Source organism: Scardinius erythrophthalmus (genome assembly GCF_964197995.2).
Source record: "Scardinius erythrophthalmus genome assembly, chromosome: 17".
Taxonomy (NCBI): Eukaryota; Metazoa; Chordata; class Actinopteri; order Cypriniformes; family Leuciscidae; genus Scardinius; species Scardinius erythrophthalmus.
The window spans coordinates 8,330,303-8,402,391 of record NC_138237.1 but is presented as its reverse complement, the minus strand read 5'-3'; the positions used below and the strand labels follow the sequence as shown (position 1 = coordinate 8,402,391).

At 38.9% G+C, this 72,089-nt stretch overlaps 1 protein-coding gene across 1 annotated transcript; it reads right to left on the bottom strand.

Moving 5' to 3' along the window:
• Positions 1-46,694: 46,694 nt before the first annotated feature.
• On the bottom strand, positions 46,695-48,866 carry LOC308705602 (urokinase plasminogen activator surface receptor-like). The gene is made up of 5 exons (XM_081390687.1): positions 48,775-48,866; positions 48,581-48,676; positions 48,148-48,288; positions 47,232-47,342; positions 46,695-47,091 (listed from the first exon to the last, which is right to left on the bottom strand). Exons 1-5 carry the CDS (start codon positions 48,821-48,823, stop codon positions 46,898-46,900), a joined length of 591 nt encoding a protein of 196 aa, XP_081246813.1. The 5' UTR covers positions 48,824-48,866; the 3' UTR covers positions 46,695-46,897.
• Positions 48,867-72,089: the final 23,223 nt, after the last annotated feature.

The following is a 72,089-nucleotide window of genomic DNA, read 5'->3' as shown; positions in this document are numbered from 1 at the left end:
CAGCTCTTCCCTCCTCAGAAGAGGACAGTGATTCTCTCACGCTTTGCCCCGTCAGAGCTTTGAGAATTTATCTGGAGCGTTCGGCCTCTTTCAGACAGTCTGAACAGCTCTTTGTTTGTTTCGGGGGCCGAACCAAGGGCCTTCCTGTTACTAAGCTCACGCTGTCCAGGTGGATAGTTGACGCCATTGCTCTGGCTTACACTTCACTGGGCCTTTCCTGTCCCATAGGTGTTAGAGCTCACTCCACGAGAGGTGTCGCCTCTTCGTGGGCCTGGTCGAGTGGTGTTCCTATCGAGGACATTTGTGCGGCGGCCGGCTGGTCCGTTCCGTCCACATTTGTCAGATTCTATAACCTAGACGTTCCTGCCCTGCAGGCACGAGTTCTTTCTGTCTAAACCCTGGCTTTGCGGACCCAGGCTGACTTTAGGACTCAGACACATGAGTGTTCTTATCTGGACATTTGTGCGGTGGCCGGTTGGTCCGTTCCGTCCACATTTGTTAGATTCTATAGCTTGGATGTTCCTGCTCTGCAGGCACGAGCTCTTTTCTGTTCAGAACCTGGCTCTGCGGACTCAGTCTGACTTCAGACCTGAACACGTGAGTGTTCCTATACAGGATATTTGTGTGGCGGCCGGCTAAGTCCACTCCGTCCACATTTGTGAGTTTTTTCAACTTATATGTCTCTGCTTTGCAGACACAATTTTTCCTTCTAGACTTTGGCTCTGTGGACCCAGACTAGTTGTGAAATTGGACACTCAGTTGTCACTGGACTTGTGGTGAAGTTAATCTGGCCCTTGGCCCAGATCTTTATTATTGGATATTTTATGGGCCCGAAATGCGGTCTCGTTTTATCCTGGCTATTCTGTAACTTCCTGGAACTTCTGGTGAGTCAGAGCGGCCATAAGAGATTAATTGCACGGCGTTTTAAATAAGCGTTCCCACAGCGTCTGCAACGCAGTACGAGAGAACGTTCTCGTAAGGGAACGTACTTGGTTACTTACGTAACCTCGGTTCCCTTAGAGATAAGGGAACGAGTACTGCGTTGCCTTGCCGTGCAATCTCTCTTATGTCAGGTGTTCTCGCTTCAGTCGATTATATCTGTCAAATGGCGGAATATTGTCTATATTTATATGCTTTGGTCACGTGCAGTTTCGCGCGCTTGACACTGGCAGTGTGCCAAGCTCCCTGATTGGTTCGCGCGCCTCTGCCGATCCGCCATTGGTTCGTGCAGTTGCCCACAGCACAGCCTATCAGCTCGCTCACGCGAGCTTGATGCTCTCGCCTGTGCTGCATGCAATGCGTTTTAAAATAAAGGCTTCAATATTCTCGAGAAAAGGAGTTTTCCCACAGCGTCTTCAACGCAGTACTCGTTCCCTTATCTCTAAGGGAACCGAGGTTACGTAAGTAACCAAGTATGTTCTCTGTCATTGAAACGGGTATCCGTGTGTGGACCACGGAAGATGAGTGTCATTGACTTGCGCGTTGGAGTTATCCGTGGTCTCACCACAGACTCAATCCGTGCTCCTACCACAGATTTTAGATCTGACTATAGCCAAGCGAGCAATAGGTGTAAAACGCCATCAAACTGGATTTGATGATGACAGGACGAGACAAAATGTCAAGTTAATTACATGCCATTGCAACACAGTCGACCTAAAGCTTATAAGTTCCTAAACAAGCCAGCAACATTACAACGTCCATGAGTGAGGTCAGGTTGTTGAGGTCCGTGGTGCCATCACGGGACTTTGGTTAGGCTAACTGAAACAAACCGAAATTTTATGATGACAGGACAATGCAATAGCTTCAATAATAATCAGGTTAACGTCATTATGGCATTTGATGTTGGAAAAGTTCACAAATACTTCAAATGTTGCGTTTCCAAATGAGAAAGCACGTCGATTGAGTGAGATCTGTACTCCGTCATTGAAACGGGTATCCGTGTGTGGACCACGGAAGGTCAGTGTCATTGACTTGCGTTGGAGTAATATCCGTGGCCGAATCACGGAATTTGGGGCGATTCCGTGATGGCTGCACGGATTTTGAGTTAAGGACCCGTGGACATTTCACGGAATCCTGTGAGACCAGGTTGGACAATCCAGCTCAAGAGATTACCCCTATCCCTACCCCGTCCTTCTTGGATGAAGATGTTGAAAGTGACCAAGACCAAGTGTTTGAAGTGGGAAAGTTCATCATAGTAAAATATGATGAGAAGCGATCTGTGGGCCAAGTGTTGAATATTCAGGGAGAGGAAAAACAAATGAACTGTATGGTTCAACATGGAAACAAGAATGCCTTCCAGTGGCCTGACAAAGAAGATACCATTTACTACTCGTGGAATGACATAATTGGTAAGATTTCAGAGCCTGAGCCCCATGGTCGAGTTGCGAAGTTAATGAACATGGACTGGCTCATGTTCATCACATAAGTTTGTCATTTCTCCTATGAAATAATTTCTACATCTTTTTTTTTTATTAAATATTGGCTCTAACAGCTTGTCATGTTTATGGTCTGATCTTTTGTTAGTGACGACTCCAGAATGTTAAATTTCTCTTGTTCACTGGAATCTTTGTTCAAAGAGCTGAATTGATGATTTTAACATGCTTTTAATTATTTTAGCAGGATTTTAATGGCTTTCCCCTGAGAAACAAGATATTTGTTTAGTCTTTTAAGTTAAAAATAGAAATTAATGGTCTGGGTCTGATTTGACGCCTCCAAAATGTTAATTATTCAGTATGTCTTGTTCACTATGTTTTTAGTTCAAATTCATACACTAAGTAATAAGATTGTTCTGATATGTTGCATTTTCATTAATGTTCAAATAGAGATGCAAATGAATTTGTTTGTTACAAAAGTATTCAATTAATTTCACCATAAATGTTCATACAGTGTCTCATTTCTTCCTGTGGTGTGACATCACTTCAAACACAATTAAACGACTTTTACTATGTTAACTAGCTTAAATAATTATATGCATTCGAAAACATTGCATAATATAACTATATAAAAAAATAAATAAACATTTTCAAATATTTTTTCTCATTTTACACAATATTTCCACTGGAGTGAGTGGTAAAAGATGGCACAAGCAAAGAATACAATCGAAAAACAGCTGTGAAAAAATAATTTTAATGATCATTCTTTAAGAATACTTGTTAAACTTAAAACATACCTGATTTGTATTTGAAATTAATAATATTTCAATATTTGAATTTTATAGTAATGTCATGTCACACCGCAGGACATATTTTGCCTGGAGCTGTGAGAAAAGCTTAATAAATTGCATAATGAGAAAAAAAATCTGCTAACCTCTAACAGTTTCAAAAACAACAATTCTCAAGCAATTTAGAACTTTGTTTTAAAAAACGCTGTTTCACCCTTATTTACCTACAAGCCAAGCCTAAACAAAGTACTTGTCTTTCCATATAAATTTTGATAAAGAATTTTATTTTATTTTTTGGGGTAGGAACGCGAAACGAATTTTCCCGACAACGCCTTATCAGTATAGTGGTAGAGGGATCCTCCATAGAGACTAGTTGGCACTTCAGCACTGCGTTGTCATCGGTCCAGGCGAAGGTCCTTCGTCAGATCTGGATACGGCCTGGATCCGGCAGGCTGCAGGAACAGGACTGTTCCAGAGTTTTGGTGCTAAATAGGAGAAGGATCTACCGCCAGCAGTCGATTTTGATATTCTAGGTATTAGTAACTGGCCGGAATTTTGAGATCGCAATAGACGTGACGGACTATAATGCGTTAAGAGCTCGCTCAAGTACTGCGGAGCTAAACCATTTAGTGCTTTGTAAGTAATCAGCAATATTTTAAAATTTATGCGATGTTTAATAGGGAGCCAATGCAGTTTTGACAGAACTGGGCTAATATGGTCATACTTCCTGGTTCTGGTAAAAACTCGAGCTGCTGCGTTTTGGACCAGCTGTAGTTTGTTTATTAAGCGTGCAGGGCAACCACCCAGTAGAGCATTACAATAATCTAGCCTTGAGGTCATGAACGCATGAACTAATTGTTCCGCATTTGTCAATGAGCGCATATGGCGTAATTTAGATATATTTTTAAGATGGAAAAATGCAGTTTTACAGATACTAGACACGTGACTTTCAAATGAAAGATTGGTATCAAAGAGCACACCCAGGTTCCTAACCGACGATGAAGACTTAACAGAGCAGCCATCGAGTGTTAGACAGTATTCTAGGTTATTACGTGAGGAAGTTTTTTGTCCAATAATTAGAAACTCTGTCTTTTCAGAATTTAGAAGTAGGAAATTACGAGTCATCCAATTTTTTATATCGGCTATGCATTCCGTTAATTTTGTGAATTGATAAGTTTCGTTAGGTTTTGAAGAAATATACAGCTGAGTATCGTCAGCATAACAGTGAAAGCTAATTACATGTTTCCTAATGATATCTCCTAATGGTAGCATGTACAGAGTGAACAGCAGCGGTCCTAGTACTGAGCCTTGTGGTACGCCATACTGAACTTGTGATCGATGAGACATCTCATCATTTACTGCTACAAACTGATAACGGTCAGATAAGTATGATTTAAACCATGCTAGTGCATTTCCACTAATGCCAACATAATGTTCTAATCTATTTAAAAGAACGTTGTGGTCAATGGTGTCAAATGCAGCACTAAGATCGAGTAACACTAATAGCGAGATACAACCACGATCGGATGATAAGAGCAAATCATTTGTGACTCTAACGAGAGCTGTCTCGGTACTATGGTACGGTCTAAATCCGGACTGGAAATCCTCGCAGATATCATTTCTTTCAAGAAAGGAGAACAGTTGTGAAGATACTGCCTTTTCTAATATCTTTGACAGAAAAGGTAGATTCGAGATCGGCCTGTAATTGACTAATTCTGTAGGATCAAGTTGCGTTTTTTTAACAAGCGGTTTAATCATAGCCAGCTTAAAAGTTTTTGGTACGTATCCTAGAGACAAAGATGAATTAATAATATTAAGAAGAGGATCTATGACCTCTGGAAGCATCTCTTTCAGTAGCTTAGTCGGTATAGGGTCTAACATACATGTTGTCGATTTAGATGATTTAATGAGTTTAGTAAATTCTTCCTCTTCTATAGCAATGAATGAATCAAATTTTTCCTCAGGGAGACTACAATGCACTGCCTGATGCGATACTGTAGTAGACGGTTGCATAGTTATAATTTTGTCCCTGATATTATCAATCTTATGAGTGAAGAAGTTAATAAAATCATTACTGCTGTGTTGCTTGGAAACTTCTGGGCTTGAAGCTTTCTTTTTCGTTAGTTTAGCCACCGTTTCAAATAAATACCTAGGATTATGTTTATTTTCTTCTAATAGGGTTGAAAAATAAGCAGATCTAGCAGCTTTTAAGGCCTCTCTATAAGTAATTGAGCTCTCCTTCCATGAAATGCGAAATACCTCTAGTTTTGTTTTCTTAGTTTTGTGCTCGTTGTACCACAGCGTTGGACTATTTTCTTTAATCTTCTTTAAGCGCAACGGAGCAACTGTGTCTAAAGTGCTGGAAAAGAGAGAGTTAAACGTTTCTGTTGTAATATCGAGTTCTTCTAAGCTATCTGGGATGCTGAGATGATGAAACTGATCAGGAAGATTATTAATAAAGCAATCTTTAGTGGCAGAAGTGATAGGTCTCACATATTTACATTTATTCATTTAGCTGACGCTTTTATCCAAAGCGACTTACAATTGCTATACATGTCAGAGGTCGCACGCCTCTGGAGCAACTAGGGGTTAAGTGTCTTGCTCAGGGACACATTGGTGTCTCACAGTGGATTCGAACCCGGGTCTCTCACACCAAAGGCATGTGTCTTATCCACTGCGCCATCACCACCCTATATTTGAAACACGGAGTCGGCTTTGCAGCCTTGGCTAAATGCAAATTACACGAGACTAGATAATGATCTGAGATGTCATCGCTCTGCTGCAGAATTTCAACGGCATCAACATCTATTCCGTGTGATAATATTAGATCTAGAGTATGATTATGACGATGAGTAGGTCCTGACACGTGTTGTCTAACTCCAATTGAATTTACAATGTCTTTAAATGCCAATCCCAATGCATTTTTTTCATTATCGATGTGTATATTAAAATCACCAACAATTAGTACTTTATCTGCAGTCAATATTAATTCTGATAGAAAGTCCGCAAATTCTTTGATAAAGTCTGTATGGTGCCCTGGTGGCCTGTATACAGTAGCCAGCACAAATCTCAAACGTGATTTATCGTTTACACTATATATTTTTACATTAAGCACCAATGCTTCAAAAGAATTATATTTAAAACTTGATTTCTTAGTGGTTTTGAAACTATTACTATACAGCAACACCTCCCCCTTTGCGTTTCAGACGAGCCTCATGTTTATAACAGTAATCTTGCGGGGTTGATTCATTTAAATTAATGTAATCGTTTGGTTTAAGCCAGGTTTCTATCAAACACAGCACATCTAGGTTATTATCTGAAATCATATCATTAACAACGAGTGCTTTTGAAGTAAGCGATCGAATATTCAGCAACCCAAGCTTTAGCATTTGCTCATCTGTATTATAGCTGTTTTTTATTTGTTGAACATCAATTCAATTTTTAACCTTAGATGGGTTTAAACGTTTTTTGGATTTCCAAGTTCTGGGAACAGACACAGTCTCTATATGATGATAGCTAGGTGAAAGAGGTTCTATGTGATGTGATTTATCTGACCTTGGTGACGCGAGGCCGCTAGCAGACGGTCAGTTTAGCCAGTCTGTCTGCTTCCTGACCTGAGCCCCAGATTGTCATTTTTGAGCTCTAAGACTATGAGCCATATTACTAGAGAGAAGAGCAGCACCATCCCAGGAGGGATGAATACCATCTCTTTTCAACAGGTCAGGTTTGCCCCAAAATTTTTTCCAATTGTCTATGAATTCTATATTATTATTTTCACTAATTTTATGTTTTAAAAATAAACCTAGAAACAAATGCAAAGGTGATCATTACATTTTATTTCAGTGATCGTTAAATTTTGTTAAATATTTCATAAAATCCATATATATTTCCTTCAACTAATCAGATTTTGTATATTGTTTTAAGTTCCCCACACCAGATCAAATCTTGTACAGATAAAAACACAAGCTATATATTCAGTAAAGGGTGTCTGATTGTAGAATGTGAAGATCTGCTGTATTCAGTGCATCATGAAGTAGGAGAACAGAGAACAGCAGAGGAACAGGAAGCTCTGGGTGACACTCTGAGCCCCGTTACACAGGTTCCCCGCACAACATGTGACGTTCCCAATGCCAAGACTAATTGATGTTGTGGCGTCACAAAATGATTTAGAGACACAGCCTTTTACAGCCACTGTCTGACTTGCCACAGTCACTGATGGAAAAAAAAAGAAAATGGAAGTGGATTCATGAATGAAAGCTGAGGTGTCTAAGCGGGTTATTGGTATATGAAAACTTTATCAAATGCATAAGTTTAAAAAAGATTTTTAAAAAATCACTTCATTTTCTCACCTGTTGCTGTACCGCAGCGGTCTTGAATCCCTGAACAGTTCAATACTTTTGAGCAGTTCTTCTGATCATCACAATAGTAACATTTGTTTCCATTCGGGGCATTAGAGGGATCTACAAGAAAAAGCTTTCTTTACCTTGTTGTCTAATTGTGCATACAACATACTGTAGGTGCTCATTGTTCCAATGAAAAGTTGTGTCCTCATAATCTTTTGTAAAACTGGAATAACTGGCTTCTGTGTTTAGATGTCTTTGGCCCGTGTAGCATTCATATTTCAATCGAGCCTCACTAGAGTTGGTTTGGTGTGGTTCATGTCAGCGGTCTCAGAGGTCTGGTTGTTTGGCACGAGTGTTCAGATGGTAGCGTTCACTATGAAGGTAATATGATGTCATAAAGAATCGCATGCGCAGGGTAAGAATTGTGAAAGTTTACATAAGTTTGCAAGCGTAAATTAAATTGGCCCAACGACGGAATCCAACGGCCTGGCGAAGGTTTAATACGTGTATGTCTTTTCAGCGCTCCAGTGTAGCATTCAGCTCCCAGCTCCATACCCATCTCAGTTCCAAGGGTCTGTATGATAAATATCAATCTGGTTTTCGCTCTCAATACAGCACAGAGACAGCCCTCCTCAGAGTGACCAGTGACCTCCTTATGGCCTCTGACTCTGGCTCCACTTCTCTGCTTATTCTTCTCGAACTCTCTGCTGCGTTTGATACTGTTGATCATCGTATCCTCCTTCACAGACTTCAGCACTTTATTGGTCTCTCCGACACTTCCCTAAAATGGTTTCGCTCCTACCTCACAGATAGGACCGAGTATGCAGCCTTGGGGGAGGCAAAATCCTCACCACACATTGTTACCTGTGGGGTCCCCCAGGGCTCCGTACTCGGTCCAACCCTTTTTACAATTTACACGCTTCCCCTTGGTCGTGTCGTCAGCAGTCATGGAATTCACTACCATTGCTATGCTGACGACACACAACTTTATCTTCATATCACTCCTTCCGGCTCCCCCTCTGCCACCATTTCCCGACTTACCTCCTGCCTGGAGGAGATCGGGGCATGGATGAATCAAAATTTTCTGCAGCTGAATGGCTCTAAAACAGAAGCCATCCAAATCGGAACGCCTCATCAACTACGTTCGTCTCCCATCACACTTGTTTCATTTTTTGGTAATACTGTTTCCCTCTCTCCCTCCGTTACTAACCTTGGGGTCAAGTTTGACCCCTACCTTTCTTTTGACAATCATGTCACCTCAATTTGTAAAACCTCGTTTTTTCACCTCCGTAACATTTCCAAACTGCGTTCCTCTCTTTCCCTTTCAGCTGCAGAGAAGCTCGTCCATGCCTTTGTCTCCTCCAGGCTGGATTACTGTAACGCAATCCTGTTGGGAATCCCTGGCAAGAGCCTCCAAAAGCTCCAGTTTGTGCAGAATAGTGCTGCCAGGGTCCTAATGAGGGTGCGGAAACATGAGCACATTACCCCTATCCTAAAATCCCTTCACTGGCTCCCTGTTCACCTCCGCATAGAATATAAGATCCTTCTGCACACCCATCACTGTCTGCATGGTGCAGCCCCCACATACCTCACTGATCTCCTTTCCCCACACACCTCCACCCGGACCAGAGCAGGCGAACGGCACCTCTTGGTTACACCTAGGACACGGCTCAAGACTATGGGCGACAGGGCTTTTAAAGCATCCGCTCCTCGTCTGTGGAATGCCCTTCCAGAAAAAATCAGAGCTCCCAAGACCACGGATGTTTTTAAAAAAGAACTGAAAACCTTTCTTTTCAGAAAAACGTATTTTTAAGTGTCTGTGTATTTGTTTTAATTATTTTTATCTGTTTGAGCCTTGTAGCACTTTGAGATTTGATGTCAAATGTATAGTGCATTATAAATAAAATTCATCATCATCATCCAGTGAAGTTCACTTAATTTATAGGAATTTAGTTTTAGTATTACTTTAGCTTTATTCGTAATCTGACTCCAATTTCAAATGATAATCAAATTTAGATCGTATTTCTGATTAGAAGATAATCATAAATATTGATTATGAATTAATTTAGATCTTTGATTATTCTGAGTATCCCATACTTTCAGTTATTAATTCATTATGGACCCAATGCCGCATAGAGATCACGTTGGCCAGATCGTGTTTCTCACGGACACAAACTTGTTAATTCTGATTTTAGTCAGAGGATGTAGGGTTTGCTAATACCTCTAAAGTCGGTTGCCTACTGCTCACGCGAACAAGAGAGTGTAGTTTAATTTAGCCATTGCCATGCAACTTGCGAAATCAGTGATAGACAGAAATCAAAAGGTCTTCAGATGACGTGCCTACTGCTCCGTTCATACATGCGCCTTTAGTTTGACCTACCTTAACTAAGATTTGCGGTAGCACCAGCCTCCTTAATATATTAAAGTAATGATTTCAGAATACTTCAGAATAAATCAAGATGTAACATTTATTTGTCAGGTAAAAACGTATCATGCCAATTACAGAAGTAAATGATTAAAAGCCAATTCAGAAATACATGACATCATTTACTCAAAGATGACTCTAAAAGTAAGCAATGTTTTCCTGACAGAAACACACAGTAATGTGTCAGGGCTTTCCAACAGGAAAACACTGAAACATCACTGTGGGGGATGATCCTGGTAAAGAGTCCCCAAGATTGCTCTGTCCCCTCGCCTTAAATACCAGACCAGAACAACAGGGGTTATACAAATGTTGTTTAGAGTTGGTTGGGCCAATCCATGTACCCCAGGGGGTACATGGTTTCTTGAGATATCGAAAAGAAATATCAGCCAGAGAGGAGAAACAGGGTTCTCCTAAGTTCTCAATCTTTCTCATTAAACCAATGACTGCAATGAAATTAAGACCATTTTACCAATCACACTGCGACACTTAAAATGCTACCAAACATGAAAAGGAAAAAACAACATATTCACAAGATACACCATATGTGTTATATAGACATTCTTAATGAACTTTCAGTGCCTTGAGGAGGGAGAGGGGGGGATGAGTTGAAGTCAAACAAGGGGACAAGGAGATAAGTTTGGGCAGGACAAGGTTCTGTGCTCTGTCTTTGCTATCTGCTGTCCAGGGTGCATTTTATGGCTTTATTGCAGGGTGCGTTTTGTTTATAGCAGGAAAATCAGTTCTTACAGCATGAAGCTGCAGTTTCACAATACATGCATTACACTTACGAATAACAGTAAATGCTGCAAATATTTTTTTCTTACACTTGAAAGGCGATTTACACCTTTACAAATCTTATCTTGCGCATGCAAATTTAATTTACGCTTGCAATCTTATGTAAACTTTCACAATTCTTACCCTGCGCATGCGATTCTTTATGACATCATATTACCTTCATAGTTCACACTTATTCAAATGAACCGCACTAATAGAGCAATTGCACCAGGGTTTGTTTTAATTGAACCAAACATTGACGTGTGAACAAACCCAAATTCCCTTCCGGCACGTCACAGTCCCCAATAGAAAGTCCCATGACAAGTATTTCTTGGTTAATGTTTTATGACTGTAAACTTTTGACTGTAAGTACAATACCTGAAGCATCTTGAACATTACACAGGTCTGTGTTACAGCAGGAAGAAGAGAACTTTAAACTGCCGATGTTGAAGGACCCAGTTGTACAGTTACTTGCTGGCAAACACAGTTTACTTGTCACTGGAGAAGTATCAGTTGGCCCTGCAAAGACAAACTTTGTAATATAATATGACCATTAAATCATTTTTTTTCTCCTTTCAAAAATATTTAAAATTTTAAAATTATGTTATGGAATTATGATTTGAGGGAAAACTAAATTAATTTCAGTATATTATATAGAATATTTTATGCATGCAGTTTTAAATTCTGTCCAGAAAAGTTCAAGTTCAACATGTACATTTTGCAGCACCAAAATTACAGCAAATTATATAATCTGTTTGAAACATTTGTTTACTTTATACATTTTTGTGTATTGCTTTATTGTATTTAAATGTTCAGTTCTTTTTGTTATAAGAAATACATTTATTAAACCTCCTATAGTATGACTATGACAATACTTTTTTGCAGCTTATTCAATATCATGATAATACCGTATACTGTGATTAAAAGCTTCAGCAATTATCGCAACATGAAAATGTTATACTGTCACATGCCTAAATCCATACTGGACTTACCAGCATATGTCATACTGAGGCAGCTGGTATTTCCACTGGGGCATGTTGTCAGTGAACAAGAGCCCGACAGACACTCAAAACAGCTGAGAGAGTGTCCTTTAGTAGAGAGAGAGAGAGAGAGAGAGAGAGAGAGAGAGAGAGAGAGAGAGAGAGAGAGAGAGAGAGAGAGAGAGAGAGAGAAAGAGAGAGAGAGAGAGAGAGAGAGAGAGAGAGAGAGAGAGAGAGAGAGAGAGAGAGAGAGAGAGAGAGAGAGAGAGAGAGAGATCAATAATCTGTATTTGTATTCAATAATATCAAAAACAAACATAATTTGTCTCTGTACCTGCAGTGAACAGAATGAAGAGAAGGAAAACTGAGATTTGCAGATCCATCTTTGATCAGGAGGAGAATGTAATAACTTACCTGTTTCAGCACCCATTTTATAGTTCCTCAAAAGAGGAGGATCTTCATGAGAAAATGAAAGTTTAACACAAAGACAATGAAGGAAAAACAGTAGATATTAAATTATTTACTTGCAATATTACTATTTCAGCAGAGGGCTCTAGTTTGGAAATGAATCTTGCTCTTTATAAGAAATGTAAACTTATCGGATAGTTAATCTCCAAAACCAAAAAAAAAAAAAAAAAAAAATTCTATCATCATTTACTCACCCTCATATCATTTCCAAACCTGAAGATATTTGGCCGGGGGAATATTGACAATGGTTCAATGTTATTTTGGACCCAAATCCATTCATAATATGGTAGCACTTTATGGTAACACTTCATTTTACAGTGTTCATATGTTACATGTACTTACCATAGTAATAATAGTAAATTGCATAGTTACATGCAACTAATCCTACCATAACTCCATAGTAAATACATGTACCGTATTGCTTAATATTACTCAGTACTTAAATATATAATTACACTGACACCTTAAAATAAAGTGTAACCCACTTTATTTTACTTTCATATTCTCCATGTACATACTATTTATTTACTCTAGTAATAACTGTGTAATAGGTACTAACCCTGAACCTACCTCTAACCCTAACCCATGTAGTTACCTTATATTACCTAGTTACCTAAGTGCACATACTGTAAAATAAAGTGCAACCCATTATATCTTTTGTGTTCTGCAGATGAAAGAAAGTTATACACATTTGGAACAACATGAGGGTGTGTAAATGATGACAGAAATTTCATTTTGGGACAATAATATATAACATCTTAATAAAAACATTTTCACAATAAAAGATATAGATATACAATAAAAGATATAGTCCTATAAATTGTTCTAAATGTAAAAGAATAGCAGAGTTCACACAACTATAATGACAAACTATCATTGGAATCAAGTTCAGAATGATTTTTTTTTCCAATTGATGAATGATAAAATGATAACATTCTCATTCACAGCTCCATGCTGGTGGAATGCAGAATCCCTGGCAACTTTCAAAAGACAGCTGAAAACCCATCTCTTCCGTGAGCACTTAACCTCATAAAAAAAAAAAAAAAGCTTCCTTTAAGTCCTCGCTTATCAGGCTTATGCTACCCTGACCAATGCCTGAACTTCATATTTTGAGCACTTCTTGCGTTGTTTCTTGCCTCTTCACGATGACTCACTTAATTTAGTCCTAGTTTGTAAGTCGCTTTGGACAAAAGCGTCTGCTAAATGACTAAATGTAAATGTAAAATAAAATCACTGACAGCCAATCAGAATCCACCCTGCTTTAAGATTGTGCTTGAGCATTTCAAACAGCAGAGGACATAAGCAAGCGCTTAGAATAAAAATATTGTTTGCTGTTGTGGACATTAATATAGTAATCTTATATGGTTTCTGGTGTGAAAGGGCCTTAAGTAACTTATGTGGTCACAATGTGACAAGAACTTGTAAAAAAAAAAAAGTATACAGTAACTTAAAATAATGTTTTCCTTTGGAAATGATGATAAATGGACCAGCAAGTTCAGTATGTGCTGGTGTTGATTTCCTTCCATTAAACTACTGTGCTCAAAGTTCTATATGTTTTTTATATATTTGTTTTATATTAAGATCTTTAGTTAGAAAGAAAAACACATTTTGTTTTCAGATGGAGAACAGCAAAGTTGATCCATGTAGACCATGCCTTAACCCTTATGTGCTGTTGGGGATGTTTTCATCCACTATGGGGTATTTTTGAGTCTAATTTTGGCCATAACTTTTTCTGTGTTTCAGCAAATGGAATGATTTTTGGTGACAAATCTTATTTTGACACATATTTTGGGAAAATGCTTTGAAATTTTTCAAAAACTCAACAGTACACTGTGGGCAAATTTACTACCCTTTCGTTATGTTTGTGGCTGAAAACAGCCACTACTTTAAACTGCTATAAAAATGTATCAGATAAATATTTTTTTCAATTTTTTTTGCATAAATCCATTAATCAACCTCAGTCCTGCTCAAAAATACTAAATGTTTAAAAAAAAAATCATGATTTTAACTCTTTAATTGCCAAATTCGTAAATTATGTCACTGATTTGGGAAAAAACACACACAAAATGACTCATTTTCAATATAAAATGTGATTGTGGACTGGATTTTTTTTTACCTTTTATCACAGTCTTGGACATGTCAAAGATTAGAAACAACATTGGTTTTGATGCATTGTTAGTTTTTGTGCAGCATCAGATTTTAACTTTTTCTCCCTCATTTACTGTTCGTGGCTGTTTTTGCCCCATTGACTTCCATTATAACCACATTTTTTGATTGCAAGGTCATGACACCATATAATCATGCATTTTTGATTGTTGGTGGTTTTCCCTGTTGGGAAGAGGTAAAATTTGTAATTTTTACTGTTGATAACCAGGTGGCACCATTAACCCTTTAGATAGGCCTGTGCCAAAAAAAAGCTTAGTTTCTGGCTTTTACATGGAGTTATATGGAGTATAATAGCATAATAAAGTGTGTGTTTGTGTTTGTGTTTGTGTGTTTGTGTTTGTGTTTGTGTGTGTGTGTGTGTGTGTGTGTGTGTGTGTGTGTGTGTGTGTGTGTGTGTGTGTGTGTGTGTGTGTGTGTGAACTCACCTTGATGCGTCTGAGAAAATCAAAATATGCACCTCAGCTCTCAGATCTACATGGAGTAAACAAAAACAAAGTAAGTGTATTTATGCATCTGCTGCCTTTTGATGGTGAGAAATGCAGACTAAACAAAAACAAAGCAAGTGGATTTAAACGCGTGCATGCAAGCCTGCTGGTCATTTGATGGTGAGAAGAGCAGCAAGCAACATGAGAAAGGGCTTGACTTGTAGTGAAGTTTTAGAGATGATTATGCAGCCTGACCCTTCCAGCGAGCTGCAGGATGTATCGTCTTCTCCCTCCTCTGACACCACAGACTCAGGAGAGTCAGATCCTGATTTGGATGTGGCACCCTCATCATCCTCTCTAGCTTCCACTGAAGGCGAGGAGGATTCGGAGGATCCTGGATCTGGGTGGATTGGGAGAAACGGTGAAGTGTGGTTTTCCACTAACGCGGAGACAACTCCCTTTCTTCAGCCTGCCAGAGGCGTGACTCCAGGGCCGACGCGCTATGCCTTCGCAAGGGTCCAGAACATGGATTCCGTGTTGAATCTGTTTTTTACGGAGGAGATGATTGACCTCATTGTCAGCATGACTTGCGTCAACACATACATGTTTGTACAGTCATACAAACATGTATGACTATGCCTTGTAATGGCATAGCGCGTCGGCCCTGGAGTCACGCCTCTGGCAGGCTGAAGAAAGAGAGTTGTCTCCGCGTTAGTGGAAAACCACACTTCGCCGTTTCTCCCAATCCACCCAGATCCAGGATCCTCCGAATCCTCCTCGCCTTCAGTGGAAGCTAGAGAGGATGATGAGGGTGCCACATCCAAATCAGGATCTGACTCTCCTGAGTCTGTGGCGTCAGAGGGAGAAGACGATACATCCTGCAGCTCGCTGGAAGGGTCAGGCTGCATAATAATCTCTAAAACTTCACTACAAGTCAAGCCCTTTCTCATGTTGCTTGCTGCTCTTCTCACCATCAAATGACCAGCAGGCTTGCATGCACGCGTTTAAATCCACTTGCTTTGTTTTTGTTTAGTCTGCATTTCTCACCATCAAAAGGCAGCAGATGCATAAATACACTTACTTTGTTTTTGTTTACTCCATGTAGATCTGAGAGCTGAGGTGCATATTTTGATTTTCTCAGACGCATCAAGGTGAGTTCACACACACACACACACACACACACACACACACACACACACACACACACACACACACACACACACACACACACACACACACACACACACACACACACACTTTATTATGCTATTATACTCCATATAACTCCATGTAAAAGCCAGAAACTAAGCTTTTTTTGGCACAGGCCTATCTAAAGGGTTAATGGTGCCACCTGGTTATCAACAGTAAAAATTACAAATTTTACCTCTTCCCAACAGGGAAAACCACCAACAATCAAAAATGCATGATTATATGGTGTCATGACCTTGCAATCAAAAAATGTGGTTATAATGGAAGTCAATGGGGCAAAAACAGCCACGAACAGTAAATGAGGGAGAAAAAGTTAAAATCTGATGCTGCACAAAAACTAACAATGCATCAAAACCAATGTTGTTTCTAATCTTTGACATGTCCAAGACTGTGATAAAAGGTAAAAAAAAATCCAGTCCACAATCACATTTTATATTGAAAATGAGTAATTTTGTGTTTTTTTCCCCCCCAAATCAGTGACATCATTTACGAATTTGGCAATTAAAGAGTTAAAATCCTGAATTTTTTTTAAACATTTAGTATTTTTGAGCAGGACAGAGATTGATTAATAGATTTATGCCAAAAAATTTGAAAAAAATATTTATCTGATACATTTTTACAGCAGTTTAAAGTAGTGGCTGTTTTCAGCCACAAACATAACGAAAGGTAGTAAATTTAAACGATGCACAAGGGTTAAACCAGTTAAAAACTGCTTGAACAAGGATTCACGATCCAGACAGGGAAGACGAGGCTTGATTTGGGGTTTTTTCTTCAGTAGAAGGTATTTGTGCTTGCTAAGTCTTTGGAACGGACTGTCACACACATAATAATGCTTAAGGTACAACTGATGTTATGAAAAAAATGTTATTGAGAAACCAGTCTACGAATAGTTCACATTCTCTGTTCACTCAGAGAGACACATCTGTAGCCAAACACGTCAAGTGATACAATACATGTTCATAACATGACTGATAACATACTGTAATGTACTTTACTATGTATGTAATGTACTTTACTTGAGTCATTGAGTTCCATTTAAACTGAAAACTTGTGCTTTTACTTAATTACAATTTCAAAGATATATTTTTATTTTTTACACTTTTCAATTTCATTTTGACTATAAGTAGGCTACTCTACATTTTTGCAGTGGTGTTCCCAGGCTTTACGGTCAGGGCTTATATTTAACAAAGTTTTTTTGGGGTTACTGTATATTGCCTAGCTGAGAAATAAAGTGTAACAATATGGTTCTGGAAGTAAAAACACAATAAAAAAAAAAAACTCCATAAAGAAAATAAATTTAAAATAGCATGTATAAACCTTTTAAGACAGACCATTTATGAGCTCCGAGGTTAAGAAATATGCTTCTGTAGAAGTCAGCATAACTTATTTTTTAACACTAAAATCAATTGGTCATTTTTATTGATATAAAAATTCTTATTTTGATGCCCAAAATGATTTTTATGAAATGTTATTAGCCTAAAAAACAGTTGGCATTTAAATGAACAGGTGTAATTATGTGTAAATTTACTTTGTAAATATATTGATGTTCTAAGTGGTATTGTAATTATATTACAGTAAATAAATATTAAATTGAATATTAATTAGGGCTGTCAATCAGTTATTTTTTTTTTATAAATTGGAATTATTTGTTAATTAGTCACATTCAATACTTGCAGAGAAAAACCAAATGCCTCAAATAAATGAAATTTTCACACTGAAACAAACACATTTCTTTATCACTGAATCACTGAATAGGCATCAAAAAGTTGCTTTAGTAGATTCAGGGGTTGTATTATATCTGAAATAAATTATGAAACATGACAAAGTCCAATTTTGAATAACATTATATTTAAGAGGATACTATATATATTATACTTTTTAGAGGATAATATTATTTTATAATTGTATATTGACAAATACTAGATTACATGTTTAAGAAGTTTTAGCATGAAAACCAAAGTTTAAATTATTAAAAGTGTGTGCGTCGACTTTTTGTGACAAAGGTCAGAACTCCTGTTATGATGTAGATTTTTTGAGGTGCACTCTTGTCATAAATTCATCTATTACTATTCCTACATAATTTGTAACAAAAAACAGTGCTAACATATATTTAGGAGTCTTAGACCTTTCCAACGATATACAGGTTGTCATGATTAGATTAGGATTTAATTGTAATATAGTGAAGTAAACTTTGGCGTACCGCTAGCCGGACAGTGACAGTTAAGAGAGTAATTCCTCTCACATTTTTTATTTTGCTAGGTTACTTACTTTTTTAGCGCCTGACTATAATATAAAGTTTGTATGTTTTTGGCTAGATAATTGGACTTTTAATAGACTCAAATTTTTATTCAGTATCCATATTTTCATTTAAGTATATTCAAGTGCTTTTTACACCGCTGGTTCTTCTCACCTTATTGATGAAAAGGAAATGCAGTCTGAATGTAGTCTAAACCCAGAAACGAGTTCCATCGTTCTGAATGGTCTTTTTTAAAACGTATGCATTTTATAATTAAACTTTTTTAGTACTTCTTTATTGCACACTGCACATCTTAATATTAAGCCTAAAATGTGTTTAATATCCCTATTAGTAAGAATAGTATGATCACTGTATATCCAGAGTGAAAAAAAAATACTAAATTGTATTTGAAATACATTTATTTTGTGCCAAGTATACTACAAACACATTTACATATTTATGTACTTCAGAAAAATACCCTTGTACTTTTGGTATACTAAATTGGTGTACTTAAAGTCTGCTAAATTGGAACAACTCATTTTGTACCAAAAGTACAATTGGAGGGTATTTATATTAAGTACATAAATATGTAAATGTATTTGTAGGATACTTGGCATAAAATAAATGTATTTCAAATACATTTTTGTATATACATGTTTTTTTAATAGGGAAGGAACACAAGATATTCAAGATATTTTCATGTTTTATTCTAGAGTATAAAATACATCAGTAATACCCTCTTATGATTTTTTAAAAAGCTTTTACTTGTCTTGTAAAAGGCAGTTGCTAACAAGTAAACTACAGAGGCCACCGGGGACATAGAAAGTCATCAGCCGAACAGATAAACTCATCTACTCATTCGCTTTCACAGCCTCGTTGTGTTTATAATCATATTCCCGCAAACAATTATTACTCAAACTTTCAGGGAAAATGTTTTTAAACAAAGACTAAAAGAGTTGTTGGAAGCTGAGTGATGGTGGCGTTGAAAGTCATGTGGTCATATAGTTTGTTTATAGCCTACGTTTAGCTTTTGACTTCTGCCAAATGTATTTGTGCTTCAAAATTCATAAACAGTCTTTTCATCACAGTAGTAACATGTCTTTCCATTGGTACCAAAGAAAAAACATGTTGTCTTTCTTATCTTTCATCGACATGTTTGCCTGTAAAGCAACATTCATTTTCCTCTGACATCATAATCAGATTCCACCCTTCTTTTTTTTCTTGTTAAATGTTATCTAAACTGTAGACTGTAAAGTACAATATGCATCTTGGGCATTACACTGGTCTGTGTCACAGCAGGAAGAAGAGACTTTTCAGCAGGAAGAAGAGAGAGGTTGATGGAACCAGTTGGACGGCCAACTGATAAAGCACATCTTTTCACCTTCACTAGTTTAGTTTAGTTTAGTTTAGTTTAGTTTATTTCCACAATTTCACACATTGCATTTGTTGCTACATCAGAAGCAGTGTTGTGGGTAGCATATTACAAAAGTAACAAGTTACAAAATATACTACTTTTTCAGCAGCCAAGGACTACAACACATTTACCCACACAAAATATGGTAATATATCAGTCATCACAATTCAAGTAACTTGAGTTACAAACAAATAAGATGCAGCATGCCAACTCAAGCTGGATACTGGTGTACAAGATCTGCAGGAGCTTATAGCCAACGTCAAAACAAAACACGAGAGAATGGGGAAAAGGAAATCTTTGACTGCACCCCGGCTCGGTGGCATCACTACCATTTCAGTCCATAAAGGTGTTAAGCAATTGAAAGTAGTTACTCAGCTACATTTTTGAAGCAGTATAAATTATGCAGTACAAAACACATTACATTTCAAAGCTGCAGCTTCTACTATAGTACACACCACAGTTCAAAGTAACCTGCCCAACAACTGATCAGGAAAAACAATTGTGTTCTATTGTGAAAAATGGCAACCCAAAAAGCAACAGCTTATGAATAGGGGTCCATCCCACCACCAGCACCACCCCACCCACCTGGCAAGGAATATGTGAGCGGTCCAACTTTAGATGCCAGGACAACCATTCCTTAAATTGTGGGTATTTAAAACACAGTTACCTCAAACAGACAAAAATTGACAGTCACTGTACCTTAGTACCTCAATTTGAATTGATCCTTGTACCAAGAGAAAGGGGTTTAACCCTCAGCCGCAAATCCCTCGGGTTTGTATCTCTCCAGTAGTTGTTGCTTTAGTTTCTTTTTAAATATAGATAATGAGGCAGATTGTTTTAAATTAGTAATAAAAATTTCAGTCAACACTACTAGACTAGTGTTGACTGAAATTTTTATTATTAATTTAAAAACGTCTCAGGTTACGTATGTAACGCTGGTTCCCTGATAGGGAACGAGACGCTGCGTTTGAGACGCTCTGGGAACGCCCTGCGTGATTGCGTCGTGAAGCACGTGTATAATCAGTCCGATGGAAAGACGAGACGTCATAGGCGGGTGACGTCATCGACCAGGAAACTATAAAGCACCCCTGAAACCAGACTGCGTTAGCTTCTGGTAAGCCTGAAGCAGGCCCGGCGCCACAAGGGGGCAAAAGGGGGCATTGCCTCCTCAGATCTGATTTGTGCCCCCTCAGTTTCATTTTTGTATTCATGGTTACAAATGAAATGTTTAACCTTTTGAGTGGTATCCGGTTTGGTCCCATATATGGGATTTTTATTTCTGTGCCCCTGAGAGTACAGTCCCACATATGGGATTTAGAATGTTCAGTGACGTGACACAACTGCCAGATTCAAACTGTGCTTTCGCGCGTTGGTTGGCGCTGAGCCACAGATGGACGAGCTCAGTACTGTCATACATCACAACTATGCAGTGTTTTCAACCTAATAATGTTTATTTTAGGTTTCAGACATTTAAATACACATAAGCACTAGTAAAACAATACATTTGGAGTTTGTAAAATACACACTGATGTCTGTGGAAGCAGCAATAACAATCTATTCAAATATAATTTGCCGACGTGTGTTAGTCACATCAGCCAAACATAGTGGAAGTAACTATAAAGTTTACTCTATTCTTCTCGGAGTTCACCGCCCACTTTCTTGCATGTATTTCGGGAGAAACTGATGACAGACAGGACTCTCTGAACTGCGACGCAAAGAAACATGGTGGCGCCCATCTCATGTTATAGATCAAGATCTAGATTATTTATAAAGGTTTTTAAACGACCAAACACACTCACTTACACATTTTTAAGAATCGGAATATCAGATAGTTGATGACATGGTAAGCACGTTTGTGAATATTTTGAAATAAAAGAGGAAAAAGGAAATAAAAGCGATCTGTCATACTTCTTCTTATGCAGTCCATCGATTTTGAAGATGACGTCACTTCTAGGATGCGTTGTTGGAGTGTTGAGGCAGCCACTGCTGTCGGCGGTGCCATTGAAGGTGGCTGTGAAGCCCAATCCGGGAGCCACATGTCCTGCCGCAGTCGGGACATGTGAGTGCTGAATCTGAGGACGGGTGCAGTTGTGGCTGGACGCGTTGGTGTCTGCGCTGACGTTGCACAGTTCTGTGTTGGGCGTGCTGTGATTCGATCTGTTGGGCCCCCAGACCACATGCAGAGCTCCATGCCTGGCGGTTGGCAGCTGTTGTTTCCAGGACTCCGGGGTTGATGCCGCAGCTTTTCAGGGTCGACTTGAGGTGGTCCTTGTAGCGACGCTTATGACCCCCAGGTCTCCTGTTGGGTGCGTATATCTGCCCATAGAGGACCTGCCGGGGTAGGCGGTGGGAGGGCATGCGGATAACAAGTCCAACCCATCGCAGTTGCCGCCTAGCAAGGGTTGCCTCCATGCTGCTGGATTTGGTGCGCTGTAGGATGTCCGTGTGGGGGATTTTGTCTTTCCATGTGACACCTAGTATACGCTGGAGGCATCTGATGTGAAAGCCCTCGAGACACCGAATATACCTGCGGTAGGGAGTCCAAGCTTCTGCACTAAACAGCAGGGTGGAAACGCAGACTGCCTGGTAGACGGACGCTTTGGTGAAGGTACGGAGATCTTTATTAACAAAGACTCGAGATCAAAGTCTACCAAAGGCAGAGGAGGCGAGGTTTATGTGTGCCTGGATCTCGTTATCTATGAGGCAAGTGGGTGTTAGGATACTTCCGAGGTAACAGAAGTGCCGAACAACCTTTACTGGTGTGCCATGGATGTAGAATTCAGGAGGTGTAGGGGTGGGGACCATGGTCTGTGCAATGATCTCAGTCTTTTTGATGTTGACTTGTAGGCCACAAGCTTGGTAGACTGCGCATACAACATCCAGTGTGTGCTGCATTGCGGTTTTCTTGATCTGGGGTATTAAATGGTGGAGGATAAAAGGCCTGCAGCACTATTGGGCCCGCAACATTAGTAGGGACCTTAGGGATGTAACCTGGTCTAGGGTGAAGAAATGCCTTCACCGTACCAGGTGCAAATTCCAAACATGAAGGAGCAACCGACAAGGCTTGCAATCTCCAATTCTCTTGATAGAAGAAACAGCGAGAAGAAATAAAGTTTTTAGAGTGAGGAACTTTTCTGAAACCTCTTCAATGGGCTCGAAGGGAGCCAAAGCCAGACCCTCAAGTACAATGGCCAAATCCCAAGCCGGTGCTCTAGAGTGCAATGCAGGTCTCAACTTCAATGTGCCACAGAGAAAAAGAATAATCAGAGGATCTCTCCCAAGACGTGGGATCCCTTTTTTTAAATATGTTGGGAAGTTGACCCTCCCAGACAATCCTGAGTAAACTTAAGGCCTATTTATACTTCTGCGTCGAACTCACGCCGTAGCTACGTCGTAGGCTGTGTGTAGCGTGCATACCCTTCGGCGTACCCTGACGTGCACCTCTCCAAAAATATAACAACGCGCCAACTCTACGCGGGCACAAGCGCTGTGATTGGTCTGCTAGGACCGCTCCCTCGGGTTTCACATGCTCCCTCTGCATGCGCGTCAACACGGACAACGACGCAGAAGCATAAATGAAAACCAACGCGTTGCCTACACCGTAGAGGCTATGGCATGAGTTCGACGCAGAAGTATAATGAGGCCTTTAGTGTCTCACGTTTTTTGCTGCAAATGACTGGGCAGTAGTCATTGGACCGTCACGCACAGCTATTAGTTAATGTTATTTTTTTTTTTTTTTCATTGTTACTATGTTGTTTGTCTTTGTTTATTTTTGTTGATTCTTGGTGTTTATGTTTTTGTATATATTTTTTGTATGTGAAGGGGAACTTTGTTTCTTATTTCATGTTCAAAATTTAATAAAGAGATTGATGGAAAAAAAAGAGAAACCAGGCATACATGCATACAGCAAGGGCATTTAGGTTTTAAATGCTTAGCCTTTAAAAGGTTTGTATGTTCGACAAGTTCTGTCCTAAAATATGCGTCATAAAAGCCTTTTCTGTTTTTTTTTTTTTTGTTTTGTATCTATAGGTTCGGTGTTAAAAGTGAATCAGGACTAAATGTATTATTTTCTTTTTTTGGTCCAGACCAAAAGAACAAAGAGGACCGAAAAGTGTGAACCCAACCTTATAAACAACATGATTTTAGAAGCATTGAATCGTATGTAGAAATATGTCATTCTTGTAGATCAACTCAAAGAACAGCGGGGCTGGATTCATGAAAATCTACTTAAGGAAGAAGTTTGAGAATGCAAAATATTAATTTCCCTTGTTCCTCAGGTAGAAAATGAAAGGGAAATTTTAGACGAAGAAAGTTAAGAAAAATTTCATTCTTAAGAATGTTTTGTGAATCTGGCCCCTGGTGCTGCTGATGAAAATCTCAACGCCAGCATTTTTGATAATTTTCGCCAAACTTTCATGGCCCACGGTTTTGTTGTATGAATATCTGAACAAACATTATCAAAAGAAAGAAAAGCCTCTGCTTTTAAACAACAACATCAAAACCTTTTATTCTACCTTTATGCATTCTTTTTTATCAACACTGTGGGTAAATCTCATAAAAAAGCTAAATTTTTAACAAAAAGCTGAGAAAATCATGTCCAGGTGCTGAATTCTGACCCTTGCCATGCAGTTTAGCACAAGGTTTTGTATTATTTACGGTACTAAATTTAGGATTGGTGGTGTTAAGATTAGGCCAACAGGTAGCGGCTTCAACGAGGGGGCTAATAATTTGGCAGGGAGTCAAAATTTGGCACTCCCGTTGGGATTCAAAAGATAGCTCGAGTCCATTGACACCCCCAAATCTTGCACAGTCCCATTCCTCTTTATGGGTTTGACATTTTATCCAGTAAGGTTAGGCAGTGTCACAGTGAGGCTCTGTGATTAGAGACTCTTATTATGAAAATTACTCTTATATTGACACTGGACTGTGAACATACATACATACATACATGCACTTCTCATTGTAACATCATAACATACTGTTCGAATCATAACATCTGTTTTGCGCAAATTTGAACACCAGTTAACACTGATATGTTTGTCACTGATCACGTGCATTGTTTAATGTCGATCCTGTCCCCATCATGCCATTTGCTCCTAAGTGTTTAATTATTTGTAAATTGCACTATGTTGATTTATGATTTATGTTGAATATTTGGGTTTAAAAACAAAAAAGGCTGTATTTTTCTGAGTTCACTTCTGTATGTGGTAGGGTACAACGGGGCTAAAGGCGCTCTGGGGTGAAAGGCACCTTTGATTTTATGTTCCTCTAAGGCGCTAAATTTACTTTCCTTTTCTTTTTGAGAGGAAAAGATTTTCCCCACGTAGATTCCAAAATGGGTTCAAGTTAGTTACACTGTGTTGACCAACAGAAAGCTGCTTGTAATTGACGAACTGTGTCAGCTGTGCTTATTACATTGCTCCTGTTGACAATAGACAGTGGACCATTATGCTTGCGACATTTCCAAATGTAACCAAATATTTACATGTTTTATGCGTCGCAGAGTAAACGGAAGCAACTATCTAAACATCAACACCAGATCACGACACTCCGCATACTCGATCATTATCACCTGAAATCTGATAACCTGCTCCTCATCATCACACCCTTTTATATTTCACCGATCTATTCCCTTCAGTGTCTGGTCTCGTCTATGACAAGCGCCTCAGACTGCTCACCCGAGTTATCTTCATTGTTGTTACCCGAAGTCCTTTTCTTCCCGTGATTGCCGATCTTCATCACCCTGGTTTGACGTGTCCTCTTCAGCCTGCAAAGGCATTCATCATACCGTTCAGCTAAGTCTTCACCATATCAAAGATCTGTTATCATCGCATCTGCATTCCTTCCCTGCATTGCTCTCCCTCTGCACTATAATAAACTTGTTATATTCATCTAAACCTTGTCTGTCCTCTTCTGTTTGTGACATTATGACTGTAAATTCTATGGCAGTAAAGTAATACATGGAGCATCTTGGGCATTACAAAGATCTGTATTACAGCACATAGAAGATACTTTTCTAATACCAAGATTCATGGATTCATTTGCACAACCAGTTGGTGAAGAATTAGCCTGGCAAGCCAGACCTACATCAAGATGTTAGGTCTGGTAACTCCGAGGGGCGGGTTATACGGTTGTCTTTCAAATTCCCTCTGCACGCAATAGGATAGCGCTACAACCAACCAGAGTGTTTTCCCACCTAGTTGATAGATTAAACTTTTGCCCTATCTGGTCAGCAAAACTCCGAACACATCAGAATGACTTCAGTGCCTTTCTTTTTTTTTTTTTTTTCTCAAAGAAAAGCTTAACTCCAAGTCTTCCAGAGTTGCGGCATAAGCCAATTCGAAAGACCGCTTTTTTTTTTTTTTTGAATTGCTAAGAACATACAGAATCAATGCCAGGGGTAAATACAATTGCGAAATTATATAGTCAGGAGAATATTATACAAATGACACAGTGAGACAGTTTTAAGGGCTTTAGAATTGCTGGATGTACTGAGAGTGTCCAGGTAGGATTTAAGTTCCTTATAGAAAATAAAAAAATAGGGCTTAGCATCCTGAAATTTACATTAGTGTAAAAAAAAATTTGCTAGAAAAATAAACAGGTTTATCAAAAAATATTGGTCCTTTACATCTTTATCAAAGTTGTGCTGACCAAATAAAACATCTTTGTATAACAAAGAGAAGCTCTGTGATAAAAATGTGCGAACAAAGATACAAAAATCCTTCCAGAACAGACTTGTATATGTGCATTCCCAGAAGAGATGAGAAATAGATTCATGTTCAGCACCACAAAAAGAACATAAAGTGTCAATATCAGGAAACATATTTTTTAAGTAAAGCTTCACAGGATAAAAAAGATGAAGTAATTTGTAAGACACATCCTTAACCTTATTGGTTATTAAATATTTAGATGACAAAGTCCACACTTTCTTCCATGGAATATTGACAAACTGGCCATTCCAGTACGACACTATGTATGGGAGAGAAACAATCTCATTTTAAAATAGCTGTCTAATTTTTCTGTTCCGATTACAAGCGTTAGATAAAAAACAAATATTTCCAATCATTGTATCAAAAGGATGAGCAACTGATAAAGAAATCTGGGATCTACTGTAGCTGAATCTCTGAGAAGAGTTATTGCTCCATAAGGGATGGCATCCATTACAATAGCAAACTCTCGTGGAGTGACAGATACAGTGCTATGCATAAGTTTAGACACCCATGCTAAAGTTGACTAAAAAGAGGAATAAAAATCATCTTTTGGAAATTGAACTTAATGCCTTAATTTAAAAAATTAGGAAAAATCCTACCTTTAAGGACACCAATTTTCTTTGTGAATGAATAATGTATCATAAATAAATAAATGTTCTTCCTTAAAATACAGGGTGCATAAGTTTGAACACCCTTGTTAAATTCCTATAGAGGCAGGCAATTTTTTATTTTTAAAGGCCAGTTACTTCATGGATCCAGGATACTATGCATCCTGATAAAGTTCCCTTGGCCTTTGGAATGAAAATAGCCCCACATCATCACATAGCCTTCACCATATTGGCATGGAGTACTTTCCATAAGATCATCTCTCAATGCAAATTAAACTCGCTATTAGGCTAACTGAAATAAAACCATGTTTATCATTACTGGATGATAAACTGACCTTTGAGGCCAACACAGATAGGATCTGCAAAAAGGTCAATCAAAAACTGTTTTATTTAAGGAAACTGAGGAGTTTTAATGTTGAAAGTTCACTTATGAAAATGTTTTATTCATCATTTGTTGAGTCAATTCTCACATTTTCAGTGATTTGCTGGTTTGGCAATCTTAATTTGATTAGAAAGAATAGGCTGGGAAGTTTTGTTAAACAGTGTCGGAAGATCACTGGTGTCAATCTTAATGATCTGAGCCAGGTCTACCAGATTAGGTGTGTCCGGAGGGCAAATGCCATTTTGGCAGACCCTTATCACCCTCTACACGCAGAGTTTCGGCTCTTGCCGTCAGGGAGAAGGTTTGCCTTCTCTAGAAAGGCAAAGTCAAATCGATACACAAGATAATTTGTACCATTAGCTGTTAAATACTTGAACCAGCTCTAAACATCGCAATTTGTACATTTTCCAGGATGACATCTATGGGTTAATTGTGTTATTTATTTATTTTATTTTTGAATAACTTATTGTTCATTTTGTTGTATCTTTTACTGTATTTATGTGTTGGCTGTGCCAATGGCTGCTGTGGAACAAATTGCCCCTTGGGGATAATAAAGAAACATAACATAACACACTCAGTTCAGTTCATGGAGTCTCTCCTGACGAGCCGATGATCTTGTTCAGGTGTGTTAAATAAGGGAGACATACAAAATGTGCAGAGCAGCGGTCCCGAGGACTGGAGTTGAGAACCTCTGAGCTAGACTACCCTGGCTGCAAAATAAATTTTGCTGCTGCTAGGGTGCGTCTAGATTTCTAGGCTAGTGAAGAATACCTAACAAACACAAATGATAATGGAATAACCAGTTCAACTGCACATTCTTGTGTACATTTTTATTCATAAATATAAGTAGAAAGTGTTTGTCTTTCCAATAATGTATCAACTCAGAGATGCAAAACAGAAGATAAATGACAAACCTTTCAATATAAAATATGATCTCCGATATTTATACATTGAGGTCCAAAAGTCTGAGATCACTAGTAAAATGCTTTCAATTTAGCGTTTTTTTTCTAATTTCAAGTAAATATTTAAATTACAAATTATATTATTAGAATAACAGTGAGGTCTATCTAAAAGTAATCAAAAGTAGTCCTAAAATGTGTGATGTATTAGATTACGTTACTATACAGTTTTCATCATGTAATTTGAATTCAGTCATTTCAGTTAAAATGTCAAAAAAAAGCATATCAGTCTTTTGTAATTTCAACATCATTTACATTAACACTGTCACAGCACCAGTAAATAATACATTTTCATCAGTAAATTATAATACATTTCAGTCTATCGTACTGGACTTACCAACATATAATTTTACACTGCAGTTGTAAAATCCACTTTAGCATGTCTGTTCACAAGAGCCTGTCAGAACTGTGCACTCTTAACAGTTGAAAGAGTGTCCTTTAGTAGCCTAATACAACAGAGAGAGAGAGAGAGAGAAAGAGAGAGAGAGATAGAGAGAGAGAGAGAGAGAGAGAGAGAGAGAGAGAGAGAGAGAGAGAGAGACATCCGTGTAGCTACTTCAAGGAACAGTTGACCCAAAAATTATCATTTTGTCATCATTTACTAACATATCATTCCAAAATGCTTTGACTGACATTCAAAACAAATAATAAACACAATAAGATCTGTCAATGATCAAAGGAGTTTAAAAGTGAATCACGTTTCCTTCAGTTTTTCAGCTTTTTGCAGTTTACCTTTTAATAATAAACCCTCTCATTATTCTGTCTGGTACAGGTGAGTTTGAAGGTTTTACAAGCAATAAAACATTATTTTTTAACATACAAATGCAGCTAATAGATTATAAATACAACATCAACATATTAATACAACACAATTAAACCCCAAAATAATTTTGCATTGAGCTGTAGTCTCCAGTAGCCTTCGTGTTTGATGTAAGCAAATGCAAAACTAGGTCTGGGCCCACACAAGATCTTCTGCTGCCACCTGCTGATAAATGATGCTAAATGCAATTTTAAACTTTATTTAAAGAACTTTGAAACATTTTCCAGTTTCAAAAAGAAAAAGGAAGTTGCAAGTAGATTGAACTAATGTTCCCATATAAAATTCATTTATCAGCAGCAGAAATGTTGGATTGAATGGCTCTCAGTATGGTCAATTTATTATTATTTGCCTATTATTATTGTTGTTGTTTTAGTCTATTCGATCGGTTCTTAAAAGCTGTGTCTTTTCTGTATTAGTTTCACAAAATACGATACTGGTTCTCATTAAAGGGATAGTTCACCCCAAAATGAACATTTTGTTATGACTTACTCACCCTCAAGTTGTTCCAAGCCTGTATGAGTTTCTTCTTCTGTTCAACACAAAAGAAGATATGCCTATTTTAAAGAATGTTGTTAACCAGAGAGTTGACGGGATGTGACGGTGAGGAAATTTTCCCACCGGTTATTTTACTCAAGGTGGGTCCGTGTATCATCTGATCATTTCATTTCCTATTTAGAATGGAATAACGAGAAATGAAAGGACGGATCGTTTTTTTTTTTCGTTTAGTTTAATAAACGGAAAATGAGATTTCGGCTCAATTTCTCAATTTTCGTTTGTGGTTTGCAAATCGGTTTATGGCTTTGATATTTCGTTCGTACATGTGGGCGGAGCTGTAACGCCCCTTTCATCTGATTGGTCAAACCGCTTCGTCTTCAGTACAGCCAGAATAAGAGTCCGTATGGCACACTCAAATCCTACTTTAATAAACGTTTGCACCACTCGCTGACATTTGATGCAGACATATGTTGCTGGGAACACAATTAGTGCTGCTGCGAAGCTTCATTTCTAATGTATGACACTTGAGAAACCAAGCCATAGGCTACAATATGCTGACATTATTTGAAAATATTTGAAAAATGCTGGAAAAGTGGGCAGAGCCCAGTGGAGGGGGTGCATCTGAGATGCGTCTCTCTGTAGGCAAGGGTGTGGTTAGCTGATACCCTCTGACATCACAGGGTGCCACAACTTCCAAAAGGAAAATTCAACTGCAGTAGCCGTTCAACTTGAAGAGGGCAGCACTCAGACGTTTTTACACCATATATTGTAGACAGAGGTGGAAAGAGTAATAAAATATTCTACTCAAGTAAAAGTACTATTACTACAATTTTTTTTTACTTAAGTACAAGTAAAAGTACCGGTCGAAAAATCTACTCAAGTAAAAGTAAAAAGTAGCTCATTTAAAATGTACTCCGAGTAAAAGTAACTGAGTTACTTTTTTAACAGCGGGGGTGGGTTGGGGAGTCCCCCGAGTAGGGTTGTAAAGGTATGAGATTTTCACAGTATGATAACCGACTAATATAATGGTATTAAACAACTAGATTAAAAAGTTCGTCGAGACAAACTTTAAGTTGGCTTGAGAAAGCCGGACCAGAAAGTTTGAAGAAGTTTGAAGTTTAAAGTAGTTTAAAGTTTAAATTAGTTTGAAGTATAAAGTAGTTTAAAGTTTAAATTAGTTTAAAGTTTAAAGTAGTTTAAAGTTTAAAGTAGTTTAAAGTAGTTTGAAGTTTAAAGTAGTTTGAAGTTTAAATTAGTTTAAAGTAGTTTGAAGTTTAAAGTAGTTTAAAGTTTAAAGTAGTTTGAAGTTTAAAGTAGTTTAAAGTTTAAATTAGTTTGAAGTAGATAGATAGATAGATGAGTTTGTTAGTTTAAATTTCACACACAGACATGCTCACTAACTCTGTCTCACACACACGCACACACGCACACACACTCACACACACACACACACACACACACACACGCGCACACAGACACGCTCACTAACACACACGGACAAACACACGCAGACACACGCAGACACGCTCACTAACACACACACACACACACACACACACACACACACACACACACACTCACTCAGACACACACACTCAGAGTTTATGAGTTTTGGGCGGTTGCTAGGGTGTTGCTATGGTGTTGCTAGGCGGTTGCTAGGGTGTTCTGGGTGGTTTCTATGTTGTTGCTAGGCGGTTGCTAGGGTATTCTGGGTGGTTGTTAGGCGGTTGCTAGGGTGTTTTGGGTGGTTGCTAGGCGGTTGCTAGGGTGTTCTGGGTGGTTGCTATGGTGTTGCTAGGCGGTTGCTAGGGTGTTCTGGGTGGTTGCTATGATGTTGCTAGGCGGTTGACAGTTACAGTAAATGGGATGAAAACAGTATTTTTGGAAACATTTGTTTTGTTTATTAAAATTTCAATAAAACATGTCTAATCAACTAATTTCAATAAATGATTATGAATTTGATTAAAGGAGTAGTTCACTTTAAAATGAAACCAGCCCATGATTTACTCACCCTCAAGCCATGTATATGACATTCTTCTTTCAGACGAATACAATCAGAATTATATTAAGTCAAGTCTCCTTCATTTATACAGCGCTTTAACAATATAGATTGTTTCAAAGCAGCTTTACAAAGATAATAGGAGATTACAGTAACAGAGAGTGTTTTGGCTTTACAGCCGCTCTAGAATAAAGTTATTGTCCAGCTAAAGTTAGTTTTTGATTCATTCATTTTTGATTGATTCATTCGTTGCGAAAAGCACATTAGTTATTAACTTAGGGGCCGCTAACACGACACCGCTTTAACAGAAAACAGAAAACTTTAATGTGTTCTGGCCGTTCATTTGCACGACACTACTTCTGACGTCATGAGTTGCATAAGTTGCGTTTAAGGTGTAAGTAGACTGTGTATGGTGTACTTTTTTGAGCTTTAAACTGATGGTTGCAATCCACTGCCATTATAAAGCTCAGAAGCATCAGAGTGTTTATTAATATAACTCCGATTGTATTCGTCTGAAAGAACAAAGAAGAAAGTAATATAGCCTAGGATGGTTTCAGGGCTGATAAATCATGGAGTAATTTTCATTTTCATTTTAACTACTCATTTAACAACTTATTTTTTATCATTAATAATTTATTAAAATGTTCAAGAACAATAGACTTCTATGAAATGTATTTAATTCAGAAAAATCCTTTTTGTTTTTATGATTTAAAACAAATATATTATCCAAAACGGTGGTAATCAAATCAAAGTTTAACACATTTTTTTATCCTTTTATTTTTTGGCAAAGTGCTGCAAAACAGATTTACTCAATTCAACCATGGACAAAAATCCTTAAATAATGTTTAAATAATCTGTATTATTATTGTTGTTGTTAATATTATTATGAGAAGTACATTCTATTGTAGGCCCACAACAGTTATGTCATCATTTCTTCGTAGTTAAACCAAACTTTTATTTTGATGGGTTGTAATGAAGTCCTGTTTCAGAGTGTAGGCTATTTGACAAGGTTTTTCTCAAAGGTCATTCTCTCAGAGCAGCTCTGGAGATGTTCATGTTTTCATGTTCTCATATTGTTTGTGAGATGCTGAAAACACTATTAGCGCGTCGCGTACTTGAGTATGTAGTAGACGAAACGGTTCGTCTCATTCGCACTGATTCACACAGACACGCATATTATACATTTATATAGCAGTCTCTTGTGCTTTAATATATAGACTACAGACCATGTCGCAATTTGATTTATTGTACAGCTTTACTTTCATGTGATTTACGTGATCTGCGTTACTGTAGGCTAAATTCCATTTTCATGATAATGAAACTCCGGGATTCCCTCTGCATCACAGAAATCCTTCGACCTTAAATTATAAACGGGACATATCTTAATCTGCACGGAGGGATGGTGTTCCCGAACACGTTCTATGTGTTTCCTTCTTTTGCAGCCAATTTGCGTCCACAATTTTTGCAAAATGAATAGGCTATGCTCGAGCCTCGAGGACAACCACGCGTTCGTTTTTCTATATCCAAAGTATCCCCATACTTACCAGGGGTTCGCCTCACGTGTGTGTGTAAAGAATCTGTGTTGTCCGTCTCCATATTTTTTGTGTTTTTTTTGCGTGTCTGTTCTCCCGCCCTTCAATCAATCAATGCTGAGCACGAGCGCGCGCGCTGTTTTACCCATAGTAGGCTAGTTCATTTTTTTAATGTTTTTTTTTTTTTTTTACTCAGTAACGGATATGTTTTTAAATGTAGCGAATTACAATACTTTAAACAAAACATACTTAAGTAAAAGTAAAATTACAGATTTTAAAAACTACTTAAAAAAGTAGAAATACACAAAAAAACTACTCAATTACAGTAACGCGAGTAAATGTAATTCGTTACTTTCCACCTCTGATTGTAGAATTAAAACACTTTAACCCTCTGGGGTCTGAGGTGTTTTTGGGGACCTTGAGATGTTTTGACATGACCTGGCATTTGTGCTTATTTTATCTACTTACAACATACCATTGGCTAACATGTAATTTAGCTGTATTCAGCACAAACTCTGCTACAATAATATGTGAGCAAAATGGATGCACATGTTTGCATTTTATAGAAAAAAAAATATTATGCGTGGTTAGTACCCAAATGTAAAAAAAATTACTTGAATCCATTTGAGAAACACCCTATATATACACAGGCAAACAAATTGAGCTAAATGAAATGCAGGTGAAACTAATCAGTAACTATGGAAACAAACTGGCACACACTAGGAAACTATAGGTCAATTAACAATGACAGGAAACACAGGTAAACAGAAACAGAACCAATAGGGATGCACAATATATCAGCCACCATATTGGTATCGGCCGATATATTTTTATTTTTAGGCAAGGCAAGTTTATTTATATAGCACATTTCATACACAATGGCAATTCAAAGTGCTTTACATAGAAGAAATAAAAATAATAAAAATAATTAACAGTTTAGAAAAATAAAAAATAAAATACAGTACAGTACAAACAGTCGGACGAACATTGGCACAGTGCTCATTCATTAAATGCATAGCTAAACAGATGTGTTTTGAGTCTGGATTTGAAAGTGATTATTTTAGGAGCACGTCTGATCTCCTCTGGAAGCTGGTTCCAGCTGCGGCTGGCATAATAGCAGCATCCATTCTGAGTAATGGAATGGGGTGGCGCTGTTTTTGCCACAGGTCTATTTAACGCTGGGGTTAATTAGTGCAGGTGTGGCGCACAGCGAGGCATATGGTTTTTGACCGTGAAACCCATGCGTGAGCCGTGAGACACGGCGAATTGTAGACTGAATTGTTTATGTTTTTTTTTTGTTATTTTATTAAATGGATTGATATATCCAACTTTCAGTTCACAGTTTTGAAAGTGTATTATTTATATTCTAAGCTACAAGGAAACAGCACGCCGGTAAACACGCGTACAAAAACGACTTAAATGTGCGCCAACAATTAGTCAAAAACCATATGCCTCGCTGTGCGCCACACCTGCACTAATTAACCCCAGCGTTAAATAGACCTGTGGCAAAAACAGCGCCACCCCATTCCATTACTCAGAATGGCTCCAACAATAGCTAAAGGCAGACTCGCCATGCTAAGAGTGAACCCTTTATATTTCTAGATCCTAGTGATCTGAGTGATCTGTTGGGTTTATATTCAGTGAGCATATCTGCAATGTATTGAGGTCCTATGCCATTGAATGATTTATATACCAGCAATAATACTTTAAAATCAATCCTAAATCTAACTGGGAGCCAGTGTAAAGACCTGAGAACTGGTGTGATATGTTCATATTTTCTGGTTCTGCTCAGAATCCTGGCGGCAGCGTTCTGTATGAGCTGCAACTGTCTTATGGTCTTTTTGGGAAGGCCAGTGAGGAGTCCATTACAATAATCCACCCTGCTGGTGATGACAGCATGCAGAAGTTTCTCTAAGTCTTGTCTGGAAACAAAGCATCTAATTCTTGCAATATTTTTCAGATGATAGTATGCTGATTTAGTTATTGCTTTGACATGACTACTGAAACTAAGGTCTGACTCTATTGTCACACCAAGATTCCTGACTTGATGTTTGGTTGTTTGACCCCTAGAGGGAAGGTATGCATTACCTTGAGAACTTCATCTTTGTTTCCAAATACAATGACTTCAGTTTTGTCTTTGTTTAACTGAAGAAAGTTTTGACGCATCCAACTGTTGACTTCATCAATGCATTGGCACAGGGAGTCAATGGGGCTGTAATCGTTAGGCGATAGGGCTAAGTAAATCTGTGTGTCGTCTGCATAGCTGTGGTAAGCAATTTGGTTCTTTCTCATTATTTGGCTCATTGGGAGCATATACAGGTTGAACAGGAGTGGCGCAAGAATTGAGCCTTGAGGGACTCCGCATGTCATGGATGTCCACTCAGACTTATGATCTCCTATACTCACATAATAACCTCTCCCATCTAAGTATGACCTGAACCATTTTAGGACTATCCCAGAAAGCCCCACCCAGTTTTCCAGCCTGTCAAGAATTATGTTATGATCGACAGTGTCAAATGCAGCACTGAGGTCGAGTAGTACCAGCACTGATAATTTGCCTGAATCAGTATTTAAGCGAATATCGTTTATTATCTTTATAAGCGCTGTCTCTGTGCTGTGGTGCGGTCGGAAACCAGATTGAAAATTGTCAAAGTATCCATTCGAGCATAAGAATTTGTTCAGCTGATTGAAGACAACTTTTTCAATGATCTTGCCTATGAAAGGAAGATTTGACATCGGTCTATAGTTGCTTAATATGGTCTTATACAGATTGCTCTTTTTCAGGAGGGGCTTGACAACTGCAGTTTTCAGGAGAAGTGAAGCATTTACCACTTCTAGAAGATCTGCTTCTAAACTGTTTAACACACTTTTGAAAAAAGATGTGGGAAGTGTGTCAAGAGCGCAGGTTGATGTTTTAAGGTGCTGTACGGTTTCTTCCAAAATTTTGCCATCCATTTCTTTGAAATCAGACATACAGTAGTAACTACTTTCTCAGGTGGTCTGATCTGTCTGACCTCAGGGCAACTCAAGGATGTGCTGATCACCTTTCTGATATTATTGATTTTCTTAGAGAAGAAAGAAGCAAACTCACTGCACTTGGCTTGGGGGGTTTGTCAGTCTCTCTACCGTAGCAAAAATAGTGTGTGTGTTGTTTAAATAACTGTTTATAATATTTGAGAAGAAAGTCTGTCTAGCTTTGCCTAGTTCCATATTGAAAGCATGAAGGCTGTCTTTGTAGATGTTATAATGGACTACAAGTTTTGTCTTCCGCCACATGCGCTCTGCTTTTCTGCATTGTCTTTTCATAGTTTGCACAGCTGTTGAGTTTCTCCAAGGTGCTTTTTGTCTGCCACTCTTCTTCCTGACTTTAACAGGAGCAATATCATCAAATACACTTTTAACTTTTGAGTTAAAAGAATCAAGGAGAAAATCAAGAGTCTGCAGATATTCTTGGTGTTAAGGATATAGCTTTCATAAATAGTACACTATTCTCATTTAAGCATCTCTTCTTGACAGACACAGATCTTGCTTCAGTGGCAGGAGAGATCAATATATCAAAGAAAATACAGAAATGATCAGACAGTGCTACATCCTTAATAACAATCGATGAAATGTTTAGACCCTTACTGATAAGTAAATCTATAGTGTGTCCACGATTGTGTGTGGGTCCATGTATATGCTGAGTCAGATCAAAAGTTTTTAAAACACTTTTGATTTCTTTTGCCATATTGTTTTCTGCACTATCTATGTGGAGGTTAAAATCTCCAGCAATGGCAAAACAGTCAAACTCTGAGGTAATTGCTGATAACAGTTCTGTAAAGTCCTCAGCAAAGGCTGGAGAGTATTTTGGAGGCCTGTAAATAATGATAAGTAAAATGCATGGAGCACCTTTTAACACAATCCCCAGATATTCGAAAGACAAGTAATTCCCAAATGATGTTTGCTTACATTGTTAGATATCTTTAAAAAGAGCAGCTAGACCCCAACCTCTCTTAACAGTTCTGCAGACACTCATAAAAGTAAAGTTAGGAGGGGCTGTTTCATTGAGGATGGTTGCACTGCAGCTGTCCTCTAGCCAGATTTCATTTAGAAGCATAAAATCCAGATTGTTTGTGGTTATTAGGTCGTTATTAAGTCGCTTTAATGTTATAGTTATTGGCCAGATAAGAAAATTTGGCCGATATATTAAAGCCGATAAATAATTGATTATTTCCTTCAGCTGAGACACTTCAGATGCGCACTGTTCAACATGATGGTTTTGAATTGCTTGAAATATGATTGGAATCACTTTGAAAAGGAAAATATAGTTAAGTGCAACATGTCAAATAGGCTACATAAAATTATAATGAGAACATCATTATAATTGTGTGATTAGGACATGAGACTTTTGTTTTTGTAATCAGGCACTCAAAGATTTTATAAAAAAATTGGATTTAGACTTTTTGTCCAATATATCGGTGATCACCTTTCAAATATAAAGAATTATCGGTTATTGTTATCATCCAAAATGTTCATATCTGTGCATCCCTAATAACCAAACCACGATGAAACTAAACCTAAACAGAATCTAACTGTGACAGTGACTTCCTCCCTTTAATAGGGAGAAGAAGAATTTATGTAATTTATGCAACTTTATATAATTTATTTGAAAGAAGGAGAGGAGCAGTTTAATGTGTATCCTTGTATTGTTCACCTGGTTGCGGTTGATATGGAATTTGGAAAGTGATTTGGTAAAAAAATAATGCAATACTTTTTAGAGAGAGTAATTAGTACAGTCTAATTACACTAGTAATTAATAACTTTTTTTCTAGAGTAACTTATCCAACACTGATCATTTCTGATTATTATCTTTAGTATTTCTGATCAGTAACAGTGAACAGGAAAATCCTGATTGTGGAAATGTAAATATTGTCCGGACAAAGTCATAATTAAATAAGTTGAATAATTAAATAATGATCAGTGCTGGATATTAACTGATTACATGTCATCTGGATTATGTAATCAAATCAAGAACTTGTATTAAAATACTCGTAATCAGACTACAGTTATTTTTCTATTGATATTGTTTTATGGTGCATGATTTTAAACACATTTTACCTTATTTTAATTATTCTCAGGTTAGGTAAAGTAAGTCAAATCTGTCTTAAATGATAAGCATTTGAATTTCCATATACAATATTTAGATCACAGAAGACTTCTCCGTGGTTAGTTCAGCTCAATCTTTTGTAAAACAGAGACTTATGGCAGTCAAGCTTCTTAATTTCAATTATATATATTTTTTATTAAATACAGGTTAACTAGTTAACATAAAGGGTACTAATATATAAAACAAAAACAAAAGTAAATCAAAACCAAATCATTTACAAGCTTTAACTGCAGGAGGCGCAATGGCAAGGCATCCAACACCGGAGACGTCCTTTACGGGTCAGTGTCTTGACATTCATTTCCAGTCCTTTTATAGTCCATCATACTTTTTGACATTTGGAAACCCCCTCAGCATGCATTCAGTCCTTTACCGACTCTAATCTGTCCAATCTGAAGTCTTGAACTGTCATAAGTTCTGGACATTACTTTCGGACCTGTCTATATAATGCCTTTCGCCTCTTCGTCCTCCTTCTTCTGACCTTTTCTTTGTTGCATTCCTCGTCCGCAACACATATGACGGTAATGCTTGCATTTTGCTTCTTTCTTCAGCAAAGCTCATTTGTAATACATGTTTTGTTCCTCACTATGCTTTTGTAACGGATGACAGACAGGATGTATATGCAACAACGCTCTTTATTGAAAACACACAGATGGTCAGAAACTCAGTCCACAGATGAACACCAACACAGCGGGACAGGTGGACGGACACAAATGCTGGTGGAAAAGTGACGCAGGGACCTCGGTGGGCAACTGGTGCTGGTGCAGTAATCCTGTGGTGATCCCTCGTGAAGTGCTCGATGATCTTGAGAAGAGTGCAGGTAATCCAGGAAGACACGACGAAGACAGGAAGATCCAAAACGGCACAGGGAAACACAGGAACAGGCACGGGAAACACACCGGGAAACCACAACGATCTGACAACATGAGACACCAGTTACTGAGCTTATATAGAGACATACAATTGAAACCAGCTGGCGCTACTGATCACTGATGATCAGTGACCACGCCCACAGACACACACACACACACACACACAACAGCACGTTAGACGAGAGAGACACAGTGAATTCATGAACCGTGACAGTACCCCCTCCCCTAGGAACGCCTCCTGGCGTTCCCCGACGGACTTACCTGTCGATTGTAATCATCGATAAGGGAGTGATCCAGAATGTCTCTAGCAGGAACCCAACTTCTCTCCTCCGGACCGTAACCTTCCCAGTCCACCAGGTACTGAAATCCGCGTCCCCTCCTTCTCGAGTCCAGAATACGGTTAACCGAATAAGTTGGTTCCCCATCTACGAGACGCGGCGGGGGGGGGGGGAACCGGGACTGGCGGATTAATGCGTGCCCAAAACACAGGTTTAATCTTTGACACATGAAAGGCGGGATGAATTCTCCTGTACGCAGGAGGAAGTTTGAGTCGGACTGTCACCGGACTAATGATCTTGGTGACAGGAAACGGGCCGATGAATTTGGGAGCAAGTTTATTAGAAACGGAGCGGAGAGGAATGTTCTTGGTTGAAAGCCACACTTTTTGACCAACGACGTATACGGGAGGCTTCGACCGGTGGCGATCGGCCTTAGCCTTGGTGCGCGCCCCCACTTGGAGAAGAGTCTCACGGGCTCTAGTCCAAGTGTGGCGACACCTCTGGACGAAGGCGTGAGCGGAGGGGACCGCGACTTCGGATTCCGTACTAGCAAAAACTGGTGGCTGGTAACCTAAACTACATTCAAACGGAGTAAGGCCCGTGGATGACACTGGTAATGAATTGTGGGCGTACTCCACCATAGAGAGTTGGCTCCAGGAGGAAGGATTCTTGGAAACCAAACATCGCAACACTCTCTCCAGATCTTGGTTGGCTCTCTCCGTTTGACCATTGCTCTGAGGATGAAACCCCGAAGAGAGACTGACAGTCGCCCCCAGTAACTTACAAAATTCTTGCCAAAATTTGGACACAAATTGGGGACCCCTGTCGGAAACCACGTCCATCGGGAGGCCATGTAAGCGAAAGACGTGATCTATGACAGTTACCGCTGTTTCCTTGGCTGAGGGTAATTTGGGCAAGGGAATAAAATGAGCCGCCTTCGAGAACCGGTCCACGACAGTCAAAACGACCGTCTTGCCCTGGGAGGGCGGGAGGGCGGTAATAAAATCTAGCGCAATGTGGGACCAGGGTCTCGAAGGGACAGACAGCGGTTGGAGTAACCCATCCGGGGGTCGATTGGAAGTCTTACCAGTGGCACAAACTGAGCAAGCCAAAACAAAACTGCGGATGTCGCGAGCCATTAATGGCCACCAGAATCGTTGCCTAACCAAAAAACTGGTGCGATTTACCCCTGGATGACATGCTATGCTGGAACAATGACCCCACTGAATGACGTCGGACCGACACCCCTCTGGCACAAACAAACGATTCGGTGGGCAATCGGGCGGAGGCGTTACCCCTTCTAAGGCCTTCATGACCTTCGATTCGACCTCCCATCTGAGAGTGGAGACCACTAATGTCTCGAGTAAAATACACTCGGGAGTAGACGGGCGTTCGGATTGGTCAAAAATACGAGATAAGGAATCGGGTTTGATGTTTTTGGAACCCGGGCGGTACGAAAGAGAAAAATCAAAACGTCCGAAAAAAAGTGCCCACCGAGCCTGCCTAGAGTTGAGTCTTTTGGCGGTTCTGATATATTCTAGGTTCTTATGATCGGTCCATACGATAAAAGGTACCCCTGACCCTTCTAACCAGTGACGCCACTCTTCCAGCGCTAACTTGACTGCCAACAATTCTCTATTACCAATGTCATAGTTACGTTCGGCAGGTGATAAACGATGAGACAAAAACGCGCAAGGATGCATCTTGTCGTCTGTGGAAGAACGTTGGGAAAGAACTGCTCCTACCCCCACCTCTGACGCGTCGACCTCCACCACGAACTGACGTGATGGATCAGGGGCAACGAGGATGGGAGCCGAAACGAAGCGGCTTTTCAGTTTGGCGAATACAGCTTCCGCTGTATCGGACCACCTGAACGTCGTTCTGGGGGAGGTCAAGGCAGTCAGAGGCGCGGCTAGTTGGCTGAAATTGCGAATAAAACGCCGATAAAAATTGGCAAACCCCAGAAACCTCTGTAGGGCCTTACGGGAATCTGGACTTGGCCAATCTATCACAGCCTTAACCTTGTCAGGATCCATACGCACTCCCTCAGACGAGACGATGTACCCTAGAAAAGGAACAGACTGTGCATGAAAAACGCATTTCTCCGCCTTGACAAAAAGCCCATTCTCTAGCAACCTCTGAAGCACTCGTCTGACGTGCTGAACGTGTTCCTGGAGAGAAGACGAAAAAATCAATATGTCATCCAGGTAGACATATATGAACTGGTCCACCATATCTCTCAGCACGTCATTGACGAGTGCCTGGAAGACCGCTGGGGAGTTGGACAGCCCGAAGGGCATGACCAAGTATTCAAAGTGCCCCCTGGGGGTATTGAACGCGGTCTTCCATTCATCGCCCTTCCTTATGCGAACCAAATGATAAGCGTTACGTAAATCCAATTTTGTGAAGATGGATGCTCCCTGTAACCGCTCGAAGGCTGAAGACATCAGCGGCAAAGGATAAGTATTCTTTACCGTGATGTTGTTCAACCCTCGGTAATCAATGCACGGTCGCAGAGATCCATCCTTCTTCCCCACAAAAAAGAACCCCGCCCCCGCTGGAGATGAGGAAGGTCTAATGAATTTGGATGCTAGAGAATCAGAAATATATTTCTCCATAGCCTCCCTTTCTGGAACAGAAAGTGAATATAACTTGCCTTTAGGCGGAGACTCACCTGGCACTAAGTCTATGGCACAGTCATAGGGACGATGTGGAGGGAGAGAAGCAGCACGAGACTTACTGAACACTTCTCTCAGGTCCTGGTACTCCCCGGGCACGTTAGACAAATTCACCGCCTCCTCCTGGAATACAGACACAGGTACAGACGAACACGCAGACACAAGACATGACTCATGACACGTATTACTCCACATAGAAACAGAATTGTGACCCCAATCGACTCTGGGATTATGTAAAGTGAGCCAAGGATGTCCGAGTACGATGGGTGCAAGAGGTGAGTTCATGAGGAGGAAAGATATAGTCTCTGTGTGGTTGCCAGAAGTGATGAGAGTGATAGGTTCAGTGGAGTGTGAAATGTCAGGAAGTTGTTGTCCATTGAGAGCCTTTACAGAGATCTTGTACGGAAGAGGGGAAACCGGGATGTGAAGATGATGAGCCAGTTCTGAGTCCATAAAATTACCTTCTGCCCCCGAATCCAGTAAACCCTTGGTGTCGTGCGTATGGGTTGCCCACCTTAGTCTTACCGGAAGGAGAGTAGCTGATGATGGTGATGATGAGGTCTTCTCGGCGGAGATCCCACCCGATAGTAGCCTCATTGTTACTACCGGGCTTGACCTTTTAACGGGCACGAATGGATGAAGTGACCCGCCCTCCCGCAGTATAGACACAGTCCTTGGGACCTCCGCCGTTCTCTCTCCTCCCGGGAAAGCCGAGCTCTACCCACCTGCATGGGCTCGGGATCACAAACGGGACTGACCGTGTCCAGGTTCTCAGAGCGCGGGTTCTCCATCCCGCGAAACGGAAGGTTCTGTTGGAAGCGACCCATTCTGCTCAGCCGAGCATCTACTCGCAGCGCCAACTCAATAAGTCCATTCAGACTGCGTGGAAGGTCCAGCATGTAAATCTCCCTCTGGACACGGTCAGCCAACCCATGCAGGAATCGATCCCACTGCGCCTCCTCGTTCCATCGGCACTCTGCAGCCAGGGTGCGGAACCGGATGGAATATTCCGACACCGAGCCGTTACCTTGGCGGAGATCGGCGAGTAGTCTGGCCGCCTCCCTACCCGCCACCGCACGATCGAAAACCCTCTTCATCTCCTCGGAGAGTGCCTGGAACGAGGCGCAGCATGGATCTTGATTCTCCCACACTGCCGTTCCCCAGAGAGCCGCCTTGCCCGACAACAGCGTCAGCACGAAAGCCACCTTCGACTGTTCTTGACTGAACGTCAGCGGCTGTAATGAAAAGTGCATAGAACATCGGGTCAAAAATGCTCTGCAAAACTCCGGTTCACCTGAATATCCCTCTGGTGTCGGTAGTCTCGGTTCGCGCTGCTGGGGCGGCTCTGGTGGATTGGGCTGAACGGGCAGTGTGGGCGGCGCAGTGGGAACTCTTAGCTGTTGGAATTGTTGGGTGAGCTCGGACACCTGCGTCACAAGCGCTTGCACCGCCCGACCTGTGTTGGCGATGCTCTCCTCCTGGGTGTCCATTCTCGCAATGCTTCGAGTCGCAAACTCGTCCCAACTCGTGGCGCCTGCTACATCCATTGATGGTCAGATCGTTCTGTAACGGATGACAGACAGGATGTATATGCAACAACGCTCTTTATTGAAAACACACAGATGGTCAGAAACTCAGTCCACAGATGAACACCAACACAGCGGGACAGGTGGACGGACACAAACGCTGGTGGAAAAGTGACGCAGGGACCTCGGTGGGCAACTGGTGCTGGTGCAGTAATCCTGTGGTGATCCCTCGTGAAGTGCTCGATGATCTTGAGAAGAGTGCAGGTAATCCAGGAAGACACGACGAAGACAGGAAGATCCAAAACGGCACAGGGAAACACAGGAACAGGCACGGGAAACACACCGGGAAACCACAACGATCTGACAACATGAGACACCAGTTACTGAGCTTATATAGAGACATACAATTGAAACCAGCTGGCGCTACTGATCACTGATGATCAGTGACCACGCCCACAGACACACACACACACACACACACAACAGCACGTTAGACGAGAGAGAGACAGTGAATTCATGAACCGTGACAGCTTTTTAATAAATGCTTAAAACATTAAGTGTGCTATATTTTTCTTTAGAAACCACTTTTTTCAATAAACCATTTTACAAAAACAATTGCAGTGTTTTACATTATAAACCATTTTCCTTATAATTCGATTTACAAGAACAATTTACCGTGTTTTTCTGTTTTTCATAAACCACTTTCTTCATATAAATACAATGATTATTACAAGTGTCTTTCTTTATATAACACTTCCTTAATAAATAGCTTAACAACTTCTGGTGTCTTGCTTTATAAAAATACTTTCATTATATAAGTTACAATTATGGTTGACAATAGGCTACATAAGTGATTCATACACAAAAAGGCAAAATTATAATATATATATATATATACACAACTTTTTAATTCTTTAATATATATAAATAAATTAATATATTTATTTAGCTTTTTGTTTTGCCCATTCATTTCAAATATATTTTTATTTGTTTTATTTTCTTTCATTACTATTTTTATTTTTTTTAGATTTTGTTTTTGTTTTTACTTATATATCATTTTTTTACATTGCAGTTCCTGGCTTCTGTAGTATTACACCTAATATTGTTCATAAAAGAATACATTTGAATTAAATATATTTATGAACTATATATATATATACAGACCCTTTCCAAAAAATTAGAATATCCATAATTCCATTCAAAACGTTAAACTTCCATAGATTCTAGATTCAGGGCCCACAACTTAAATGATTTCAAGTATTTAGTTGTTTATTTGTACATAATTTGGGCTTCCAGCTCATAAAACCCACGAAAACAGGATTTCAAAAAATTTGAATATTACATGAAATCACACAGTAATTACACAGTGATACCATGGTCATTGAACCAGGTTTTGTTTCTTTTGGCAGTGTGGGCATGTGCAAATCCTGCTGGAAAATGAAGTCAGCATCTCCATAAAGCTTGTCTGCTGAAGGAAGCATGAAGTGCTCTGGAAATGTCCTGGTAGACGGCTGTGTTGAGTGGACCAACACCAGCCGATGACATGGCTCCCCAAACCAACACAGACTGTGGAAACTTCACACTGGACTTCAAGCATCTTGGACTGTGTGCCTCTCCATTCTTCCTCCAGACTCTGGGACCTTGGTTTCCAAATGAGATCAAAATTTGTTCTCATCAGAAAAGAGGACTTTGGTCCACTGTGCTTTATTAAATCCAGAGTCAACGCAGCCGTCTATACCAGGACATTTTCAGAGCACTTCATGCTTCCTTCATTTTCCAGCAGGATTTGCACATGCCCACACTGCCAGAAGAACCAAAACCTGGTTCAATGACCATGGTATCACTGTGTAATTACTGTGTGATTTCATGTAATATTCAAATTTTTTTAAATCCTGTTTTCGTGGGTTTTATGAGCTGGAAGCCCAAATTATGTACAAATAAACAACTAAATACTTGAAATCATTTAAGTTGTGGGCCCTGAATCTAGAATCTATGGAAGTTTAACGTTTTGAATGGAATTATGGAAATAAATAATAAATAAACTTTTTCATGATATTCAAATTTTTTTAGTTACCTATGATCACACGTGTGAACTCGGCAATCGACTACTTTGGACTTCAACCGAAAAACAGGATGTAAACAGGTATTTGCGCTGGCTGAAATAACATCATTATTATTCATATCTTTCACATCTACTGCAGTCAGATCCACTCGTGTTCACTCTGAAGGAATCACTCACATTTTCTGTGCACTTGTAATGACACATCAAGGATGTTAAGAGGCTAAAAGCAGGTTTAAAACTTGCCCCATTGAAGTCAACAGGGTTCAAATTTTAAAAATAGAATAACTCGGTGTAGGCAACATCGATTTTTGTAGTTGTTCTCTGTATTGACAGCACTCCAAATGAACAATAAAATGAGCTCAATGTTAAAATTGACCGGAGTTCTCCTTTAATCTGTGTGTGAATTACACAGCAACCTTTGATACCTTGGCTATAGAACTAGACCCAACTATGACGACTTCTGCTTCTGAGAAACCCGTAAATGTGAAAGGGTCTATTGTTAGAGAGCTGTCATCTGCTCATGATAGTCCCTGTCCCAAATGACACACTTCATGCGCACTTGTGTCTTGTGGACTGACAGCTGCAAACGTGTGTCCATTAAGTCCACAAGACCGTAGGGTGTCCCATTTGTTATAGGTTCAGAAGGGTGTTTGCTTGAGCCCCCCTTGCAGGATTTGTAATCGATGCATCAAGAAAACGCGTGAATCCTTACACCCCTAGTTCACAGAGATTATCGTCCCCTAGCCGCTAGCCATCAAAATTTCAATGCAGTTATGATGTAACAAAGTCTCGTTTACTGAAATCATGTGACTTTGGCAGTTTGATTTGAGCCCCGAATCACTGGTTCAAAACGTTTCACAAAGGTTTCAAAGCCGCACAAAGCGTGTTTAGAAAGCGTCAGTCACTCTCGCCTGCCATCTCAATTGCTCTGTCTGTGACAGCATCAGAATCGACATGAAGCTGTTATGCAAATTAGCCCTGCCTCCTTTTCACTAATTTTTTGTTTTAAAAATAAACCCAGAAACAAATGCAAAGGTGATTATTACATTTTATTTCAGTGATCGTTACATTTTGTTTAATATTTCATAAAATGTATATATATTTCCTTCAACTAATCAGATTTTCTATATTGTTTTAAGTTCCTCACACCAGATCAAATCTTGTACAGATAAAAACACAAGCTATATATTCAGTAGAGCGTGTCTGATTGTAGAATGTGAAGATCTGCTGTATTCAGTGCATCATGAAGTAGGAGAGCAGAGAACAGCAGAGGAACAGGAAGCTCTGGGTGACACTCTGAGCCCCGTTACACAGGTTCCCCGCACAACACGTGACATTCCCAATGCCAACACTAACTGATGTTGTGGCGTCACAAATAGATTTAGAGACACAGCCTTTTACAACCCCTGTCTGATTTCCCACAGTCCCTGATGGAAAGAAAAGAAAACGGAAGTGGATTCATAAATGAAAGCTGGGGTGTCTAAGCGGGTTATTGGTATATGAAAACTGTATCAAATGCATAAGATTAAAAAAGATTTTTTTTTTTTAAATCACTTCATCTTCTCACCTGTTGATGTAATGCAGCGGTCTTGATTTCCTGAACAGCTCAATACTTTTGAGCAGTTCTTCTGTTCATCACAATAGTAACATTTGTTTCCATTCGGGGCATTAGGGGGATCTACAGGAAGAAGAAAAACAAGCTTTCTTTACATTGTTCTGGTCTTATTGTGCACACAACTTACTGTACGTGCTCATTGTTCCATTGAAAAGTTGTGTCCTCATAATCTTTCGTAAAATTGGAATAACTTTCCAATGTGTTCACACTTGAAGTTCGGTTCTCTTGGTTCTTTTTGTTTAGACCAAAAAAATGATACATTTAGTTCTGGTTCGGTTAGCATTCACTTTCTTAGCACCACTTTTCTACCGACATGGACATGGTTCCGGAGCAGGTTTCCGGCCTGTGTCCATTCTTGAACCGTTCTGCGCATTTCTACAACAGAAAAGGGGATTCTGGGCTGGCCCGGAAAGATCAGTTCAACTCAGTTAAAGACTTGCTGGTCTTGAACAGAGCCGGGGGCCGGATAAATGCTGTCATGTCCCTATGGCAATCTCAATGAACAATGTAATAGCTTTGCAATACATTGCTCGTGACATCTTGCGAAATCACTTCCCATTTTTGGCTTAGATGTTTACATGTGTTTGGCCCGTGTTGCATTCATATTTCAATCAAGCCTCTCCAGAGTTGGTTGTTGGTTTATTTCAGCTTGTTTAGCATGAGTGTTCAGATGGCAGCGTTCACACTTATTCAAATGAACCGCACTAATAGAGCAATTGCACCAGGGTTTGTTTTAATTGAACCGAACCTGATAAGTGTGAACAAAATCCCTTCCGGCTGACGTCACAGTCCCCAATAGAAATTCCCACTACAATTATTTCTTAGTGAATATTATATGACTGTAAACTGTTGACTGTAAGTACAATACCTGGAGCATCTTGGGCATTACACAGGTCTGTATTACAGCAGGAAGAAGAGAACTTTAAACTGCCCATGTTTAAGGACCCAGTTGCACAGTCACTTGCTGGAACACACAGTTTAGCCTTCCCTGAAGAACTAGCGTCTGGACCTGAAAAGACAAACTTTGTAATATAATTACACTGTTTCTCTTTTTTTTTTTTTATTAACAAATTATATTATGGAATAATAATTAGAGGAAAAACAAAATTCATAATTTTGGTATTTTATAGAGAACATTTAATGCATGCAATTGTAAATTCTGTCCAGAAAAGAATTATCCGTTCTGTGACAACATATGAGTTCAACGACATATGTTTACATTTTGCAGCACCAATAAATCATAGCATTATCTCTCTCAGTCAGTTATAACAATACATTTCAATCTATCATACTGGACTTACCAACATATGTCAAACTGAGGCAGTTGGTATTTCCACTGGGGCATGTCATCTGTTCACAAGTGCCCAACAGACACTGATAACAGCTGAGAGAGTGTCCTTTAGTAATTAAAAAGAGAGAAAGAGAGAGATAGAGACATCAATGATCTGTATTTGTATTCAATAACATTAAAAACAAACACTATTTGTCTCTGTACCTGCAGTGAACAGAATGAAGAGAAGGAAAACTGAGATTTGCAGATCCATCTTTGATCAGAAAGAGAATGTAATAACCTCCCTGTTTTAGCAACCATTTTATAGTTTCTCAAAAGAGGAGGATCTTCATGAGAAAATGGAAGTTTAACACAAAGACAATGAAGGAAAAACAGTGGATATTAAATTATTTACTTGCAATATTACTATTTCAGCAGAGGACTCTAGTATGGAAATTAATCTTGCTCTTTATAAGAAAATTAAACTTAATGGATAGTTAATCCGTTAATAATGTGGTAGCACTTTATTTTACTTTCCTGTTCTTCCTTTACATACTGATTACTTACTATAATAATTAGAATAACTGGGTAATAGGTACTAACCCCTGAACCTACCTCTAAACCTAACCCATGTAGTTATGTTACATTAACTAGATACTTTAGTTAAAGTGCACGTACTGAATGATATTCATTATTACAATGATATTCTGCACGTACTACAGAAACTGCAGTATATCACTGTAATAGTTCAGAATTATTTTCTTCAAACGATACCTACCTTTTGACTCTCCTTGTTATAGTTTTGGAGTTATGAGTCTTTAGTTTTGTGTGTTACTCAGACAAAACAACTCTAAAAATGCCTTAGTTTTTTGTTCATAATTGCTGTTGCCAATTTTGAATAAGAGTTCCTGTTCATTTAATTGTACAAAAAATAATTTTAATGAAAATGTTTATTATAAAAGGTTAATAAAAAATGTTACGACTGAAAGAATTGCATATTTATTCATTTAGAATTAAAACATTGGGTAACAAAATGCTTTCCATTTGTTCTCTTTCTAATGCAATGTTCAGGTTTGACTGTATTATAAAGTAAAACTGGCACTACAAATTACCATTTAAACCAACCAAACAAACAAAAAACTTGACAAAAATAGTCTTTGAGAATCTCTTATTATATATTAAAGGTGCACTAAGTAACTTTTTTACCTTAACCGAACAGCTTCGGAGTCATTGGAATAGTTATATGACTTGTTTCGGGTTGAATGGTGGTCGTCGCGCACCCCGAGCGCCTGTGAGCGGAAAAACCACCCTTGCAACTTTGGGCCGGCGGGTCGCGTCAGGAAGTATCGCGTGATTTCAGGTCTCGCGATGTAACAAATTGCTTTACGGCACTGCACACAAAGCTAGGAAAGCTTTGTCGGAGGACGAAAGGAAACGGCAGACTGACCGAGCAAGGAGTCAGACTCGAGTAAATATCGTTCTTGTTGATGGACTAGTTGACATCTTCAGAGGTTATCTGTGCCTGTTCGATGTCCGACGCTTTGTAACACGTTCTGTCAGGAGGAGAAATAGGGATAGCTCACAGATGAAGTTATTACCGAGAGCCAGACAGACTCACGGAGGCGATTGGCATCTCACAACTTGCACTTTATTCCCCAGTCGAACTCGTGTAACTGTCTGTCACCAGTTCTACCATCCACATCTTTACTTGATAAACAAAAGAAGGATAAGAATGAGCATCAAACTGAAATAACCCGCACACGGGTGTTCGAGGTGCACATGATACAACACAGACTGCCGACGACAGTTCAATAGGGCGCACGCAGCTCTTAAAGGGGCCACACCTTATTTCCACTCATTACAGCTTCCATCCTATTGAACAGGTACCAGTATAGAGGGCGGAAGGGATCAGGCCGTGAGTGCAGAGACGGCTCTGCGCGAGTGCTATTTACGACAGTAACGTTAAATACAAGTACTCCACAGCATTAAATAATAATAATAATAATAATAATAATAATAATAATAAAAATATATAAAAAAATTCAATTATATTCAATGGGAAAAAATGGATCATAATTATTGCATAAATATTAATTATTATCATACAATTTTCTCAAAACACCAAAGAAAAAATATTATTGAACAAAAATACATTTCATTGATTTTGCTGAAAAAAAAAAAAAATCTTGAAGAAGATATCACGAGTTCATTGAAATGATCCATCCTTGATCACTTTTAGTCAGCTTTGACGAAACTCCTCTTAGCCAGCACGCGTCTTTTCAAAGTGACATCTGACCTGAATATTGCGCGCTGAGTCGCTAAAACGGTCTTCTCGTTATGTGTTCAACAACAAGGGTGCGAGTGCTTGTCTGTTTCTACTGTAAAACATGAACTCGCGATGCCTTGACAGCGGACAATACCGGCTTTTGTAAAAAAATAAATAAAAAAAAAACTTGTTTAGGATTCAGTCAGTCTTGTCAGGCGTCTTTTTCAGATGAAGAGATTAACGTTAGCCTACACACCGGCAGGCGGTTGGTGAGTAAACGAAAATGTGCGCTTTAGCGGAAGGATTTTACGTGTCGTGATAATGTGGAGAGTGTCAAAATAAAGGTGCATATCGATATTTTAAGTGTGGAATCGATGCATCATATCGTTAGACGTTATATCGATGCATCGATCCATATCGATGTATCGTTACACCCCTAATTAACAGCCTACACGTCTGCTGTCTGAATGATGATCAAACATATACTGATGAGTTTAATAAAGTTTATTGTACAGTACATCACACAAAAGATGAAGCATCAGTTTTACTTCAGAAAATCACAGTAAGAGCTGAGTAAACAAGTTATAAGAAGTGCGCAAGTACATACATGAATTTTGGGGAAGTTGAGGGAGCATTCCTGTGGGCGGAGGTTAGACAAAAAACGGTTCTAGTGACGTCATTAAAGAAGGAAGTAGAGGGATGAAGTCCAAACGAGCCGTTCGATGCAACTTCTGTTAAATAAAATATCTCGCTTGGCATTGAACTTTGAGCTTTATAATTTTACAGATATTATTAATGCTCTAACAGCAACATTACACACTAACTTAAGTTTGAAACATGGGATCACGAAGAACGGGACCTTTAATGAAAACACAAGGAGCTTTTGTAAGGTCTCTTGCAAGGAGAGGAAGGAGAGGAGAATACGGCATATTTTTGTCAGTTAGAAAAGAGGAGACAGAGGCAATGCAGTTCATAGTTTAATTATTAATGATGGGTTTATCACAGACCCGAAATTAATATCACAGGAAATATACTCATTTTATAGTGATAACTTTACAGTAAGTAAAACCACTTCACCAGCTTATTACTCCTCGACAGTGATGCCTTTGAAATACACAGCAAAAATACGACTGCAAAATCGGAAGTTCAAAGACAATATTCTAAAGATGGCTGCGCGCTTGTTTCTCTGGCGCATAAGGTCTATACTGGCAGGAAATGACTGAGGTGCCCTTGAGCAAGGCACCTAACCCCCAATCACTCCCCGGGCGCCACAGCAAAATGGCTGCCCACTGCTCCGGGTCTGTGTCCATGGTTTGGTGTGTGTGTTCATTACTCACTACTCTACTTATGTGTGCACTATGCACTAACTTGGATGGGTTAAATGCAGAGGACAAATTCCGAGGATGGGTTACCATACTTGGCCTTCACATGTCACTTAAGTGTAAGACCACTAGAGAAAATGTTAGTTTATACAAATTCAACATTATTGTTAGTTCATGTCAGCTCAGGTCCATTAAATAATATTACCAGATACAATCTGATATAAATAATGTAGTAGTACGTGTTGAAATGAACAATTAATTAACAAGGTAATTAAATGCTTCAGAAGTATTATCATTGTTAAGTCATTTTAGCTTATAGTTAACTAATGTTAACAAATGGAATCTTATTAGGGCCCGAGCACCGATGGTGAGAGGACCCTATTGTTTTTGCTCCGTTTCTTCTTATTATTATTCTTCTTTTCCAAAGTGAATCACTTTTTAGAGGGCCTAAACATTCTTGAAAAATTATGAAACTTTGCACACGCTTCAGAAGTGGTGAAAATTTACGTGTGATATGGGTTTCAGAATTGGGTGGGGCAAAATGGCTCAATTGCCTCCACTACATTATTGCTCCGACTCTACGTTTCAAGTACAGGTATGAAATTCGGTACATACATGTAATGACCTAATTCCTACAAAAAAAAAGTCTCCTGGAGCATACCCCTAAACACAACAGGAAATCAGCTATTTTGAACTTCCTCTCAGATTCTGTGCAGTTTTTGCCATTTCCAGACGTTGTACTTTAACAAACTCCTCCTACAGTTTTGATCTGATCCTCTTCAAATTTGGTGAGTGTAATCTTAATGCCTTTGCGACGTTAAATTGCGAAGATCTTGACTTTCGTCAAATGACGTGTCCTCGGCGGCCTGACAAATGTAGATGTGCACAACCAATTTCAGCCTTTGGGTGTGTCACGATTCACACAAGGAACAGACGAGATGATAAGTTTAATGTGTATATTTAGCAAAATGGATCAGATCCAGAGATGAATGGTGAGTAAACCGAAATTAGATAAACAATGAAAGCTTAGCTGAATGATAATCAAGTCTCTCTTTCTCTTTGCAGATGATGAAGATGAAGGCTCAGAAGATGGATGGTAGACAGGCTGATGAGGATCATCTCAGGTAGGTTTTCAGGTAAGTCTTGTAGGAAGGGAGTCTGTGTGTCTTGTATTGACGAGACCAGACAAGGAATGAAGGGAGAGTGCTGAATATATAGGGCTTGTTAACGAGGGAGTGCAGGTGATGATGATGGCTGATAGAGTGCAGGTGTGCCAAGGAGGATGATGGGAAGTGTAGTGCACACACAGATGAGGAAGACAGGCGGTGAATGTGACGGTGAAATATGCATCATCAGATAAGTTCTATATTAAAATGGCTTGCAGTTCCGATGTTGCTAAGCAACCACAAACAGCCTGCAGTAACTCAGGCATACAATGTCCAATCTGCCTCTAACTTCACTTGTTTGATAAGAGTCCTGTCATGAACACATGACCATGTTCATATTCGGTTATATTAATTGCGCCACCTGCTGGGTGCAGGAAGTGTGGCAAATACAAATTATCTTAACATAGTCCTCCTATATTTAGATACTGCCCACCGTGCTCTGTTTTCCTAAAGGCGCCGGGTGGCGGTGACACAGGTGCGAGGGCCCTTTTAATCGCTGCTTGCAGCTTTAATTGTAAAGTGTTAGTGAAAATGCTTTAAATTGATGGTTTTTCTCATTTCAAACTAATTTCTAATTATTTTATAAGAATAACAATTTCAGCAAAAATAATTGTATATCGAACATTCCATGCTTGCAATTGTAAATTGCAAAAGAAGAAATTGCACAGAAAAAGAGTAGTTCTTTGACGAGTTGAACATCATTTACATTAATACTGATAAAGCATCAATAAATTATAGCATTATATTTCAATCCATCATACTGGACTGATCAACATCTAGTGTTGCACCTAAGCAGTTGGAGAATCCATTGGAGCGGTTTGTTACCTGGGGCACGTTCAAGTTCAAAACGGTGCGCAACGTTTTGCTACGGTTTCCGGGTTGAACGTCATGTTTCCTGGAAACGGCGTGCACCGGGGTTTGAGATACGTTTTCTCTTGTTTGGTGGGTGTGTCAGAACTGCAGTCCAATCAGCAGCAACATGTATATAAAGCATGCAGTATTAAAGTGAACTCGCACAATGGGTTCAAGGAAAGTAATTTACAAATGTGTTCGATGCAGCTCGGTATACGCAACAACTGAGGATATTAGAAGATTATGTTTGTTGTAAGTTTTATTTTAAAAAAAGATGTAGTTGTTTATATTAGATTCATTGCAAGTGTATGGCAATTGGTATAGAAATAAACAATGGTAATTAAGTGCTTTTCCTAAAAATGAGAAAGAAAATACAGGGTATTAAAACAGTATGAACTACAAATAAAGTCAGAATGTGAGGCTAAATAGATGTGTTTTAGTATGAATTAGGTAAGATGTGTGCTTCCATTTCAGTTTCAGCAATCCCTTCACTCGATTGGCATGTTCTCTTTTGTTCTGGGCGGCAAGTGCAGTAACTGTAACATCAGGCATATTTTGTAGTATTAAAGACATAGCCTATTTATACCGACTTCATCAGTCTCAGAAAATTCTTCACAAAGAACAGAAAGAATGGCCTTCTCAGCATAGTTGCAACTCTTGCGTCATCAGAACAGTGTGTTCAATGCATCACCGTATCTGTTTAAAAAACGTTGTGCAACGTTTTGTCGGGGGCCGGGCTGAACGCAGCCCTGGTCACATGAGCTCGTCAGACTTGCACACTCATAACAGTTGAGAGAGCGTCCGAGAGCATTTTCACTAACACTTTATAATAAGGTTCCATTTGTTAACATTAGTGAACTATAAGCTAAAATGAATTAACAGTAAAAATACTTTTAAAGCATTCAAATACCTTGTTAATTAATTGTTAATTTCAACATGTACTACTACATTATTTATATCAGATTGTTTCTGGTAATATTATTTAATGGACCAGAGCTGACATAAACTAACAATAATGTTGATTTTTTATTAACTAAAATTTTCTCTAGTGGTCTTATGTGTGTCCTTTAGTAATTTGAGAGAGAGAGAGAGAGAGAGAGAGAGAGAGAGAGAGAGAGAGAGAGAGAGAGAGAGTAAAACATCTGTGTAGTTACTTAAAGGAACAGTTGACCCAAAAATTTACATTTTGTCATCATTTACTAACATATTCCAAAATGCTTTGACGGACTTTCAACACAAATAATAAACACAATAAGCTCTGTCAATGATCAGTGGAGTTTAAGATGAACTGAATCACATTTCCTTCAGTTCAGCTTTTTGCAGTTTACCTTTTAATGATACATGTTTGCCTTCGTGTTTGATGTAAGCAAATGCAATAGGTTTGGGCCCACGCAAGATCTTCTGCTGCCACCTGCTGATAAATGGTGCTAAATGCAATTTTAAACTTTATTTAAAGGACATTTGCAAGTGGAGTGAACTAATGTTCCCATATAACATTCATTTATCAGCAGCAGAAATGTCGAATTGAATGGCTCTCATGGTCAATTTATTATTATTAGCCTATTATTATTGTTGTTGTTTTGGTCTTCTATAGCCTATCGGTTCTTATGTGGATCGGTCTTTTCTGTATTAGTTTCGCAAAATACGATACTGGTTCTCATTAATGGGATAGTTCACCCCAAAATTAACATTTTGTTATGACTTAGCCTACTCACCCCTCAAGTTCTTCCAAGCCTGTATGAGTTTCTTCTTCTGTTCAACACGAAAGAAGATATGCCTATTTTAAAGAATGTTGTTAACCAGAGAGTTGACAGGATGTGACGGTGAGGAAATTTTCCCACCGGTTAATTGACGTGTGTTTTGCATCTCGCTTTTAAAACGCTCATTTGTAAATAAAATGCTCAAGGCTGCATGTGCATTCATAACGAGTCCTTATATCATTCATTCAGTCGTTTTTTAATTTAATATTGAAAGTAGAAAAATGAGAAAACAGTTCCTATTCCGTTTTTTCATTTTTCGTGTTTCGTTCTGAGGTAGAAAAATTAATAAACAGCTAGAATATTCGATTTCTACATGTGGGCGGGAATGAACCGTTTCCTCTGATTTGTCAGCCGAAGATCAAACTGTCCTGTCATCAGGGGCACGTTCAAGTTCAAAACGGTGCGCTACGGTTTCCGGTGTCGTGCCGAATTTCTACCCCCGCCAAATTATTACCCCCCTAGTATTGGTAGGTTTAGATTAGTTGTGGGGGAGGGGTTAGGATTAGGGGAGGGATTAGGATTAGGCAATCAGGTACTGACTTCAACGAGGGGGGTAATAATTTGGCAGGGAGTCGAAATTCGGCACAACACCGGGTTGAAACGGATTTTTTTACAGTCTATGGTTGAACCCAGAGCCATAGAGAGAAAGAGTTGCGACACTCTTTGATGTCACCGCTATGGCTGTCACGTGGTTCATGTAAGCCCCAATAGTTCTAAAACATACGCTGGCTGTCATGCTCTTCTATGGGACAGACAGCAGCGATTGCATTATTGAACGGTAAATATAAAATAAAACACACACCCAAGCATAGGCGCCGATACCGTGGGTGCTCCGGGGCTCGAGCACCCACGGAAAATACCGAGCACCCACGTGTGCCGGACTGCCAGTAGGCTACATTCATTTAAAATTAAACATAGCAGTTGGTGCTATGTGAAGCGTCTGTCACACTGTGATTGGTTATGTCGCTGTCAGTCGCCTGCTCCATATCCTTTCCACCAATCACAGCGTTTCTCGGATGAAAACGCCTCTTTAGTGACCCCGCTCTGTACGCAGAGACACGTTCCTCCTGAAGAATTAACCACAATGGTGAGTCAACAAATCAAATTTATACTGTGTGGTGTGGACTTGTGTCAGTGACAGAGTCCTGCACTGGTTCGGGTACCCGACGGGTGACCCGCAAATTTTACTCAAACGGGTGCAGGTCGGGTCGGTCACGGGGGAAACACGGGTCTAAACACAGGTTTAAAACAATCACGTGCAAACGTAAAAATATATGCACATTTTTAGGAACACATGTACAAAAATATGCCTGTATTTCAAGTTAATAAAATAATTTAAAATCCACATCAGTTTATTTGAGCCTTGAGCCCACGCCCTCCCAGGAGTCTCTATACCTACTTTCACTTTTAAAAAGTCATCATAACCGCGCGCGCGATCTGCTTGCAGTCGAGATGGATGCTGAGGAGTTGAAGAAAATAATAGCTAGTGAAAACTGAAGAAAACAATGTTGTGAAAGGCTTAGCTGATCGCGGTTACGAGTCAGTTAAACTTTTCATCTCCAATCCTGTCTGTATAGTGAGAAGTGGCGCTGTCCTGAGTTGAAAGATAGCCTACTTTACGGCTTTATTATCAAGTAAATAGGTGTGTGTAGTGTTCGTGTCGGCCGCTGTCCATTTCCTAAGGTTCTGAAATGCAATTTTTTTTTTTTTTTTTTTTTTTTTTTTTAAAGGGCGTGCTCCCATGAGCACCCACGGAGGAAAACATAAATCGGCGCCTATGCACCCAAGTACTTTTTCAGCTGTTATTGCATTATTGCATTTTGTTAATGTCAGTTTTGCATTTGGAGATAAGTTTTAGGCTATATTTTTGGAGGGAAAAGCTCAGTGTTCATGTTCGCATGGGTAGTAGCACTGGCTTTAGCGGCTCTAACTTAACTTTTCCATATCATTCATCTGATGATGGACGTCTCATGATATTTATTTTAGCACAACTGGGCTGTATTAGGCTATTGATTCCCGTGATTTTGCTTGTAAATTTTGATTCAGCCATTAGCCTACCTTCGTGATCACGCAAAGAGGTCTGCCGTGGCGGTCCGTTCAGAGTTCGCTTAAATATTTTTTATTAAACAATGACAGACAACAAAAATGTGTGCTTGTGTGGGTGTGTGTGAACAAGAAAAACAAAAACCAGGGGCAGGTGATGCACAGGACTGGTGATCCCATAACAATCCTAGAGGTCCAGCATTGTTCTCACAAGCCGCTTCACTCAAGACAATAAAACATAATGAAAAGTTAGTATATCCCAAAAAATTAAATTAAATAAAAGTTGCTATAAAGGTGGTAGTGATTCATTACCGAACTCTTACTGTCACAGCTGACGAAGTCGCACTAGCTAGCAGGCAGTGCTTGAAAATTGGTTGAAACAACCAACATAAAATATAAATAATTACGCTGTGCATATACAAATGAAGACCAGTATAAGCATCGCAAAGGGCCTCTGATACAACATAGACAGTTGACAAATCAAAAGAGGTCGATATTTCAGCAACTTAACTCTAGAACAACTCGACACGCAGCAATGTAAGTGAATGGTGTCCAACGCCAAAATGACAGTGTTTAGAACTATTCCGATCTTCAAATCCCGGAAGTAGGCGGTTAAAAGCGCCGCCATTATTTACAACGGAGGTCTATGGGAGTGTCGCAACTCTTTCTCTCTATGGCTCTGGTTGAACCCATAGACATCATATATAGCTAGACGCCCTATTGGCCGCTGGGCGCAAGAAATGCGGCCGCCATCTTAAACCGGTCATACTCCTATTTGCGTTGCATAGCAGCAGTAGACGCCAGAGCACTGTGCAGCATATTCCTGCTCAAATCGGCGGACCATCGCTCGGGGATTACTTTTCACAAGTTAGATTTAACATTTAACATTACCGTACTATTGGTTGTATTTTGTGAATAAAATATGCAATGTGTCCTGTATCATAGCTACATGTATGACCTTTGCAGCAAAAAAACCCGCATGAAAATCGGTTCGGTATTCAGTGAGATATGATTAATTAAATGTGCTGACACCTGCCAAACAGATTACACTGAGCGGAGCGGTTGACCGGTTTAAGATGGCGGCCCCACGGCTCGTCCGTGCCAATAGGCAGTAGCGGTCGATAGGGCGTCTATGGTTGAACCAGAGAATGTCTAATCCACCTTATTCTGCTCAGTCTAAACAATGCGCGCTGCCATGACGACGACTCCGGTTGCCTACTTCCATTCGTGGCGCTTGACCTGTACAAGCAGCGAGAGAATGAGTATAAGCTCCTCATGTGCTGTTGTTATTTGTTTTAACAATTCAAAGAAGATTTCAAACTTTTTAGAAACTGAGTGTTTCGAGCATAAGATAAGAAGGAGATAATGCCCATGTCCGATTCCATATCAGATGCAGTGGCGTGCACAGACCTCCTCAGGGGCAGGGGCGGAAGGACCAAAAAGGGCACTTTTTAAAAAAAAAAACATTTATTTTTAAAATAAATCACCTGTATTTAAAGCAGTATCCGTCTGTCTGTTGTGTTTTATATATTTTAATGACTTCCTCACAATTATTTGGAATATCTCACTCGATGGAGAGCAGCAGTAGGTCAGAGAGCCTCTCTCTGAAATTATGATAATATAACTAAATATTATTTACTTTACCAAACAAAACAGAGAATCAAGTTGGTAATTATAAGGGATTCATGTTTAGTTATGTTGATGTTATAAATTGTAGGCCTATGTATTCAATAAAGTGTTAGCTATCATGAAATCAGTAACACTTTACAATAAGGTTTCATTAGTTAAATTTGTTAACATGAACTAATAATGAACTACACTTCTACACAATTTATTAATTTAATTAATATTAAATTCAGCCTTTACTAAAACATTATTAAAATCAAAAGTTGTATTTGTTAACATTAGTTAAGGCACTGACTGTGACATAACATGAACAAACAATTAAAAGTTGTATTATTAACTAAGATTAACAAATAGGCCTACAGTTGCCTAACAAATGTTTAGTTTAGTTTCAGACACAGTTGAGCTAACAAACAACAGCACAGTCTGAAACAGGTGTAGGCTGAAGCTCTTGCTTATAATGCCTACCTTTTTAAAACATCTCCTATTTTAATAAAAAAATAAAAATAATTATTGTCTTACATCATTTTAATGTTGACAAACAAATATAAACAGAATACAAAAACATTAGTATTTCCTATGCAATACCATTGCACAATCCAAATGCTCTCCCAACTCCTCCCATCTACCACATCTCAACCCTTCTTCCACCACTGCCTGCCAGCCCCTCAGCGCCTCCTACCACCTTCAGGGAGGGGGAGTCGCTGTGTGTCTGCCGGCCTACAGCTCAAGCCTGGTTGGTGGATCCCCAGTCTCCACCTCCAACCTCTGCAACCAGGACTCCACCTCAGCCCGACGGTCCATCAATATCCCCATGGCTCCAAGGTCCGGCATCTCCACCGTGGCCCATCTGGTCACCAGTTCTGTTTCGCCAGGCTCCCTCGTTCCCCTGGATCCACCTTGGTCACTTGTCGACCTTCCCTCACCTCTGAACTGCACTCCTCTGGCTATTCCTCGTCCCTTCGTCCCCCCGGCTCTATTGGACTCCTCACTCCCTTCAGTTCCTCCTTGGTCCTCACTCCCTCTGTCTCCACCGCGCCCATCTGTGTCCCCGCCTGCACCTCAGTCGCCAGAGCCGGCGATCCCGCCATGTCCCGCTGGATCCTCGGCGTCGCCTAGACAAGTCGGTTCTCCGGCTCCACTCTGGTCTCCTCTCCCACCTGCTCTGAACCCTTCAGTTGGCCCCCTGGAGTCGTCAGCCCTGCCTCCTCCATTGCTTCTCCCTCCGTTGTCTCCACCCGAGCCGCCTGCACAGCCTGCTCCGCCTCGGCCGCCTGCATCGTTTGCTCCTCCCTGGCCCCTCCTGCCTTCAGTCTGCCCTCACCCGCTCTTTGTCCTCCTCCTGAGTCCCCTCCCTCCGCAGTTAGTCCTTCTATGGCGCGAGGACGCACCTACTGGGAGGGGGGAGTAATGTCACTGTTGTACTTAGTGTGTGAGTATCCTGCTTATCTGTACCAAGCGTGCCGCACAAGCCCTGAAAAGTGAAGCCAAAACGTCTCGATCGCCCCCCGGTGGCTGTTCCTAGTGTAGGTCATAAGACCCGCCTCCCCGTGTTATTCAACGGGACGTGAGACCAACTAAACAATTAAAGGGCACCTATTATGCAAAATTCACTTTTACATGGTGTTTGAACATAAATGTGTGTTGGCAGTGTGTGAGCAAAACCATCCTAGAATGATAAAAATCCACCCAGTAGTTTTTTTACTATCTCAATAAATCATAAGCACTGTCTCAGAACACCCTGTTCTAGATTTTCCTCATTGTGACGTAGAAATGAGCTAAGCCCCACCGACGTGATTTGATTGACATCTGGTTTTGGCATAGACCCCGCCCTCGGTGATCTGCATCCTCAGCGACAGCCGGTAATGTCTCCTAAGAAGTGTGTTGTGGGATGTAAGAATGGACATACTAGTCTTCACTGACATCAGAGCCACTGAAAACGCAGCGGATGGATTTTATTTATGAAGAAAAGGCACCACTTAAACTTCCTTAATATGAGGTTCATTTTCTGACTGACTGTTTAGTGAACGAGGGTCAAAGTTAATCCTAGAGTGTGGATCGTTGCCTACAGTTCGCGATCCAACGTCACCTCGAGAAAAAGTAAGTGTATTTTATGATTTTTGAGCAAATAGTCATTTCAATCGATGTCAGCAAGTTCAACAACAAATGCGTCTAAAGCTATTTATTGTCGTCGTCAACTCGTCATAGGATGTCTCAACAAACAACGTCAGACAGTTTTATGTCATGTAGGCATTTTTTTGCAGCATTTACAAATGTAAATAAATTAAGGTCTGCTCTATCTCCATAGACAGTAGGCTATATAAAAGTCTATCTCCCTCCCCTTAAGAAATAAATAAAAAAAATAGTTTGTACTTCACAGTAGTGTGTGTGTGTGTGTGTAGTTTAAAAAAATTGCGCGAACGTTATCACAGTTCGTGTGTGTGTGTGTGTGTGTGTGTGTTGCACATCCATAATGGCAAAAGGGACGCGATTAAAACTTTGTAAGTACAGAAATGTATCAAATAACCATTCCGAGACGTTTAGTCCATTCTCTTTCGTGTTTATTCTGTGCCGGACTCTCTTCATCATCTGGGTCCAGCAGCAGGGCGGGGATATGCAGCTCATTTACATTTAAAGTGGTAGACGCCAAAACAGCTCTTTTTAAAACAGGCCCCAAAAATGACATTTTCAAATGGTTATAATAAATTAACTGTGGCGTATTTTGTGCTGAAACTTCACAAATGCATTCTGTGGACACCCAAGACCAATATTACATCTTCTAAAAAGGGGCATAATAGGTGCCCTTTAAATTACACTTCAAATATCTTTTTTTCCAAAGGTGGTTTCTTTCATTTGCTGTCGTTTTAATCACGCTGATGCAAGTTCAAGTGTCTGTTTCAAAAATAAGTTGGTTTTTAGTTAGTTACGTGAACGGGATGCGGTGGTGTAACGTCATGATTGACAGCTGGGATTGACAGGTTCTCGAGCAAAGTAGTCACTGAAGCACCAACGGACATTTTTTTCAGGATCTTCAGGAGACTGAGGATATTGTATTTACTTTATTTTAACAAGCCTCTTGTCGTACTGCAATCAATTTTTAAAAAAGTGTGCAGAATCCACTCTCCCTGAGTGAGTTCTGCGAGAGTGAGGGCGGAGCGTTGATCTCGCGGCTTTACTTCCTGCTCACTACTGCGCAGGTCTGATCCCGAGATCGCTACTGCGCAGACTCAAGTTCCAATATGTCAGCGCCATATCGGGACTCTGGCGGCTTCAGTTCTCATTAATGGAAGGAAGCGAAGGGACGTCGTCCATCTTTTTTTACAGTCTATGATCTGTACCCGTTGGAATTTCTATTTAGTAAAAGTTTGTATTGGAGCCTTTTTGCCTTCGCCGCCTTCTGCCTGCACCACACCCTGACAATACACAGGCAAACAAATTGAGCTAAATGAAATGCAGGTGAAACTAATCAGTAACAATGGAAACAAACTGGCACACACTAGGAAACTTTAGTTCAATTAACAATGACAGGAAACACAGGTAAACAGAAACAGAACCAATAGGGAAGCACAATATATCAGCCACCATATTGGTATCAGCCGATATATTTTTATTTTTAATGTTACCGTTATCTGTCCAATAACAAAATTTGTCCGATATATTAAAGCCGATAAATAATTGATTATTTCCTTCAGCTGAGACACTTCAGATGCACACTGTTCAACATGATGGTTTTGAATTGCTTGAAATATGATTGGAATCACTTTGAAAAGGAAAATATAAGCTAGTTAAGTGCAACATGTCATATAGGCTACATAAAATTATAATGAGAACATCATTATATGTGTGATTAGGACATGAGACTTTTGTTTTTGGATTTAGACTTATCGTCCAATATATCGGTGATCACCTTTCAAATATAAAGAATTATCGGTTATTGTTATCATCCAAAATGTTCATATCTGTGAATAACCACAGATCCCTTTGGTTATCCCTAATAACCAAACCACGATGAAACTAAACCTAAACAGAACCTAAAAGTCACTGTCAGTGACTTTTCTCCCTTTAGAGAAGAAGAATTTATGTAATTTATGTAACTTTATATCATTTATTTGAAAGAAGGAAAGGAGCAGTTTAATGTCTATCCTTGTATTGTTCACCTGGTTGCGGTTGATATTGAATTTGGAAAGTGATTTGGTAAAAAATAATGCAATACTTTTTAGAGAGAGTAATTAGTACAGTCTAATTACATTAGTTAGAGTGTACACTATCTTTCTGTCTAGAGTAACTTATCCAACACTGATCATTTCTGATTATTATCTTTTTCTGATCGGTAACAGTGAACAGGAAAATCCTGATTGTGGAAATGTAAATATTGTCCGTACAAAGTCATTATTAAATAAGTTGAATAATTAAATGATCAGTGCTGGATAGTAACTGATTACATGTCATCTGGATTACGTAATCAGATTCCCAAAATTAAGTACTTGTATTACGTTTTAAAATACACATAATCAGACTGCAGTTATTTTTCTATTGATATTTTTTTATGGTCCGTAATTTTAAACACCTTTTACCTTATTTTAATTATTCTCAGGTTAGGTAAAGTAAGTCAAATCTGTCCTAAATGATAAGCATTTGAATTTCCATATACAATATTTAGATCACAGAAGACTTCTCCGTGGTTAGTTCAGCTCAAACTTTTGTAAAACAGAGACTTATGGCAGTCAAGCTTCTTAATTTCAATTATATATATTTTTTATTAAATACAGGTTAACTAGTTAACATAAAGGGTACTAATATATAAAACAAAAACAAAAGTAAATCAAAACCAAATCATTTACAAGCTTTAACTGCAGGAGGCGCAATGGCAAGGCATCCAACACCGGAGATGTCCTTTACGGGTCAGTGTCTTGACATTCATTTCCAGTCCTTTTATAGTCCATCATACTTTTTGACATTTGGAAACCCCCTCAGCATGCATTCAGTCCTTTACCGACAATCTGTCCAATCTGAAGTCTTGAACTGTCATACGTTCTGGACATTCCTTTCGGACCTGTCTATATAATGCCTTTCGCCTCTTCGTCCTCCTTCTTCGGACCTTTTCTTTGTTGCATTCCTCGTCCTCAACACATATGACGGTAATGCTTGCATATTTCTTCTTCTTCAGCAAAGCTCATTCTAACACATGTTTTGTTCCTCATGCTTTTTAATAAATGCTTAAAACATTAAGTGTGTTATGTTAGTCCATTTCCCTTATAAAGAACAATTTACAGTGTTTTTCTTCATAAACCACTGTCTTCATATAAAGTTACAATGATTATTACAAGTGTCTTTCTTTATATAACACTTCCTTAATAAATCGCATAACAACTTCTGGTGTCTTGCTTTATAAAACACTTTCATTATAGAAGTTACAATTATGGTTGACAATATAGGCTGCATAAGTGATTCACACATAAAAAGGCAAAATTATAATATATTATATAAAAGTTTTTTAATTATTTAACATATATAAATAAATTCATAGAATTATTTAGCCTTTTGTTTTGCCCATAAATTTCAAATATATTTTTGTTTTCTTTTCTTTCATAACTTTTTTTTTTTTAGATTTTGTTTTTGCAATTGTTTTATATTTTTACTTGTATATCATTTTTATTTCTACTTCTTTTTTTTTTTTACATTGCAGTTCCTGGCTTCTGTAGTGTTACATCTAACATTGTTCAGAATGCATTTGAATTAAATATATTTATGAACTACATTTTCTTTTTTGCAATATATATATATATATATATATATATATATATATATATATATATATATATATATATATATATATATATATATATATTATATATACGAACAGTTATGCCATGCTGCTTATATTTATCACGCAGTAAAAATGCCCAAAGTCAGTCAGTCTGTGGATGAGAGTCCTAAACAGTAGGCTACTTGTTGGAAATTGTCCTGCTCCACTTCACACACACATTAGCCTATAGAATGACGGGACACTTGTTTTTTTTGACACTTTATTCAACAGGAAGAAAAGCGCAATACTCTCAGTTTCGGTTTTCAATCCGATCAAGTGTTTACATGTCCTCTCGATCAGATTAGTAAATGAATAAACCACCCCTTTCAATCCGATCGAAATTTAATTCGGATCGAGCTCAATCGAGTTGAGCCGTCAATCATTTGGTTGCATGTAAACGTTTATTGTAAAAAACGCGAAACAAATTAATGCGAATTGAATTGAATTTGATCACACACTCACCCCCATAAGGCAACGGCACATGTTTTCTGTAAAGCTGCTTTGAAACAATGTGTATTGTGAAAAATTCTAAACAAACAAGTGTAAATTGAATTGAATAAAAAAAAAATGATTTTGATTAGTTTAGCCTGTTGTCATGAGACCAGAGAATCATGCCGAGAACATCAATATCAATTTTGCCATAACTGACCAAACTTCCTGTCTGCCTTTGTGATTGAAATCCTACTTTTTCAAACTCCTCTTAGACCGTTGGTCTGATGAAAAACGCTATAGGCCTACAAATAAATGTGAATTGAATTTGCTCGCATACTCATAACAGTAGGCTACAACTTAACTGTATTTTCCTTTTTTGAAGTGATTCCAATCATATTTCAAGCAATTCCAAACCATCATGTTGAACAGTGCGCAGGAAATAAGACAGAAGGAAATAATTCCTCAGCTGAAGGAAATAATCCATTAATTATAGGCTTTAATATATCTGCCAAATTTTCTTATCAGGCCGATAACGATAACATTAAAAATATGGTGGCCGATATCGTGCATCCCTATGTCGTAGTCTGTGTGTGAATTACACAGCAACTTTCGTATTCTTCGAATAACCATTCTTACATGTTACATAATTCTTATTTTAATCATTTAAATAAGGCAACATTTATAAAGGCTTTAAAAGTATTGTTAGTTCATGTTAACTATTGTGTAGGAACTTATTACAGTGTTCCAGGTACATAAACATGCACTGTTTCCATTATTATTTTTTATTATTTAAAAAAAATATATTTAATGTCTCTCATTCAGCTGGTAAGTCCCGCCCATCCATAAAACCCCGCTGGACCTCTAGGTTGAAAAATCGTCAATGCAAGTGAATGGGAGAAAATAATTATTTTCTGGTCCCGTTCGAATTGTGCAATGAATGTGAACACATGTTGTCTGTGAATTTTTTATATAATTTTTCATGTTACGAGTTTGACAGTATATTGTACGATTCTTTGGTTAGCAGTTGTGGAAAAGACATAACGAGAAAGACTATGTCGTCTACGTGACATCACCCCATAACACATTTCCCTCCACTTGTCAAATCAGGCGCTAATGTTGCGATAATCTATGGAGACAGATCAAGATGCCTGTGTGTTTTGTACCCAAATGTCACCATTCAAACCAAATGGACTGTTCTTTCTTCAGATTCCCGTCTGATGTAATCAAAAGCAGCTAAGAGTTGTAGTCCACAAAGTGCTCTCACACAAAGTCTAACCGTATCAAACTTCTACCCGCTAAATTGTAGCATTCTTCACACGAAAAATTATATAAAAAATTCAGACAACATATGTTCACATTCATGGCAAATTTCAAACGGGACCAGAAAAGAATTATTTTCTCACATTCACTTGCATTGACGATTTTTCAACCTAGAGGTCCAGTGGGGTTAGCGGAAGGGGCGGGACTTACCAGCTCTATGGAACTTCTATGAAGACTTCCGCTTCTGAGAAACCTGGAAATGTTAAAGGGTCTATTGTGAGAGAGCTGTCATCTGCTCATGATAGTCCCTGTCCCAAATGACACACTTCATGCACACTTGCGTCTTACAGCCGCATACGTGTGTCCATTAAGTCCACAAGACCGTAGGGTGTCCCATTTGTTAATTATAGGTTTCAGAAGGGTGCTTGCTTGAGCCCCCCTTGTAGGATTTGTAATCGATGCATCAAGAAAACGCGTGAATCCTTACACCCCTAGTTCACAGAGATTATCGTCCCCTAGCCGCTAGCCATCAAAATTTCAAAACGGTTATGATGTAACAAAGTCTCGTTTACTGAAATCATGTGACTTTGGCAGTTTGATTTGAGCCCCGAATCACTGGTTCAAAACGTTTCGCAAAGGTTTCAAAGCCGCACAAAGCGTGTTTAGAAAGCGTCAGTCACTATCGCCTGCCATCTCATTTGCTCTGTCTGTTTCCATCCACACATTTTTATCGGAATAAGTGATATCGAATGAAAAATGCCTAATAGAAACAGTAAAATTTGATTGAATTTCATATCGACTCAAATTAAATATGTTCGGTCTCACCGGATTTGTTCTTTATCGATATACGGCTTATGCGATAAACGCTGATGGAAACGTTATTTGCTGCGATCCATTTTGTCTAGCAAAACTTTCTTCGCAAATGTTTGCTTGAATGTTCTGCAAGTCAGTGCGAAAATGAATGGAAACACCTTAAAATGTCTTAAATCAATTCGATATACCAATTTGACAGCATGTGACGTCATTACGCACAGGTTTTTATTCGCTTTAAAGCCGTTGGATGGAAACACACTTTCACCAGCTTTATTCGCATGAGTTTTTTTAACCGAACTTCAGATAATTCGATTGACAAGTGGATGCAATCGAGGGGAAGCTGATAGCTGTGGTGAATATGCAAATTAGCCCTGACTCCTTTTCACTAATTTTATGTTTTAAAAATAAATCCAGAAACAAATGCAAAGTTGATCATTACATTTTATTTCAGTGATTGTTACATTTTGTTTAATATTTCATCAAATGTATATATTTTTCTTCAACTAATCAGATTTTGTATATATTCTTTTAAGTTCCTCACACCAGATCAAATCTTGTACAGATAAAAACACAAGCTATATATTCAGTAAAGAGTGTCTGATTGTAGAATGTGAAGATCTGCTGTATTCAGTGCATCATGAAGTAGGAGAGCAGTGAACAGCAGAGGAACAGGAAGCTCTGGGTGACACTCTGAGCCCCGTTACACAGGTTCCCCGCACAACATGTGATGTTCCCAATAATGCCAGGACTACTAACTGATGTTGTGGCGTCACAAAATGATTTAGAGACACAGCCTTTTGCAACCTCTGTCTGATTTCCCACAGTCCCTGATGGAAAGAATAGAAAATGGAAGTGGATCCATGAGGTGTCTAAGCGGGTTATTGGTATATGAAAACTGTATCAAATGCATAAGATTAAAAAAAGATTGAAAAAAATCACTTCGTCCTTCTTGTAACGCTGAGGTTGAAGCAGAGGCAGAAGCCAGATCCACTTTATTAAATAAACTCAAAACTTCACAGATTCAGACTTGGACATGGAACAGAACAACACACAAAGTCAAGAACCCACAAACACTGACACTAGACACAGGGTTTAAGTACAGAGGCAGACTAGCTTAACAAGATAACAAGAGGGTGTGGGTATAGCAAACACCTGTGGAGACTAATAGACATTAAACATGATGGGGAACTAAACATGGAAAAAAACAGGGGAACACAGACAGGAATCATGACACTTCTCACCTGTTATTGTAGTGCAGCGGTCTTGACTCCCTGAACAGCTCAATACTTTTGAGCAGTTCTTCTGTTCATCACAATAGTAACATTTGTTTCCATTCGGGGCATTAGAGGGATCTACAGGAAGAAGAAGAAAAAAAGTTTCTTTACCTTGTTCTGGCTGACGTCACAGTCCCAAATAGAAAGTCCCACGACAATTATTTCTTGGTTAATGTTTTATGACTGTAAACTGTTGACTGTAAGTACAATACCTGGAGCATCTTGAACATTACACAGGTCTGTATTACAGCAGTAAGAAGAGAACTTATAACTGCCGATGTTGAAGGACACAGTTGCACAGGCACTTGCTGGAACACACAGTTTAATTGTTGCTGAAGAACTAGCGTTTGGACCTGCAAAGTAGGACGAAAAGACAAACTTTGTAATATAAAATGACCAATACATCATTTTTTTCTCATTTAAAAAATGTATAAAATGTACAAAATATATTATGGAATAATGATTTGAGGATTAACTAAATTATTTCATTATAATATATAGAATATTTTATGCATGCAGTTGTAAATTCTGTCTAGACAAGTAGTTGTTCTGTGACGACTGACAAGTTATAGCAAATTATATAATCTGTTTAAAAAACTTGTTTACTTTATACATTTTTGTGTATTGTTTTATTGTATTTAAATGTTCAGTTATTTTTGTTATAAGAAATACAATATATTAAACCTCCTATATTATGACAACACTTTTTTGGAACTTATTTTCAATATCATGAAAATACCGTATACTGTGATAAAAGCTTCAGCAATTATCGCAACATGAATATTTGATACCGTCACATGCCTGAATCCATACTGGACTTACCAGCAGATATCGAACTGAGGCAGTTGGTATTTCCACTGGGGCATGTATTCTGTGCACAAGGGCCCAACAGACACTCATAACAGGAGAGAGAGAGAGAGAGAGAGGGAGAGAGGGAGAGAGAGAGAGAGAGAGAGAGAGAGAGAGAGAGAGAGAGAGAATTTTTTTTTGAAATTTGACAATCCTTTTATTACAAAAATATCATGGCAATAAAAAATATTCACAAAAACAAATCACATTTTTCGATTTGGTAAAAAAATCTTACGTCAACACTTCTGAGATAACCAGTTCATTATCAACTAATGAACACAGCACATTATCACAGCACCACTCAATTTCAAAAATATTCAATGTACTCATCAGTTTATAAAAATTAAACTCAATTACAAGTCGTGATTTTACCATTTTTTTAAAAGCTGTTACAAGTTCTTGTTCTCCTTTCTGTTCAATTTTATTTCTCCTAGTTATGTAAATAGCTAATTTTGCAATACCAACAATAAAATTAAGCAACTGACATTTGTATTTTTTCTTAATGGTATACATACAACCAAGAATAAAATCCTGCTTCGTAAAACATACCTCAAAAGATTCAAAAAGAAACTCCAGAAGACTAAACAAAAACGGAAGTCTGTTACAAAACATAAAACAATGAAACACAGTCTCCCTTTCACTGCAAAAAGGACAATCCTCACTTACATTTGGGTTCAACATTGCCACAAAAGAGTTAACTGCTATAGCGCCATGGAGTATCCTCCATTGAAGATCACCAACTCTTTTAGGTAACGGAGGTTTGTACAAAATCCTCCACACTGGTTTTGTTTTTTCAGTGATCTCTAAAATGTCTCTCCAAACAGTATCACTTCTATTTAACCATTTAATATTCGTCACTTTAACAATACTTCTATACAATGCTTTCCCTTTAACTTCAAAGAAATCAATTTGCACATCAATTTCCTTCTTCAACATGGGATTAATGTCATTAAATGAAGAAAGATCAGGTACAATACTTATATCAGGGAAAAAATCTTCACAATCTGGAAATATACATTTCTTATTGTACTCATCAAGTAAAACTCTTTCCTGTACATTCAAAGCCCCCTGCAGTTTATCTAAAAACCGTTTAATGTATCGTGCAGATTTTACCTTTAAAAAGGCTGAAACTGCTTCTACATCATTAAAATCAGACCCGGCCTTATTTATAATGTGTTTCAACTGTAGAGATCCACTTCTATACAACAAATCCTTAAGACCTGGTATTTCGTCACCAGATACATCGAAACGTGCTCCGCACACAATGGGCTCTTCGAGTAGCCAGTACAGGGACATTAATGGTTCCATCCATTGAGGCTTAAACAGACTCCATATTTTAAAGAGACTTCGATAGAAGGCAGGAACTCCTCTAAAATCAAATTTTTTAGAGTCCATTAAAAACAACACATTGTCCAGGCCAAGTCCACTTATTCTTCGCAAGATGCATTGAGCCACTGGTCTCCATACCAGTCTTTCAGATCCTAGAATTAACTTCTGCAAAAACTGAAGACGATAAGCAGCACATCTACTTGACAAATGCACTAGACCTTGGCCTCCATCTTCTTTAGCCAGAAACAAAACGCTTTGAGGGATCCAATGCAAATTGTCCCAGAAAAAGTTCACTGTTTCTGTTTGAATGTTTGCTAAGAGACCAATCGGAGGGTCGACGCATGCGAGTCTATGCCACAGAGAAGAAGCTGCAAGATTGTTGATAATGAGTGTGCGTCCTTTAAAAGACAACTGAGGAAGCAGCCATTTCCATTTTTTCAAACGTCCAGTTACTTTATCTGCCATTCCTTCCCAGTTCTTCTGCATAAAGGCTTCATTGCCTAAGAAAACACCAAGATACTTTAGCCCATCTTTTTTCCATAATAAGCCTCCTGGTAGAATGGGATTTCCTCCTTCCCAATTTCCAATCAATAAAGCATCACTTTTCCCCCAATTTACAATTGCTGATGAAATATCCTTAAAATCATTAACAATCTGTCGTAACATTTCAACATCATCATCATCATTTATAAAAGCAATAACATCATCAGCATATGCAGATAAACGGAAAGCATTATTACACTGT

Excerpts from the sequence above, each read along its gene's own strand:
- LOC308705602 (XM_081390687.1), bottom strand. The coding sequence starts at position 48,823 with ATGGATCTGCAAATCTCAGTTTTCCTTCTCTTCATTCTGTTCACTGCA. Across the intron at positions 48,677-48,774 it reads CTTCATTCTGTTCACTGCAG|GACACTCTCTCAGCTGTTAT; the intron begins GTACAGAGACAA and ends TAATTACTAAAG. Across the intron at positions 47,343-48,147 it reads TAATGCCCAAGATGCTCCAG|ATCCCCCTAATGCCCCGAAT; the intron begins GTATTGTACTTA and ends TTCTTCCTGTAG.